Source organism: Siphateles boraxobius, unplaced genomic scaffold (genome assembly GCF_051911475.1).
Source record: "Siphateles boraxobius isolate OS27281-9 unplaced genomic scaffold, OSU_SipBor_1 5, whole genome shotgun sequence".
Lineage (NCBI taxonomy): Eukaryota > Metazoa > Chordata > Actinopteri > Cypriniformes > Leuciscidae > Siphateles > Siphateles boraxobius.
The window spans coordinates 2,297,605-2,351,697 of NW_027509141.1; the positions used below are offsets into that span (position 1 = coordinate 2,297,605).

Below are 54,093 nucleotides of genomic sequence, written 5' to 3' on the forward strand. Positions count from 1 at the left end.
TGTGTATGGAGGTAGTTTGTCTGTGTATGGAGGTAGTTTGCCTGTGTATGGAGGTAGTTTGTCTGTGTATGGAGGTAGTTTGTCTGTGTATGGAGGTAGTTTGTCTGTGTATGGAGGTAGTTTGCCTGTGTATGGAGGTAGTTTGTCTGTGTATGGAGGTAGTTTGTCTGTGTATGGAGGTAGTTTGTCTGTGTATGGAGGTAGTTTGTCTGTGTATGGAGGTAGTTTGTCTGTGTATGGAGGTAGTTTGTCTGTGTATGGAGGTAGTTTGCCTGTGTATGGAGGTAGTTTGTCTGTGTATGGAGGTAGTTTGCCTGTGTATGGAGGTAGTTTGCCTGTGTATGGAGGTAGTTTGTCTGTGTATGGAGGTAGTTTGTCTGTGTATGGAGGTAGTTTGCCTGTGTATGGAGGTAGTTTGTCTGTGTATGGAGGTAGTTTGCCTGTGTATGGAGGTAGTTTGCCTGTGTATGGAGGTAGTTTGTCTGTGTATGGAGGTAGTTTGCCTGTGTATGGAGGTAGTTTGCCTGTGTATGGAGGTAGTTTGTCTGTGTATGGAGGTAGTTTGTCTGTGTATGGAGGTAGTTTGCCTGTGTATGGAGGTAGTCTGTCTGTGTATGGAGGTAGTTTGTCTGTGTATGGAGGTAGTTTGTCTGTGTATGGAGGTAGTTTGCCTGTGTATGGAGTTTAGGTAGGGCATCGGCGAACGTTATCAACTAGCCGTTCACGCACTTTGCTATCCTGTCTGAATATATTTAGATATCTAACCTAACATCTGTGTATTTTATGATTTTTGAGCAAATAGTCATTTCAGTCGATGTCAGCCAATTCAACAACAAATGCGTCTAAAGTTGTTGTTGTCGTCGTCGTAGGAAGTCTGTGTAATAATTTAAACCTTGTTTGTATAGTGTGTGACCACACGTTTATAAATATATTTTTTAAAGATATTGTATTAAAAACTGTGGATGTTTTCTGTAAAGACAAGACATCAAAATTGCTGTTTCATCCGTCTTGTAACCTTCCATACAACAAATAGCGTCAGACAGTTTTATGTCACGTATTATTTTTTGCAACAATTACAAATGTAAATAAATTAATACCTGTTCTATCTCCCTGCAGCATATATTTTCTTGTTCTGTAGCCATCTTCTCACATTTGCCACATAAACACCAGTACGACAAGTAATGTAAACATGACGCAACAGGTCCCTCGCATAAATGTAATTTCGTTTGTATGTAGCAAACGTTATCACAGTCTGTGTGTGTGTTGCATAATTGCAAAGGGGACGCGATTACAACTCTATAAGTACATAAATGTATCAAATAACCATTCCGAGACGTCCTGGTCCATTCTCATTTAAGTGTTTCTTCTGCCGGAGTCTCTTCATCATCTGGGTCTGATTCCGGTTCAAACATGTACGGCTGAATGCCATACAAAACAGCGCGTCTCTCACTTTCAGCCATTCTGCTTCTACCGACTGTTTATTGTCATAGGTTTGCAAGTTACGCCCTCATCCAAAGGCTGGGCGGGGATATGCAGCTCATTTACATTTAAGGTGGTACACAACAAAACAGCTCTTTTTAAAACAGGCCCCAAAAATGACATTTTCAGATGGTTATAATAAATTAACTGTGGGGTATTTTGTGCTGAAACTTGACAAATACATTCTGGGGACACCCGAGACCAATATTACATCTTGTAAAAAGGGGCATAATACGTGCCCTTTAAGGCAGATTTTGGGCCCAACGACCAGTGCGGTGTGGCGCAATTCAAGGCTTCTCGCAACTGACTTTTTGTCCAAAAATGCTTCAATTGTGTGGTGACATTACGATTATTTTCTTGCTCCCGTTCGCGTCGGAGCCCGCATGATTCCAAATTGTAAATATCAAACATATGATGTGCCTCAGACATGATACCCACGATAGCCAATGAGAGCGAGCAAGCGACTTACCAAGCATCCTTCTACAGCTGAAACTAGGCAGCCACTAAACATGCCACGAAAGTAGAGTATTGAGAAAGATCACCCATATTCTTTTTTCCTCCTTTTTTTTCTTCCCGTAAAACAAAACTCACAGGAGAACCAGCTGACGACGTTGATCGTCCTCCATTTGTTTTTCTTCTCAAGTCGCGTTTGATCTCGCGAGTCTCTGAGATCTTGTCTCACTGTGGAAATTTTAGTACAATCGTCAGGTGTGGTTTCGCGGTCCAGATTAATCTTCTAGTGTGTGCATTCAGAGGATTATAATGCTAAAAATTATATTTATCTCTGGATTTAGATCTCGCAGGCCGGAAAAGATAACTTGGCTCGGTTGCCAGACTTGGGATGGACGCGGGATGGACGCCCAAGTTCGGCTGACAGAACTGCTGGGATTGGACCACAATCACGCCGACAAGAATTGAACGCTTACTCAGTACTGTCCGAGACTAGGTACTGAAACTGAGCCGACACTGACAATCATGGCAACAAAAACGTACACTTAGCCACTACTGGTCCGAGTCTTGTTTGCTAAATTAAACAGAATTAAACAGAACAGAATTAAACAGCTTATACAGAATTTAAAAAAAAAAATTGTTTGTGTTCGGTATGACTTCTAAAATATGTGTGTTAAAGACTCCTTCCAGTTTTTATATAAAAACAGAATTTTGAATAATTTGTTTTTGACTAAATTACATTGTTACCTTAAAACGGTCTTTGGGTTGAACACGCATGCACAGCATCCTATAGGTTCTGTACCAGAAACAGAAATTATTAGTTCACCTCTCGAGTCTTCGGGTCTGAGCGTTCGTTCTTTTGTCTCTGTTACGAACTGCTCCAAGACAAGTTTCGAGGATCCAAATGCAGTTTTTTAGAGTAATCCAGAATCGTAATCAAACACAGGCAAAGGGTCAAGCACAGGAAGGCAGTCCAAACAAACAAACAAACAGGGGTCAGGGACAAAAAGGGAATCCACGAAACGGGCAATAATACAAGAACCAAGAGACTGTGGTGAGATCTTGTTTTCTTAATCTACGTCTGTCTAAGACTAAATCATTTCTATCTAGTTCAGATTTTGAGAAAGCAATTACGTCCATTATCTTTTCTCGAATGGATTATTGTATTTCTCTTTACTATGGAGTTGATGCTCGAGCACTTATGCGTTTACAGAAAATCCAAAATGCTGCAGCAAAGATGACAAAGTCAGCAAAGAAATATGATTCTGTGACTCCATTATTAGTTTCATTAAAGTGGTTGCCAGTACGATTTAGAATTATTTATAAGATCCTCGTACTTGTTTTTAAGGCCTTGCACAATTTGGCTCAAGTGTATTTGTCCGGTTTGGTGGCAATTTACATTCCCCTTCATCCTTGAGATCAGAAAATCAACAGCTGCGTTCAAAGTTATGTTAAAACAACGTCTTTTAAATTCAAATGGAGAGTCTTCTTAAATGGGTTATTGTCTATGTGTGTCTATGTGATATGGATATGTCTCTCTTTTGTGTTTTTTAGTTTGTGACTGTGAAGCACTTTGGCCAATGTGAGTTGTTTTAAATTGTGCTATATAAATTAACAAACAAACAAACAAACAATGATACCAGGGAGAATGCTCAGTTATGCAGCACAACAACATACAAAACTTCACAGTGAGTAAATGAGGTGAGCTAAACAAGATAATAAGACACAAGTGAATGTAATAATGATTAAGAGCACTTATGCGTTTACAGAAAATCCAAAATGCTGCAGCAAAGATGACAAAGTCAGCAAAGAAATATGATTCTGTGACTCCATTATTAGTTTCATTAAAGTGGTTGCCAGTACGATTTAGAATTATTTATAAGATGGAGAAGAGATGGAGGGGTTTGCATTATAGACATAATAAATACATAGACGCCCTATTGGCCGCTTTGGAACGTTGCTGCGATACGTCAACGCGTCCGCCATTTTGCGGAGGGCAAGACTGCACTGTAATCAAATGCAAGTAAACGGTGAGCTGCGGTTTTTCTGGATATAAACAAAAAAGAAAATTACACTTATCAACTGATTTCAGTGGTTTGTAACCACTGAAATCAGTTGATAAATATAATTTTTGATTTTAATTTGATAAACGTATACGTGGTGTACAAAAAGTTCCATCTCTATTTATTTAAAATCTCGATAGTTAGACAGATTTTTAAAACATTTTTTTAAAATAAGGAATTGACAAAGCTCCGGCTTGTCATGTAGGCTATTTGGCGTTTTATTCTTGGATAAGAATTGTGAAGATATAATTAATTAGACTATAGACATCAGAGCCAGCGGCAAACATCACAAGCACTAGCCGAGGTAAGGCTGTTCCAGGCGGGGTACATGAGAGCGCTGAGCGCGCGCTGATCCCTGGATCTCAACTCCGAGACCGTCAGATCAATTTTTTTTAAATAGGCGCTATCTTTATAAATAAACCACATATTTGAGCTTTAAACAACTACATTGTCGACTGAAATACTATTAAAACTACATTTCGTGACACAATAACAGTAGTATTTTTAAATTTCGCGGCTTTTCTCCTCTGGACGTTACTATTACTAATTATATCATGACCAAATACAACCAGAAACAAATGTTCAGTCTTGCTTGTGTAAAAGATAATTCCTCGAGACCTGTTTTCAATTGTGTGGCCATTTGTACAGCCCCAAGCAGCACACGAAACAGGCATTTTTTCTCAATTCTCGCTATGAGAAGTATGAGAAAGTTGCCCTCCGCAATATGGCGGCGCCGTTGACGTACGCTCCAGCAGCCAATAGGGCGTCTATGTATTTATTATGTCTATGGTTTGCATTTGCAATAGAGATGTTGTCTTATTTAAATTTTACAACATGTGAATGTGTAGCCGCCGCGCTGGACTCCTGCGTCTCGAGCTGCAGAACTGGAGGAGGCTGGTATGCACAGCCTTTTTCCGCGCTCTTATATGCGCCGGTTTCAAAAATAAATATTGCGGGCCCAAGCCGGGGGCACCGCCACCCCGGTGCCTTTACCTAAAGGCACCGGGGTGGCGGTGCCGCCAGCTTTGGCCCTTCATCGCTGCTCGCAGCTATATTTATATATATATACATGTGTGTGTGTATATATATATATAAGAAGCCGCTGACACCACCACCCCGGTGCCTTTAGGGTTATTGTGCACGACGTGCAAAAACGTAACCCCGCTTTGACTGTTGAAAAGAAGTGTGCTGTAGAGCTTGCATTAGTGTGGGCTCTGCAAAAGTGCGCATCGAGGGCACATATCAACCACAAAGTATGCGTGAGCCAGAGATGGGAGTGAGGGTGCTTTTACACTGGGCTCGTTTGCTGCGGTCGGAGGCCGAGCGCGATTGTTCACGACGCCCCCCGCAACGTAAGTCTGGTTTCACACTCAACTTGATTCTATCGAACTCTGGTGCGTTTGCGTGCATCTTACGTCATTGGAAACGTGCACGGCGCATGATAGAAAACACGACGTGGGTCAATATATTGTGTTTTTTTATTAATTTGGTGCTATTATGCATAGCTGAGTAAACAACACAGGTTTACTGTGTGTGTGTGTGTGTCGCATAAGCTGTCTTTCCGCTGCTTGCAAATGGACTCTTTTGAGGAGACAGTGAATTTCCATTAATTTGTTGCCCTGATTGCACGCACTATGCGCGAATACACTGCAGACTCACTCTTGCTCGTATGCAAGGTAAATCTACATCCCTTACGTGTGTTTTATTTAACTATATACATCATAATCGGCTAAAACGCATGCGCAGGACACTTTACTTCCTGAACAAGTGCGCACCCGAGTCCGTGTTGCTTTCACATACACGCGAACCGCGGCACGGTTCGGGAGCAACCGAACTCAGACCACCTCCTCCAGGTAGTCTCGGGTTCGGTACCCCAGTGCGCACCTGGGTCCCATGACAGCGTTCACATTAGCGATTTTTCATGCGAACCGTGCCCCGTTCCGAACTAAACTGCCAGTGTGAAAGCCCCCTAAGTCAAGTCTCAAGTCCCTACCATCAAGCAGAGGTGGAAAGTCCAGGGGTCAGAAAGTAAAAGTCCTGCCATATTTTTATTCCACCCATGAACTCACACAGCAAAAACTTCAGTGTTAAATCAACTTTCCTAAGAGTTCATTTGGCTCCAGACTCAAGAGTGTTAAAGTGTTAAAATGAGTGTTAAATTAACACTCAATAGTGTTACAGTTAATGAGATAATTAAGTGATTGATTGAGTGATGATTGACCATTATTGACGACACCTGATGTTAACAAGCAGAATCACTGAAGGAGAAAATCACAAATTGTAAGCCACCATTGGGTGTGGGTGTATTCACAACACATAGCATACGATATAATATCTTAAGATTATTCATCATTTTGTTGTCTCTGCCTTTTCTGTTTTAATGATATTCAGAACAGAAAAACTAAATGTTCCTTATAATTTTAATTAACACTAACTTTATTCTCATCTGAATTATAAATAATTGATTTCCGTATAAAATGATTTCAGCGCCTCTCTCTCTCTCTCCCTCTCTCTCTCACACACACACACAAAGTTCTATCGCGCCAGCGCGCCTCTCTCGCGCACACACACACTCCAACTTAAGAGAGAGGCGCGCGCCATCAAACTGTGTGTGTGTGTATGTATGTGTGAGAGAGAGAGAGAGCGCGGGCCCGATCGAACTGTGTGTGTGTGTGTGTGTGTGTGTGTGTGTGTGTGCGCGTGTGAGAGAGAGAGGCGCGGGCGCGATCGAACTGTGTGTGTGTGTGTGTGTGCGCGCGTGTGAGAGAGAGGCGCGGGCGCGATCGAACTGTGTGTGTGTGTGTGTGTGTGTGTGTGTGTGTGCGCGCGCGTGTGAGAGAGAGGCGAGGGCGCGATCGAACTGTGTGTGTGTGTGAACAGTGGAAACATACTCCGTCATTTTTTTCATACAGGACATCATTCAGACTGCAAACTGTTTACTTATATTTGTGTACACTCGCTATAAAACACAACATCCTCAGTCACAGAGAGAGAGGCGTGCGCGATCGAACTGTGTGTGTGTGTGTGTGCGGGTGTGTGAGAGAGAGAGGCGCGGGCGCGATCGAACTGTGTGTGTGAGTGTGCGTGTGAGAGAGAGAGGCGCGGGCGCGATCGAACTGTGTGTGTGTGTGAGAGAGAGAGAGAGAGAGAGAGAGAGAGAGAGAGAGAGAGAGAGAGAGAGAGAGAGAGAAACGCGGGCGCGATCGAACTGTGTGTGTGTGCGTGTGAGAGAGAGAGGCGCGGGCGCGATCGAACAGTGTGTTTGTGAACAGTGGAAACATACTCCGTCATTTTTTTCATACAGGACATTCAGACTGCAAACTGTTTACTTATATTTGTGTACACTCGCTATAAAACACAGCATCCTCAGTCACATACATAATATATTTATATATAAATATAATTTTGGACACAAGAGGGCAGTATAACCCTAGTTATAATTTTGTGTTTAAACTATCACTGGAAGAGACCCCCCCCCCCCCTTTCCTTCTCACCCTCCCTACACAGACACACACACACACACACACACAGAATGGCAGGGAACACTCTCTCTGTCAGAGAGAGGGAGAGATAATGCTCAGAATCCACATTCAAACCAAAATATCTGACTTCATGTTGGTCAAAGCTAATAACTGTAAATTAGAAAGTTGTTCGGCTTGACGAGAACAATATACACGCCAGGTTTTGTAACTGTAGGTAAAATTATCTAAGTTATAACACACTTTATGTGTGCTTTTTTAGTCATAAATTCATTTGCTCGCCACGGCCAAACCGTTCGAGATATCAAAAATCCGTCCGCAATTTAGCATCCTCAATGTCTTGACTTCATGCTGACCGAGTTTCGTGGTGTTTGGATTAATTCTCTAGGAGAAGTATATATAAAATAAAAGCATGCATTTTCCAAACAACCCATAATAGCTGACTTCCTGTTGAGCTGTCGTTAAACTTAGAGCACGAAAGTTGTTTGGCCATATTATTACATGCAAGCATGTTTGATATATGGACAAGTGTTCGAATCCCATTCCAGGGGGCGCTGTCGAGCCCCCCTGCCACGCCCGGGTACCATCTTCAGCCCGGCCCTGATGGCCGCGGGTTCTGACCTGTGTGCAAAGTTTCAAGAGTTTTCGAACACGTTAAGGGCCCTAAAACCTTGAAAAACAAAAATAAAAGCATTCTCACTCAGCAGACAAATCCCCCTCCCCCCAAACACACGGAGAGACGTAGGGTCAGAGAGAGACGAAGAGAAAATTCTCCAAAACATCCACATTCAAACCAAAATATCTGACTTCCTCTTGGTCTGAGCTAATATCTGTAAATTAGAAAGTTGTCCAGCTCGATATGAAGAATATACATACTGAGTTTTAAGATTGTAGATAAAAGTATAGACCTAACTCCCCCTCTTTTGTCAAAAGGTGGCGCTACTGAGCCCCTGCACCACGCCCGTTTCTGAAACTTTGCACATGTCTACTGGCTAATAAATGTGATGTGTCTGTCGAGTTTCATGCAATTTCAAGTATGCTAAGAGTCTCAAAAGCATCAAAAAATAATCTTAAAGTTTGATGCGTTACCACGGCAACAGTATCTAAGATATCAATAATCCTTTCACAGGTCTACATCTGCCGTGTGTTTACATTATACACATAAAGTTTTAAGCAAATCGGGTAAAAATAAGAGGGTGATTTAAAAGCATTTTTAAATTGACACACTTCCTGCTGCCAGTTGGTGGCGCTATAACTTTGACTCACAATAGTCACATCCATGTGATCTGCCTCTTACAGCGAACACACTGCTGAAGTTTCATCAAGATCAGTCAATGTATGCAGAAGTTATAATAACACACTTCCTGTTTCCATTATTCGCCATAAATTCGTTTCCTCGCCACGGCCAAACCGTTCGAGATATCAAAAATCCCCTGGCAATTTTTCATCCTCAATGTCTTGACTTCATGCACACCGAGGTTGGTGACGATCGGGTGAATTCCCTAGGAGAAGAGTTTCAAATTCCTGAGCATGAGTTTCCAAACAACCCATAATAGCCGACTTCCTGTTGGGCTGGCGTAAAAAGTAAAAGTACGAAGGATATATGAACCAATGAGATCTATATGTGTACCGAGTTTCATAGTATTACATGCAAGCGTGTTTGATTTATGGACCAAGATTTTTCACCACTTCCAGGGGGCGCTGTCGAGCCCCCGTGCCACGCCCGGGTACCAGCTTCAGCCCGGCCCTGATGGCCGCGGGTTCTGACCCGTGTGCAAAGTTTCAAGAGCACGTTAAGGGCCCCAAAAGTGCCCAAAAGGTAGTAAAATAATAATAATAATAATAATAAATATAGCTGCGAGCAGCGATTACGGGCCCAAGCCGGTAGCACCGCAACCCCGGTGCCTTTAGTTACCTAAAGGCGGCACCGGGGTGGCGGTACCGCCGGCTTTGGCCCTTCATCGCTGCTCGCAGCTATATTTATATATATATATATATATATATATATATAAAAAGCCGGTGGCACCGCCACCCTGGTGCCTTTAGGGTTATTGTGCACGACGTGACAAAATATCTGCTGGCTATCTGCCGAACGGCTCTGGTAGTTCCGCTTCAGCACTGATGATGTTGTAGAAATAGTGCGCTCTGGTTGGTCTGGATTATTCGGGATTTTTTATTTTATACAGAAATAAGTTATTTATAATTCAGATGAGAATAAAGTTAGTGTTGATTAAAATGAAGGAAAACGAATATATTGATCTGAAATATAGCACATTAATTTTAAATTTATTTAAGTTCAATTACCAAACATACAATCTTAATTTAATTTATTTAAATTTAATCTTAATTTAATGTATTAACAATACATTTAAAAGATATGGGTTGTATGCACTTTTTTTTTTAATAAAAAAAGATATATATCCAAAAAACAAGGCCTTAAAGGGTTAAACTCTTGTCACTGTAACAGACACAATCTCTCTCTCTCACACACACACACACGTCAAGTCACTTCCATTTTAGATGCAATATTGAATAAGCAGAAAATTCGGATTTTCTGCTCTGAAAATATAAATAAGCATAAAAATTGAATAAGCACTTTTAATATTCTAAACAGAATAAGCACTAGTCGCTAGGGATGGGGCCGATCCGATCCAGTATCGGTATCGGCTCCGATACTGCCATTTTTGCCGGATCGGGTATCGGTCAGACGAGGCCGATCTAAATCCGATATTGTGTGTTTACTATTGTGTTATTGTTAAGCCCCACAAAAGTATTATAAAGCACCATTAAGTGTTCGTGCACTATATTATAAGTGTTCTGAAGCCATTCTATAGTATAATGTGAGATAGAAATGAATATTTAAGTCATTAAATTCAAGATCACGTAAACTGTTCCCTCCGCTGCGGCTGTCAATCATTCTTCATTCAGCATTCAACAGCGCGTCGCGTTCGGTTATGACAGTCAACTCGATGAAACTCTCCAAGATGATTCAATTACTATTATTATACTTGATCTGTAGATAAAGCTCTATGGTTTCGGATAAAATGACTATCTTGCTGGACTTGCTGTACCTTAATCATGTTACTTTTTAACGTGTGTCTGTTAGATCACAACACTGGAGAGCACTATAATTGTTCTTCACGCGCACAGTAACTGAAATTTAAAACTGTTAAAAGAAAAGGCTGAATAAACTATTGCATAGATAGATACTGTATAATACACTACGCATCAATATGTCTTTCCTTTGTGCGTTGAACTTTTCAATGCGGACTCGACGCGCTGCGCGCTGTGACTCCATGTTGCTTCAAGCGCATCATTCTGCGCTCGGGATGCGCATAAGCGCTTTGTGCCGCACTGTATTGGAGTCTTTCATAATCATATCATAATACTTTTGCGCAATGAAAGATTATTAAATGTCCCATCTATCATATGTTGCTGCCTCAATAAACAGCTGTGCTATACATTTAAAAAATTTCTTAATTTTATAGTAGCTAGACTATATATAAAATAATTTATCTTTTTGATTTTTGTAATCTTGTTTTTTATGAATGTATTTTACAACAATACAAACAGCAATGTGTAACGTTTTACCAGATTTGGTGCTGGTGCCTACACTTATTATCTCTTATTTGTTTCTAACCTTATACTTACCTCAAGTTGCCTTTTGGGACATACATGCATACATATCATACTTGCCTGTAGAGAGAAGTTTATTGCAGCATCATATAAAATCAACAATAATGATAATAATAATATTAAAGCAAACACAGCTCTGGTATCGGAATAGTATCGGTATCGCCCGATATCCAAATTCAGGTATCGGGATCGGATCGGAAGTGCAAAAATGCGGATCGGTGCATCCCTACTAGTCGCTAATGAATAAGTACTAGTACTTAATGGAATAGATACTAGTATCTAAAAAATAAGTACTAGTAGCATGAAAATAGAGACTAGTAGGTTAAAATGATAAAATGTTAAAACGGCTTGCCATATTGGCTCAGAGAGAGAGAGAGAGAGAAAATGACCTTTTAGATACTAGTACCTATTAATTGATACTAGTATTTATTCAATAAATACTAGTACTAAGTCATTAGATACTAGGACCTATTAAATAGATACCAGTACTTATTCATTAGCTACTAATACGTATTCAAAAGAATATCTAAAGAATAGGCACTAGTACTAAAGAATAAGCACTAGTCGCTAATGAATAAGTACTAGTACTTAATGGAATAGATACTAGTATCTAAAAAATAAGCACTAGAAGCATGAAAATAGAGACTAGTAGGTTAAAATGATTAAATGTTAAAACGGCTTGCCATATTGGCTCAGAGAGAGAGAGAGAGAAAATGACCATATTCAAACCAAAATATCTGACTTCCTCTTGGTCTGAGCTAATGACAGTTAATTAGAAAGTTGTCCGGCTTGATCTGAACAATATGCGTACCGAGTTTTATGATTGTAGGTAAAACTATAAAACTAACCCCCCCACTTTTGTCAAAAGGTGGCGCTACTGAGTCCCTGCACCACACCCGTTTCTGAAACTTTGCACATGTCTACTGGCTAATAAATGTGATCTGTCTGTCGAGTTTCATGCAATTTCAAGCAATTTCAGGCATGCTAAGAGTCTCAAAAGCATCCAAAAAGAATATTAAAGTTTGATGCGTTGCCATGGCACCAGTATCTAAGATATCAATAATCCTTTCACAGGTCTACATCTGCCGTGTATTTACATTATACAGATGAAGTTTGAAGCAAATCAGGTTAAAATAAGAGGGTGATTTCAAAGCATTTTGAAAGTGACACACTTCCTGCTGCCAGTTGGTGGCGCTATAACTTTGACTCACAATAGTCACATCCATGTGATCGGCCTCTTACAACGAACACACTGCTGAAGTTTCATTAAGATCAGCTAATGTATGCTGAAGTTATAACACACTTCCTGTTTCACGTTTCTCGCCATAAATTCGTTTCCTCGCCACGGCCAAACCGTTCGAGATATCAAAAATCCCCTGGCAATTTTTCATCCTCAATGTCTTGACTTCATGCTGACCGAGTTTCGTGGCATTTCTTTGAATTCTCTAGGAGAAGTACTTTAAATTCCATTGCATGCGTTTTACAAACAACCCTAAATAGGCGACTTCCTGTTGGGCTGGGGTAAAAAGTAAGAGCATGAAGTATATATGAACCGATAAGATCTATATGTGTACCGAGTTTCATATTATTACATGCAAGCGTGTTTGATTTATGGACCAAGTTTTCGGACCCCGTTCCAGGGGGCGCTGTCGAGCCCCCCTGCCACGCCCGGGTACCATCTTCAGCCCGGCCCTGATGGCCGCGGGTTCTGACCAAGGGGGTAATCCATCAGCCAGAAGTTGAAGCTGCCTCCGGGGGCCGCCATTGTAGCTGGCTATCACCTGCTGTTAGCATCCCATTGACTCCCATTCATTTTGGCGTCACTTTGACAGCGAATAACTTTACATCTGAGGTGTCCAAAGACTCCATTTGTCCATTATTTATTTCTAAAGAAACACGACAATGTATAAAAGGCTCCATTACTTTGTATCTTACGTTATGGCCCCGTAGAAGCCATTCTTGTAAAAATAGGCTAAAAATTGCGTCATAACCACGCGACTTTATGTCGCACAATAGAGACATTACCGTGTAGACAGGAGGAGAAGCTCGCACAGTCTCGCAGGCAGTCTTTTACTGTCTAAAGTCAGCCCATGGCATAGATAGAGTCCATAAAAGCAACGCGACAAAATATTTAAACAACGTTTTTGAGGAATTGGAAATAATTCGATATGTGGCAAGTGAATACATATGAAGTAACATTTATCCACGAACTTTAAATTATTTATCTACTACTACACCTACGGGGGATGGGGAAATTAATTATCAGGAAATTATACAGGCAATGGAAGAAGAAAAAAAACATCTCAATGTCTATCGCGGTTAACGTTGTTCCTTTATTTATTTACACATCTACGCTTGAAGATGAATGTGATCCCGTTCGGAAGCCATATGTACAAAATGCCTATATAACGTGAAATAAAGAAAAACGGTTTTGTTCAAGTGTTTGTGACTGTGATTTATTAGCCAAAACTACATGATTTTACACCTAGCTCACAATTCTCTATATATTGGAATATTATATGGTCATGTAATATTGAATGGATACGAAAATGACTCGAGGGGACATTATTGTATGGTTCCTGGGCTCATACTAAGAAGTATTTTTTGGATGGGTTATTATTCTGTTTGATGTAGAAGGAAACGAAAAAGAAGGGAAAAAATTATTTGCATATGTGCCTATATTTGAATCATTTTTAATAATTTTGGAAGATTGTGCTGTAGCCTACATGCATTTATTTATCTGTTATGTTTGATTGTATTATGTGTGTGTGTGTGTACTAGCCAAATATTTAAATCTAATGGATATATACATAAACATGTTCAAAATAAACTAGACTAACTAAAATTACTAGAACTGCAGATAGGCTACTCAAACGATTACAATCCTAAAGTAGGCTATTTTAAAGTCGATTTTAGCCACTTCTTTTATCATGTCATATTGTAATTATATAGCGTAATATGATTTCCATTACACGAGAGTAGATGTTAAAACTTAATGCTGATTTGTACTCGGCTTTCGCCAAGATAATCACCAACTAAGACGTAGCTTTACAGTAAACTATGCTTCTCCATCCATTCTTTCCATCTGGTGACGTGAATTTTCTGTCTGGTGTTAATACAGTGTATTGCGCGTCAGCACACACAACGGCTGCAACCACAGTGCGGTCCCCCCATAACAACCCTCTGGATTGAGCGGAGTAGGGAACATCTCTAGGGTCTTCAAGTGGGCACCTTCCGTCCTCAGTGTTTCGTCGACTAGCCCACGACACCTCAAGAGGGCTCGACAGTGACTCTGGCGTCCCAGAGTCACCCCCCTCCGTCCCCCACTCAACTCAGCCCAACTTACTGACCTCTACTTCCCTCTTGCTGCTGAGACCTAACCACAATCTCACAATCTCTCCGCAACCCAACCATACGCGCCAACCCGTTTGACTAAGGCTGTCGAGCCCCACTGGTGCGTTAATATGCAGTTTCAGTGGCAACGGTTCCGTATGGCATACCACCTACCACAAAACACAATATCTGCCCAACCACCCGTCATCCACGCAATATACACAGGAATGTAATGACTGTGAATACTATACAACCTATACAAATAAACCAACAGTTGCTGCTGAGACCTAACCACAATCTCACCGCAACCCAACCATACGCGCCAACCCGTTTGACTAAGGCTGTCGAGCCCCACTGGTGCGTTAATATGCAGTTTCAGTGGCAACGGTTCCGTATGGCATACCACCTACCACAAAACACAATATCTGCCCAACCACCCGTCATTCACGCAATATACACAGGAACGTAATGACTGTAAATACTATACAACCTATACAAATAAACCAACAGACCTTTCAAGTTTTCAAGAATTCTACGAAACCGTAGCATGGCGGCCTGTACACAGCCAGCTAGAATCTTTCCGTCTCAACCACAGCCAGTTGCTGCTCCTTTCTGCTGCTTCAGATAAGTTCTTTACTGTACGACGCAACTCTTGGCCACTGAATCCGACGTCTCTGAGGAACCGGGTTGTAGAGTGTGCCACAAAACCACGACAACCCACTTCCACTGGATAAACCTGGACTCTCCATCCTCGCTGTTCTGCTTCAGTGGCCAGATGAGCATACCGCAGTTTCTTCCTCTCATATGCCTCATCTACCGCATCCTCCCATGGCACAGTTAACTCTATCACTTGAACAATGCGTGCTGATCCAGACCACAAAACAATATCTGGTCGTAGGTTAGTGGTGGCAATCTCAGGTGGAAAAATAAGCCGTTGATCAAGATCAACCAGCATCTTCCAGTCCCTAGCAGCTTCCAGTTGTCCTGGGCGAGAATTGGTGTTAGCACCTTTTCTTGGTGGTTGCTCGCCTGGGCGGAGGAATATTGTCTTCTGCGTGTAATGTTTTGCTAGAACAGGCGGCAATTTATTGGTCATACTACGCTTGCCTTCCAATGCTAAAGCCAAACATCGCAATACTTGGTCATGGCGCCAAGTAAACCGACCCTGGCTAAGAGCCACCTTACATCCTGTCAAAATGTGCCTTAATGTGGCAGGTGATGAACACAAAGGACCAGAGGGATCCTCTCCTACCCAGAGGTTTAGGTTCTGCGGTGATGGGAGAACATCATATGTTGACCTAATAAGGAAACTGATCCTACTCTCTTCTATTGACCAAAGGTCTTGCCAGCCCATTTTGCGTTGTTCCACACTCTCCCATCTCATCCACTCTCCCTGCTTGGCCTGGGAAATGGCCTTTATACATCTCATCCTCTCCTCCTGCTTTCGCACCTCGTTGACTACCAGCTTCCTCCTTTGGGCTGGGCCTGCCTTGTGCCATTTAGGAGGAGCTAAACTGAGCCCAAAACCCCCTCTGTTATATTAAATTAATTATTATAACCACGTCCATGGGGCTGCTTTGACAGGGTCAACCACACACACCCACACTACTCTTAAAATGTTACTGTTATTAAACTGCACATATCTGTCTATATTGTTCATACTGCATACCCATGTGTTCTGCTCATAATGCTACTGTTGATACACTTCAAATATCCTTGGCACAGCTACTAGAAGATTTACAACTGTCAGTCAGGTTGCTCACGTGACATCTACGTCATCAAGCTCAGTTTGAGCCTGCGCAGAACGCTTGGCTATCAGGAAGTGAGTGCCCATGTTTGGCTTCAACTCTCTCCGTTGAAATCAACGGGGTCGCTGTGTCCATTTCTTTTACTGTCTATGGTTCTGACCCGTGTGCAAAGTTTCAAGAGTTTTCGAGCACGTTAAGGGCCCCAAAAGTGCCCGAATAGTCGTAAGAAAAATATAGAAAATGAGTTTCCAAACAACCCATAATAACCGACTTCCTGTTGGGCTGACGTAAAACTTAGAGCACGAAAGTTGTTTGGCCCGATGAGATCTATAAGTGTACCGAGTTTCAGATTATTACATGCAAGCGTGTTTGATATATGGACAAGTGTTCAAACCCCGTTCCAGGGGGCGCTGTCGAGCCCCCCTGCCACGCCCGGGTACCATCTTCTTCAGCCCGGCCCTGATGGCCGCGGGTTCTAAGGCGTGTGCAAAGTTTCAAGAGTTTTTGAGCACGTTAAGCCCCCCAAAAGTGCCCAAAAGGTAGTAAAATAATAAAAAGAAGAAGAAGAAGAAATAATCCTTAGGAAAACAATAGGGCCTTCGACCTTTCAGGGCTTGGGCCCTAATAATAAATAATCCTAAGGAAAACAATAGGGCCTTCGCCTTTTCAAGGCTTGGGCCCTAATAATTTTCGGCTTTTCCGGCGTTTTGCAACAACACAGCTTTGTTTCGGCAGCGACTTTCAGCATGTTCCCTATAACAACGTCTGACGTTTACATTTTACGTGGCGTGGGAAAGTCAAATACCATGCGAAATCCGATCAGACCGAACCGAATTTCCTGATATGTGATTTTAATAGGATTTCAACCACATATGGATGTAGCTTGAAACGAATTTCATGTGCTTTTTTTGGACTGACATTCTGAACGTAGCCTATGTCGGGATAAGAAATAGAAGGAAGAAGGGCTAAAGAAGCTTGTTCGGATCTTTACCCCATATCAACTTTAGTTCCGCGCCCTTTCAGCTTCCATGTGTTTTTTCCGTAGTTTAGACATAACAAATTAGTGTAACAATGTGTTCAGTAGTACATAAACAGTGCAAACCATGCGGTTGTTTACATCCGAGTATCTCCAAAATGGCCGCGCATCACAGTAACTGACCAAATCGTGAAGTAGGTGCAAACCCTCTATTGGGTACCAAATTAGTTAATAGTTTCCAAATTCCTCAAACAAGTGCATAGTCCTTTTTTTTTTTTTTTTACTTTTACAGTTATGTCATCCGTTTCTGGTCTCAAATTGTAGCTTTTTTATTTGGTTTTTTAGTCTGTTAATGCCTTAAACTTTATCCGTCTGATGACGAAAAATCAAAAAAAGATTAAAAACGTTAAAATGCTAAAGCAAAAATACCTCTTATGGCTTTCCACTAAGCCGCTGGTATTGGTAACAGGAGTGAGCAAGTATTTAACGCATACAAACTCCATGAGCACAGTTGTAAGATACAATCTTACTGTGCTCCAATGAATAAACATTGCTTCCAATTAGCTTCCTGCGTTGTATCACTCTTTCAGGTTCACATCATAAAATGGTGAAGTCCATACCTTGCAGATAGCGCACACACTGTCCATAGTCCATATTGTTCCTTGAACGTCAGTACCCGTGAAGCATTAAACTCAGTCCATAATCCAATAAGCACGGTCAGCATGATCCTGTACATTCTTGCACGTTCTGCAAGGTGAAAAACTGTGTGCTTTTCCACTACCAATACACACCTGTTGTCTAACTATCCATGTTCCTCTAATATTATTATTGTTTCAGAGCGCCACCCAGTGGACAAATATATAACTGCATGAAAATGGCTCCTACAATTAACAAGGTGTACAGGTCCTTCTCAAAAAATTAGCATATTGTGATAAAGTTCATTATTTTCCAGAATGTAATGATAAAAATTAAACTTTCATATGTTTTAGATTCATTGCACACCAACTGAAATATTTCAGGTCTTTTATTGTTTTAATACTGATGATTTTGGCATACAGCTCATGAAAACCCCAAATTCCTGTCTCAAAAAATTTGCATTTTTCATCCGACCAATAAAAGAGGTGTTTTTAATACAAAAAAAGAGTCAACCTTCAAATAATTATGTAAATATTATGCACTCAATAGTCAATACTTGGTCGGGAATCCTTTTGCAGAAATGACTGCTTCAATGCGGCGTGGCATGGAGGCAATCAGCCTGTGGCACTGCTGAGGTGTTATGGAGGCCCAGGATGCTTCGATAGCGGCCTTAAGCTCATCCAGAGTGTTGGGTCTTGCGTCTCTCAACTTTCTCTTCACAATATCCACAGATTCTCTATGGGGTTCAGGTCAGGAGAGTTGGCAGGCGAATTGAGCACAGTAATACCATGGTCAGTAAACCATTTACCAGTGGTTTTGGCACTGTGAGCAGGTGCCAGGTCGTGCTGAAAAATGAAATCTTCATCTCCATAAAGCTTTTCAGCAGATGAAGCATGAAGTGCTCCAAAATCTCCTGATAGTTAGCTGCATTGACCCTGCCCTTGATAAAACACAGTGGACCAACACCAACAGCTGACATGGCACCCCAGACCATCACTGACTGTGGGTACTCCAGTGCTGCTTCTCTGTAGTCCAGGTCAGGCGCTTCTGCCGCTGTTTCTGGTTCAAAAGTGGCTTGACCTGGGGAATGCGGCACCTGTAGCCCATTTCCTGCACACGCCTGTGCACGGTGATTCTGGATGTTTCTACTCCAGACTCAGTCCACTGCTTCCGCAGGTCCCCCAAGGTCTGGAATCGGTCCTTCTCCACAATCTTCCTCAGGGTCCGGGCTCCTCTTCTCGTTGTGCAGCGTTTTTTGTCACACTTTTTCCTTCCCACAGACTTCCCACTGAGGTGCCTTGATACAGCACTCTGGGAACAGCCTATTTGTTCAGAAATTTCTTTCTGTGTCTTACCCTCTTGCTTGAGGGTCTCAATGATGGCCTTCTGGACAGCAGTCAGGTCGGCAGTCTTACCCATGATTGCGGTTTTGAGTAATGAAACATGCTGGGAGTTTTTAAAAGCCTCAGGAATCTTTTGCAGGTGTTTAGAGTTAATTAGTTGATTCAGATGATTAGGTTAATAGCTCGTTTAGAGAACCTTTTCATGATATGCTAATGTTTTGAGACAGGAATTTTGGGTTTTCATGAGCTGTATGCCAAAATCATCAGTATTAAAACAATAAAAGACCTGAAATATTTCAGTTGGTGTGCAATGAATCTAAAATATATGAAAGTTTTATTTGTATCATTACATTCTGGAAAATAATGAACTTTATCACAATATGCTAATTTTTTGAGAAGGACCTGTATGTAAACTTGTGAGCAGAACTGTAGTAGGGAAGTGTGTGATTTCAGACTCTGGACTCTGGGTAAAGGAGCTCCTGGCAGAAGCTCAATGGCACAACCTACTGGTCAGTGATGAGGAAGGTGTGAGACACGTTATGGACTGAAGACATCAGATACAGATAATAAACACAAGGGATTTTGACATGATGATCACTCTGAGGGCTCCCAACTAAAGTGGCACAAACAGAGACATGCGAGACCAGAGAAGAACTTTTGGCTTGGCGGAGAACGAAACCACATCATTGGGTTGCACACCGGGGGATCGACTGAGAAAGAGAGAAGAGAAACAATGACTTCAGTGCTTTGTGGTTCATAAATAACATCAGTGCAATGAACTGAACTCGCTGAGAGACGTGGATGTCTCGAGGAATTTCTAAAATAATATGACCACCAGTTCTGCAGTAAAACAGATGATAGCTCATTCTGCTGTTGCTCAAAGGAAGTTAAGTAGAAATAGTCCACTTTTTGAACCAGTTTGTGAAATTGTAGAGCACAGTCCGTATTGGAGCGCTTACCTTGACAGAGACAATAAAGCTACTTATTTACGGATCGAAAATGGGCAAGGAAAGCTTCAACAATAGGACTGGATGATGAAGCGGCCCGCACTGGGTGCAGGATGTGGATCTGCTCTTATGTCACAAAATCCCCCAAAGGCAGGATGACAGAGAACCCAATCACCAGGGCCCAGTTCTTCAAACATAATCTGTTTGGATTTCAGATATCGGGATTGGATCAAATCTTGAAAATGAGTGGTTCAAAAGAAAAAAAGTGATTGTGAAATCAGATTAGATCTCAAAATCCAATCAGTTAGTGTTGTTCAACATTTTTTAGTAGCTTAAGATTTCTTATTTTTTATTCAAAATATCTGCATTATACGGATCCCAGCAGAAGGGGATTTCAGGGGCAATTTTTAAAAAAACTGGGAAACATACACATTTTTTTTTTTTTTTTGCTCTTGATTTAACTGTTAAAGCAAGAATTTAGAAGTAGACATAGGCTACCTATTTAACGTTTCAGGAGCCTACAATAAAAAAGAGATTTTGGTGCCATAAAATAATCTCCAAAAAGCTGTAAATATCAAACAAAAATATTATGTTTAATTTAAAGTATTTGTTTGGTAACTGCATTGTCACAATCATTAGAGATGAACCATTCAAAAGTTCTTTGCGAGCGAACACAAAGATTCTTGGGAGAATGCTAAGCATTCTCATATTTCATATTTTTTCCATCACCATGTTCCGTAGAGCACTAATAATCCAGATTTGGTAATCTTAAAAAGTGTGTATCTGGACCAGGGTGATCCAATCCAATTTTGCTTTGAAAAACTACATTAAGATGATCCAAAGCAAAATCAGATCAATCTGATCCAGATGAAACCTTTTGAACATCTGGGTCCTGGAGTTTATTGCTGATTTGAACTGTGAAAGGGGTATTCAATAAAACAGAGGCATCTTAACTGATAGAGAATCGAGGTCCTGTATGCATTGTGCTGTATGTATCAGACGTTTGATGTGTTGTTCCTGAACGAATCAGTGTTTTTTTGAAAATTACACTGAATGAGTGACATTTCTGTCCTCAGGACATTATAAAAATGCATGAAAATTAATTCTAAAATACATTTAATTAATAAGCAAAGTGTCCTGGATGTTAAGCTAACTGCAAATTTAATATGTATAATTAAAAACATTAATAAAAACAACCTAGAACACTAAAAAAGTAGCATTTGTTGCATGTCCCCACTCTCTATCTCTAACCATTAAATATAATGTTTAAATCTTTCAGGAATCAGTTTTTTTGTTGTTGTTGTTTTTTTGCATTGTTGTGTGATTTTATATCCATGCAGGTGCCAGAAACTCCCAGCCACGGCATAGCCTACTGCACTGGAAGGAGCGAAACACACCCGCAAACCTCTCTTTCCCCCCCTTTTCTTCTTAACTTCCCTTCCTCTCCCTTCCTCTCTCTCTCCTTTCTCTTTCCACCTCCTTCGCTGTGAAGTATAGCACATAGTAAATCACTTCAACACAGAAATCTCATGCACACACAGTCATGTAGAGACACTCTCTCTCATACACACACATGCTCACTCATATGGACACTCTTTCCTGTTACTAAATTTCATTTATTTTCAAAAAAAAATAAAGTTAACCCACTGTTTTATCAGTTTTTTTTGGTCCATTATTTATACAATTGTTTAATAAATTAAAATGAAAAAAAAAACCCTGATAAGCTTCGGTCTTCTTTAAAATTAAAAACTGGCTGTGTGTTTTTAAAAATTAAAATAGGGCTATCTTGCCGTATAGGCTAGCGATTTTTGTTTGTTTGTTTGTTTTGGTCACAAATATCAATTATTTGAAAATATAATCAACAATTTCTTTAAAATAAACAATTTCATGTGGGGAAAACAAAGGAATTAATTGACATGCTTTTAAACATGCTTTTTAAATGGCACGTGAGTTTCGGTAACCACTGAGAAAGCATGCGTCCATCTTCTCCTTAGAAATCTTGTAAAAAATAAAATAATGTTGAGATTGACCAATACACACTTTGTATATCAAATATGTGTGTAGCATTAGATTCAGTGTTGAATTTAAAAAAAAAATAGTAATCAGAATCAGAACCATTCGGTGGAATGGCTTTTAAACTGATTTGACTGACTAAATGATGAAATTCAGATCGATGACTAAATGATGAAATAGACATTAATTTAATGTGTTGCGTTGATATTTTGTACCATCAAGAGAAGGTGGAGTGTTGGGTCAACTTGCCCCAGCGGGCATCTTTCCACATCTAATTAGGCTAATTATATTATCATGAAAACCTACATCTTCATTTACACCATTTTCCAGGGTAAATATAGAATAACCTCTTTATATTTTGGCTCCATGTTCCTACGTTTTTCAATACAATAACAGATTTTGATACTGGTGTGTTGTTACTTCGCTCATGAACACTAGTGACGTTGCAGCCAGTGTGCGCGTTCTCGTCGAGCTTTTCCGGTGGCGTTTCCTGTGTTTGTAAACTGACCTGGGCTGGAATAAAAGAACGAAATCGAGCAGTATTAAGGTAAGATTCATAAGCACTACGTGTATCGCTTCAATACAAATGATTACGGTTGCTGTTTTATCTCTCGGGATGATGTGGTCTTGTGCGCTTTTACAGGCCTCGAGAGACAGAGATTGGATTATAGAGAGCCATATGTACACGAAACACATTATCACACATGAACGCGTTTTAAATAAACTCCAGCTCGAACTAAAGCATACATGACTGATACGAGGCGTGCGGTAACATGTTTAGAGGGGTTCCGGTGAAAAAAACTCACGAGAATGTAAGGATTAGTCGTGTTAAATGAGGATTGTTTGTTTGCGGGGGAGTTTTTAGTGCGAACATCAGCGCGCTGAAATGCTTTTCACATGCGTTTGTGTGTGTGTTATTCTTTCATCTGTTCTCGTGCATTAGGCTACAACATGCATGGATGTCTAAGGTGTTTGCTTTTTAAACGCATAATTAAATTATGCATGTGGCAGTAGATGTAGTCAGTGCATGTTTCCCACAGCACCTCACTTTGTGGCTCTCTCCTATTAGCTGAATACTCAATCATATCCATACTTCATGACATGAATTAGACGTGTCAGATTAATGAGCAGGGTTGATAAATATTGATCTCAATCCTTTGATTTACATATGCTCCCCTTTTTGAGGGGGCTTGACACCTCTAATCATGAAGAGTGTGCTCACAAGGACTCTTTTAAAGGGATAGTTCTCCCAAAAATAAAAAATTCTGTCATTAATTACTCACCCTCATGTCATTCCAAACCCGTAAGAATTGAGTTCATCTGTCCATCCGTTGAAAGTATACGCACATTTTCTGAAGAGTCTCGGTCCCTTTATATTATGAACTGATTTAATTTAAGATTTTATTCACATATTAACACTATCAGCGAACGTAAACAGAAACTCAACTGAACCTGATTGATGCACGAGAACCATCCTCATTGGTTCTTGCGGAAGCTCAAACGTGCTGCGTAACACAAGAATGAACCTCATTGGTTCTCACAAAAGCTCAAATGTGTTGCGAAACACAAGAATGAACCTCATTGGTTCTTGCAGAAGCTCAAATGTGCTGCGTAACACAAGAATGAACCTCATTGGTTCTTGCGGAAGCTCAAACATGCTGCGTAACACAGGAATGAACCTCATTGGTTCTCACAAAAGCTCAAATGTGTTGCGAAACACAAGAATGAACCTCATTGGTTCTTGCAGAAGCTCAAATGTGCTATGAAACACAAGAATTAACCTCATTGGTTCTTGCGGAAGCTCAAACGTGCTGCGTAACACAAGAATGAACCTCATTGGTTCTTGCGGAAGCTCAAACATGCTGCGTAACACAGGAATGAACCTCATTGGTTCTCACAGAAGCTCAAATGTGCTACGAAACACAAGAATGAACCTCATTGGTTCTTGCAGAAGCTCAAATGTGCTATGAAACACAAGAATTAACCTCATTGGTTCTTGCGGAAGCTCAAACGTGCTTCGAAACACAAGAATGAACCTCATTGGTTCTTGCAGAAGCTCAAACGTGCTGCGTAACACAGGAATGAACCTCATTGGTTCTCACAGAAGCTCAAATGTGCTACGAAACAAGAATGAACCTCATTGGTTCTTGCAGAAGCTCAAATGTGCTACGAAACACAAGAATGAACCTCATTGGTTCTTGCAGAAGCTCAATTGTGCTACGAAACAAGAATGAACCTCATTGGTTCTTGCAGAAGCTCAAATGTGCTGCGAAACACAAGAATGAACCTCATTGGTTCTTGCAGAAGCTCAAATGTGCTACGAAACACAAGAATGAACCTCATTGTTCTCACAGAAGCTCAATTGTGCTACGAAACAAGAATGAACCTCATTGGTTCTTGCAGAAGCTCAAATGTGCTACGAAACACAAGAATGAACCTCATTGGTTCTTGCAGAAGCTCAAATGTGCTACAAAACACAAGAATGAACCTCATTGGTTCTTGCAGAAGCTCAAATGTGCTACGAAACACAAGAATGAACCTCATTGGTTCTTGCAGAAGCTCAAATGTGCTTCGAAACACAGTAATGAACCTCATTGGTTCTTGCAGAAGCTCAAACGTGCTGCGTAACACGAGAATGAACCTCATTGGTTCTTGCAGAAGCTCAAATGTGCTACGAAACACAAGAATGAACCTCATTGGTTCTTGCAGAAGCTCAAATGTGCTACGAAACACAAGAATGAACCTCATTGGTTCTTGCAGAAGCTCAAATGTGCTACGAAACACAAGAATGAACCTCATTGGTTCTTGCAGAAGCTCAAATGTGCTTCGAAACACAAGAATGGACCTCATTGGTTCTTGCAGAAGCTCAAATGTGCTACGAAACACAAGAATGAACCTCATTGGTTCTTGCAGAAGCTCAAATGTGCTTCGAAACACAAGAATGAACCTCATTGGTTCTTGCAGAAGCTCAAATGTGCTACGAAACATAAGAATGAACCTCATTGGTTCTTGCAGAAGCTCAAATGTGCTACGAAACACAAGAATGAACCTCATTGGTTCTTGCAGAAGCTCAAATGTGCTTCGAAACACAAGAATGAACCTCATTGGTTCTTGCAGAAGCTCAAATGTGCTACGAAACACAAGAATGGACCTCATTGGTTCTTGCAGAAGCTCAAATGTGCTACGAAACACAAGAATGAACCTCATTGGTTCTTGCAGAAGCTCAAATGTGCTACGAAACACAAGAATGAACCTCATTGGTTCTTGCGGAAGCTCAAATGTGCTGCGAAACACAAGAATGGACCTCATTGGTTCTTGCGGAAGCTCAAATGTGCTGCGAAACACAAGAATGGACCTCATTGGTTCTTGCAGAAGCTCAAATGTGCTACGAAACACAAGAATGGACCTCATTGGTTCTTGCTGAAGCTCAAATGTGCTGCGAAACACGAGAAATAACCTCATTGGTTCTTGCACATCAAGCGAGCATGCTTGAGCTTCTGTTTACCACAACTGTACTTTTGACAACCCAGCGTATAATTGATCCTGATAAGTGCTCATTGTCTCGGATCTAAACACGAGGGCTTTCTTTTTTTTCCATGAGGGGGTTTGGCATCAAAACGGCTTTGTTTCCAGGCAGACCGTTTAAGAACATGACACGCACGTCTCCCAGAAATCCTGTAGAATTCAACCAATCAGAAGACAACTTTCAAACTCCTGAAGTGTTTCCAATTTTCTATCCCATATGCATCAGGCTTTCATCCAGCATATTTGGGCATTAGAACTAGCAAACTCCCTCTATCCAAAGCAATCCTGGTTTAAGTGCTGCCTTCAATGGATGAAAGCCTGTAATTACTGTTAGCCACTCTGATCAGTCTTAAAACCCTTGCTGTTTTTTCTTTGTGAATGTCTCATGTTTCTACTCTAATTCATCTCTGTCACCACAAAGAAAAGACATTGCTGCCCCATGATAGAGTCCGGTGAGACTTGTGTGACACTTGGTCCGAACTGACGTCTCATCTACACATCTCGCCTGTCTCTCAACCGCTGTCTGCCACCATGTCACACATACCCGGCAGCTCGGTCCGGGACCACATGAAATGGGTTAGTTCTCTTCGCGTTTCATACAGGACGTGCATGCTTTTTTCCTTAATTGGCTTTGCTTTTCAATTTAATTCAAGTTCCAAATCCCTTAGTGAAACATCTTGCCAAATGAGTTTAAAGCAGTACGTGAAATAAAGTATTTTACATTGAAGGTGATTTAAAATAAACCAGAATAGCACACATTTAAATTTATTAAATGTTTGTTTTAATTAGTTATTCATAACAGGATTGGAAGCATCCTTAAAATATTTACAGGTCATTTAGGTATGTATTTGTATGTGTATAAATTACATGTTGCATTAGCTTTTATTTTTTTTTAGAAAAGCCTTTCTAGGGACCCCAGATGCAAATTAGCTTATGCTAAACTCTCGATGTTCAATGCATATTTTGTTTTCGACTGGAATTGTGTTTTTTTTTTGTACTGTCCCTATATAAATAAACTTTTAAATGAATAAAAAACTCTACTACATAAAGTAAACGCTTCCAACAACAGCTGGTCTGATTTTGTTCGTTCTGTCTTGATGTTGTTTTCTTAAGGCAGGGCTGTTAGGTTGTGAAGCGGTGTTGTCCAGTATGGCTCTGATGCAGGCCAGTTCCATGGCAGCTCCTAAGAAAATGATGACTCCGCTGGGTCCGGCTTCGGGACACGGATCTGCCCAGAGTGTTCAGGACCGTGGGACGCAAGGACACATGCTTATACCAGCGGGCATGACCTGTCCTCCACTGGTTAGGAGACACCTTCAGATTAGTGTACAGCTGCAAATAGGTTATTTTGTGCCATCTGTAAAAGTTTACAAAGCGATCGACTGAAATATCGCTCGGGCTGATTAATCGTCTCATAATTAGACATTTTCAGATTTGGCCGGTCATATACATTTTTCAATATCCAGCAAAGTGATTCTCACAAAACTGTATTTTCTGCTAGCTTCTTTCAAGGTAAATTTAGATGTCTTTCCAAAAAAAGAAGTAGGCTCCAAAAGTACACCAAATGATATAAAGAGTCCATACCTAGTACTTTTTTTGTTTTTCCACTAATGACGCTTTTCTACTACACAGTACCAGCTCGCCTCGACTCGACTCGCCTTTGTTTGGTTTTCCACTGCGTAAAAGTTGTACCTGTACCTGCTTTAGGGTACTTTTTTCTGTGTGTGTGATATATATATATATATATAATGTGTATATATGACCGCATGTAATTTGTGGGGCTCTGTGAGTTTTGATTCAAAAGTGTGTAAAATACGTATATCTTCAAATTCAGCCAATTTCTGTTTGTTTTATTTCTTTTGAAAAATGTCCTGCAATTTGACATTCTATATTTCTTTTGAAACTAGCATTTAGCTAATTATTATATCAGTATATTTCTTTAATAATTACACAAACATCTTTAATAACCTCTTATTGTTTGAAAGACTACAGGGAATATTGCACTTTTGTATTTTTTTTTTTATTCACCACGGGACCAATTTTAAAGTTGTCTAGAAATTATGATTTTTCTTAAAATGGTGATCAGTTTCAGTGCCTAAGATATAAGCTCAATAACTTCAAATATTGCTTAAAAAATCCATGGGCATGTTATGCATCATCTACCCAGTAACAGGCTGAAGCCTGATGACCTCTACGTACAACTAATGGCACAAAATAAACTTTTAAATGCACTCATTCAGGTTGTTAGCAGAATGTTAAAATGTATTTATGAAACTTTATAGAGTTGTATAAAAATGTAGAGGCTGCAGTTCCTTCAATGGTTTGTAATGTGTTTGTGTGTCCGTAGCTTCTGCGGAAGGAGGGGGATTTTACAGCTCCTCGAATGCTGGATGAGAAGGAAATGAGACCCAATGAAGACATGCAGCTGAAGAAAAAGAACAGGAAGTCGGGAACACCCTCAAAAGTGAGAGAGCAGGACGGGCAGGCGGGGAAGGTCAGTGTGTGTGGGGGTGGTGTGTAGTGTAGTGTGTCACAGTCCTGTGAATGCATTGCCTGTCGGCCACAAATCACACAAAGTTTACTCGAATGCTCTGCTTTCTGTGAGACATTTGAGTTGTGCAGTGTAGTGTGGTCACATTGGAGGGTTTCTGAGAGTATTGCAGAAAATATTTCTTCTGGATTTGACATTGCAAGCCTTTGGACGGTCTGACCCTGTATGGTAATGGTGTGTTTGTGTTGTTGTGGGGGAGGAGATGGCTGGTTTGGGTGGGGGGGTGGGGCGTCTGTAAGGGAGGGGAACGCTGAAGCACAATAACGGTTATTGTGTGTTTTCATGGCAGCAGTATCTACTGTGATTTAAAGGGCTCTGATGTTTTAGGAATAAAGCAGATCTGCTTCTTGTGAAGTTTGTTACTTATAGTTTAGGTTCTTTTATGTTTGGAGTCTTTTGTTAGTTGAGTTTTTATGTTGTTTTTGTGCATTCATTTAAAGGAATGGTTAGTCTAAACATGAACATTTACTAACCCTGTGTGTGTGTGTGTGTGTGTGTGTGTGTGTGTGTGTGTGTGTGTGTGTGTGTGGTGGGGGGGGGGGGGTTTCATGTATTCCCTACACTGTGGGGACAAGATGTACGTCCCCACCAGGATATTAAAACCAGAAATGTTTTATCTTGTGGGGAAATTTTTTTGGTCCAAAAATAATATTGTAATGCTTTCTGGAAATAACTCTTATGCATGCAGTTGCAGTATAATTGTCTGTTTTGTTATTGTTTTCTCCCTCCTTGGATAATCATATAACTGTCAGTGATATAGATTCGTAAGCAATAAATATGCCTTTGTAGTAGGGATGCACATATACTTTTAAAAAAAGACTAGAGTATAATTAGCAACACTTTTGGTACACAAAACTTGTATTTTAGGAATGCTTTTTTTTTTTAAGAAACAGTTAATTGAAAATGAAATAGTTACTACATGGAGAAGAGTGATCAGTACATTAAAAATGTCTTCCATTAATTTTCCTTGTAGGCGGTTGTGGATGAAAATGGAAATTGTCCACTTTCAAAAGTCCAGAAGAACTTTATCTGTGATCACTGCTACGGGGCCTTCAGGAGTGGATACCACCTGAAGAGACACATTCTCATCCATACTGGTATGAATATCACAGCTTTATGGACTGGAAATATATTTACAGTAACAAATACATTCATGGATTATCCACATTTAACCTCATTGACGCACATCCACATTTTCAAACTTTTATCATGTTAGATTTTGGTGTCATGTTATGTCAATGTGTTCTGTTGTTTTTCTCACAGGAGAAAAGCCGTTTGCTTGTGCCGTGTGTGACATGAGATTTATTCAGCGTTACCACTTGGAGCGACACAGCCTCACTCACACTGGTACGACTTCTTCCACTTTGCATCTTCGTTCTGACTTTAAACAGTGCCTGTTGCCTTCAACGTTGGTGATTTGACAGAAGTAAATGTACTTTTAATTATTTGTATACGAACAATGAATTATTGGACTTTTGTGGTTTATGCATAAAATACCCAAATGTCCAAATACCAGAAGAGAGAGACCGTTTTCTTAAAGCTGCACTACAGAAGATTCCACTATTGAGATACAAATAAGTGTTCAAGTGTGACGAAACACAGCTGATGTAAAATAACTACTCTGCAAGTGACGTGCAATTTCATGTTACTGCCACAGATGGTGAAAGTATGGGAGCTTGTTTCTGCTAATAAAAATGTAAAAAACATAATTGCGACTTATGTCACAAATCAGACCTTTTTAACAAAATTGCGAGATTATAATTCGCAATTGCAAGTTTGTATCTCTAGAGCTGTACGATTAATCGTTAAAAGATTGTGATCTCGATTCAAACACCCACGCCATCTTATTCCTAAATGACAACGATTCATCTGTGTATATTAAACCTGTGACAAGTACGATCACAGCGAACATTTAGATCTGTGTTTGCACCGCTGCTGATCCGGAGAGAACAGTTGTCATGTTTAGGTATGAAACAGCTTCACAAACAGTCTTTTCAACCACACAGTATCGTTATTTCTGTTCCAATAGTGCAAAATATTACAAGTGCTGTGATAAAAGTTCATAGTTCAGATATAAACACTGATGTCTGCAGTAGCCATCAAAAAGTAAATCACTTTTTGCACATAACTTGACACTTCAAAGAACGATCGTATCAATTACATCATTACACCAGTAGGTGGCGACAAGTGACTGTTAAATCATTTGTTCAAGAGATTTGTTCAAAAACACTGATTCATCTAGTAATGAAACAAGTCTTTATGACTCACTGAATCATTCACTCAAACCAATTATTTTTAAAATATTCACTCAATTATTTTTTTTTAAACGGACTGCAGCAATTAATATTTTTATATTTTTTCAGATCCTCTAGTAATTTACACGTTATTTTGTTTAGTTGTTTGTTCAGAATCGTGGGAAAATCGTGATCTTTATTTTTCAAACAAAAAGATTGTGATTCTCAATTTATCCAGAATCGTGCAGCTCTGCGTAATTCTAAACTTTTTCCTCACAATTGTAAGATATAAACGCGTTATTGTGAGAGTCTGAATTGTGAAATATAAACTTGCAATTACAGAATTGCTACTTTTTCTCTCATAATTCTGACTTTATTTCTCTGAATTGTGAGATGTGTGTGTGTGTATATATATATATATAATCTTGCAATTGTGAAAGTCATAATTGTGAGATTAAAAGAAACAAACTTCCATATTAAAAAGATGCCAAAGCTCTGTAGTGCAGTTTTTATGCCAAGTCTGTTCTCTTTACATTTGATGTGACTCTTTTTTAACCATCGTTTAATGATTATTTAATGACTTCTGCACCAGTGACGATCAGACACATTTTCATCTAGCAAAGTTAAATGAAAACTGTGCGAAACTTGACTTTTGAGCATTATTTTGAAGTAGGCATTAAAGCAAAGATCATGTACTACATCTTAAAGCAGCTAAACCCTTGCGCGTGTATTAACCGTAACATTTGTTATGAGCAGGGTTTTGATTCTGTGTAGACGATCATTGAATTTGCCACTCTGTGCGTTTAGGGGTGAAGCCATATGCTTGTTCCATGTGTGACATGCGGTTTTTCCAACGTTACCACTTGGAGAGGCACAGCCTCACTCACACTGGTATGTGTCATTACATTGGACATTATTTCAAAAACAATCCTTCAGTATTTGCTTTTACACGTTTTAAACATGAAATTGAATAGTTTTATCTTTGTTAACATGAGCTATAATTAAATACAAAGTCTTGCACACAAATCACATCATGTTGTTTTTGATCTACATTATAAAAATCCTGTAAGCTGCTCTCTTTTCAGTGATATAAACCCAGAATGGATACTCACTATGAGTCACAGATCATAGGCGTCTACACAGAACAAAACCTTGTTTCTTTTTAAGATTAAGGTTTTGCTTTCACACCAAGTACAATGGAACAAAACACAAGTGTAAAATACTTTCAAATAAGTTTTGCACTAAAGCCAATCACAACACATACTAAATTACTTTGTGTGGGGTTTTTTTTGGGGGGGGGGGGGGTGTTAGCATTTGGGCCTATAGAAAGTTGACCCAGCCTCTAAATAAAAAGTACATTGAAAGTTATGCCAGGACTACATTTCAGTGGGCTTTTAGAAAAGTTTCAGAATAGTTTTAGATATATATAGTCATCCATTCAAATGGAACCTAGTAGTCTGCTAATCTGACTGCCTATATGTTCTAGTTAGCAAAAGTGCTGTACTTTTGAGTAAGTTATCATATTATGTAATGCAGACAGCTTGTTGACATTTTGTTCTGCGTTTAGGCGTCAAACCATATGCTTGCACCATGTGTGACATGAGATTTTTCCAAAGATACCACCTTCAGCGACACAGCCTCATTCATACGGGTACAAGTCATCTCTTACCCATGTGCTGCTGCTGCTCTCTGCATTGCTTTTGTTTGTTTCACTGGCATTTTTGAACCGTGCAGTGTTACGCTCACGCTGCAGTTTTACAGCTTTCTGCTTTCGCTGAGAATTCCTGCACATGAGCCTCGTTGCTTCTGTTGCTTTTTTAACATGCTAGATATCGCCTGCATGACGTCTGCTTTGTCTGTGAGGCAATCACAAGTTCATGCTTCATATTTAATCTCAGCAAAAAACACTTTTCTATTTCACCTCTATATGCCAAAGGGGCCCGCTGATCTTTGTTCTAACAGCTAATGTCCATGAACAAATGTATGTGATTACGGTTGGGGTTTGCACAGATAATGTTAAGTACTGAAGCTACACTCAAGGTATGGCTCCCTTCAATATTTTTGAAGAATGACATCTTTCCTATTTCCCTGCCACCATTTGAGATGAATGTTTGTGCATTTCTACTAGTGTTGTCAAAAGTACTGACTTCAGTACCAAATTGATACTGAAATTGAAAAAATTCGACGATACCAGCATTTCCCTCTAACATGTTGAGCGCTGTTGAACGGATTCTTAAACACCTCTGATTGGCCATTGTGTTCACAAGCTCAACATTTATGTCTCTGATTGGCTACAGTTATCAACGCTTTAAAAACATGTAAATAGACGTCTTTGACACTCTTCACCAAGCCCTTACACACACATGGGAGCGTTTGAAAGCAGGCTTCTATCAGCGTATATTTTAGAGATCCACTGATAGACGCCTGCTTTCAAACGCTTCCGTGTGTATCTGTGTATGGGCTTGGTGAAGAGCGTCTGTTTACAACGTATTTAAAGTGGTGATCATTGTAGACCATCAGCCAACACAATGGCCAATCAGAGGTCTTTAAGAATCCATTCAACAGCGTTCAATGTTGGTATCGTCACATTTTTAAAATGTCAGTACTTGGTACTAAGTCGGTACTTTTGACAGCAAAAATTTCTACTAGTGCTTCCCCCTAATAGTCGACCAAATGTTAGTCGTCGAGAAGAGTCTTGACCAAATTTTAATTGGTCCGGTTGGTCGCAGAATAAAAAACAAAAAACAGGAAGTGGCGAATTCTGTAACGGACACAATGTTAAAATGGCTGGTCCATGCGGTAATTATATCGGACAGAAAATCCAAAGTGTGGGTTAATTTAGAGAGGGTAAAGGATAACCCTAAAAAGCTGACGTGCAAACGTCATTCATTTGAAAGTTGTAGCCTAACATTAGCCACTTTACATGGTCGCTCGCTCTAAACTTTAAAGTTAACCTAGATAAATTTGTGCTATTATTAGGTGCATATCCAAGTTTTTGTGCAGAGTGTGGAAGCACTTACTGCATTTCCCTCTATAGGCGTATCGACTGTACTGCAGAGATGAGTCAGCGTCGTCAACTTTATCTTTGCAGCCGACACTGACTCGGAAAACACTAATTATTGTCATAAACATGCGACTAGTCGACTTGAATGTATGGCTACCAGTCGAATAGGAAAATCTTTAGTTAGGGCAGCCCTAATTTTTACAATGCAATAAAAATTTCACAGTCCAACCCTGGCAATCATTGTTCATGTGGATATTTCATATTGAGTCTTATAAGCTCATTGACACATTTCATAGTTTTTCATTTGAAATGGAGCAAACAGTTGCCAATCTTAAGTTATAACCTCTGCACCCCACTTTATTGATTCATGCCCAATTTGAGCTTGGCAGTATGGTGATGTATATATCGTTATGATGGTATAAAATGAGGTAACAGAATTTTCTTTTTTGTGTACCGGTGTTCTGACGATTCATGCTACCCATCGAGATGTGCTACTTACTGGTTAAGCGCATGTGCAGACTAATTTTTCTTCTGCTTACCACGTCCATAAATCTATGCATCCTTGCTGTGGAGACTTGTAGGAAACTTTGACAGGTCAAAGATAAATATTTGATGATAATTTTTACTTTTCCCACTGTTTTAAAAATAAAAACAGTACAGTATACTGTACTCTTAACTTCGAATTTTATTATAATTATATTTCATATAATAATGTCATTTTTACTTGTTATATCAAAAGTGATAATTGCTATATGAACTATAGTTCATTTAAGACATCAAAATATGGTCCCCATACACCTACCCTGATTTAAATGAAATAACGATGTCATAATATTGTGAGATTTACACAATTATGGAAACAATAGAGAATGAATCAACATTCTCTGTGATCGTTTTTTTTGCGAAGGCAGCACAAATCGTCAGAACACCGGTATACTGTGGTATGCAAATATTTAGTGGACATGTATACATAAACATGAAGAAAGATAAACACAGATCAGGAGAGCTAGGATTGGGCAATATGATGAGATATATTGCAATGATATAGTGTCAATCAAAAAAGTGTTAGAGTGAGTTTGTGCGAGTTTCAAATTGAGTTACATTTCCTGACTAATTGAGCTTGAATGGTCAAATACACACAAAATTGTCAATTCTGACCGTAAAAACGAGTGTAAAAATGTAGAAACAGTTCAATCAAAACATCTCTTTAAAACACAGTTTGTCATTTGTATCTTTATTGTTTTTGTCCCGTTGTTTGGATTTTGCATCTTTCTTTTAATATTTAATAATAAGGATAAAATAACAAAAATGATAAAATCTGGGCTGAAAGCAAAAATTCAGGATGCACTTGGCTGAAAATAAATAATAAATTGATACTAGGTTAATTAATCAAACTTATTTAATCAACACCTAAATAGCTAAAACTGACTTGTACAGATGTTTAAATTGCACATAAGGCACTGTTTGATAACAGAATTGTTTTTACTCCTGTTTGTTAGTGAAATATAAACATTTAGATTACAATAAACTGCAATAACTTGTTTTCATGACAGATTTACATACATTAAATAATGAAGAGATCACTATGCAATACAGTGCATATATTAAACACAATATGCTCTTCTCTAGAGTTATTTTTTCTAGCTGCCTAATGAGTTTATGGACATTGAATAGCTTTACTGAGTAAGGTTAAGTGACATTGTATAGCCTAGAAGCTGTTTTATTGAAGTCTTTCCCCTGTTGAAACACTGATTGAGCGATTACATGAGACTGGATTCATTTCAGAAAGTTGTAATGTATTTTTCAACATGCCCTCTGATGTTCGCACTAGTAGTAACGAGGAGATGAGATGATCAGTTCATGTGCGCTTTAGATTTAGGAAACCATATCATTACTAATTAAAATCGAGAAATCAATTTTGTCAGTCTATAGCTAGTGTCCACACAGCTGACATGTTTAACTGTTGACATGTTGTGTGCACGAAATGGTCGCTGAACACTGTCAAAACGTATCGTTTCAGTCACTGATTCCGGCCCTCCAAAGCCATTTCTGCCGAAAATTCCCAGTGAAATAGCATGAAGATTTTGGTCATATCGCCCACCCCTACTTCCATTCATTCATCCAATTTAATCAAGTCAACATCCATCCTGGTGTGTAACACCCACTTTACAAAATCAATACATTTTTTGATGGATATTATCTTTTCTTGTTGAATATCCTATTTCACTTATTAGCACACGGGTTGTGGGTCAGCGCCACATTAAGCAGTGTAACCGTCTTTCATGTGCTTTCTATGTGCTTGCAAGCATCTATTGCGCTCCGTTCTTGTGAAGCATGCGATTCCAGTAATGTCTAGCTCCTACATTGACATAAATGTGTTGCATATGCATGGTTTAAATCTGACACATGATTTGCTCTGTGCATTTAGGGGTGAAGCCGTATGCTTGCTCCATGTGTGACAGGCGTTTTTTCCAACGCTACCACCTGCAGAGACACAGCCTCACTCACACGGGTATGAGCCGTCTCTCCTTACCCTTTGAATTGTTCTACTTGACTACACCGATGCACTTCTTAGCACTGTTGCCAACTTAACAGTGTTTATGTCAATATATTCAGACATATTTATTATATACATGCCCCCACCCCCCCCGACTGTTGACTTTGCAATACAGACAGTTGTATATTTATATATATATTTTTTTTTTACCTGTTTGAAACTTTCTACAAGATTGTAAACAGAGAGGAACATCCAAATAGTTCCTCATGTTACTAAAAAGTTGGCAGCAATGCTTTGTACGCATTATTTTTTATAGTTTATACAAAAGATTTCAAATATAGGTTTGGCTGCAACAAACTCGAGTTTGGCCATAGTTACAGACAATGCATTGGGGTGTTGGACATACTGAAAGTTTTTATTCATCAAAACGTAACACTCCGGTACTCTGTGTTTAGGGGTGAAGCCGTTTGCTTGTTCCATGTGTGACATGAGCTTTTTTCAGCGTTACCACCTGCAGAGACACAGCCTCACTCACACGGGTACGAGTCCAAGGGGGCAATGCACATTAAAGCATATTAAACACTTTATTCTGCAGTCTTCACTACAAACACACTCTCCATGGTTCTCCATGTGGATTATGGCTTTTTTCTGTTGAGAATTTTCATTGTCGTCTGAGTTGCACCAATTTTATTTATCGGTACTTGTCCCCATAAACTGTTACTTTGTTTATTTAGGGGTGAAGCCATTTGCTTGCACAATGTGCCCCATGAGATTTTTTCAACGTTGTCATCTCCAACGGCACAGTCTCACCCACACGGGTATGTGTCATGTCTTGAAATCGCTGGCCCATTCTCAGGGAACTGTGCCATATCCCGGCACAGCATTTTAAAAAATATATATATATTTAAAGAGGTTTCTGCTGAACCTCCAAGAAATTATAGATTAGCAAAATTATAATTTATAACTCTAAAACTCTAGCAAAAGCTGTGTGTAATTTTTTCTCTCCTGTGGCCGTTTCTCAAACTCTGCATTACAAGTTTCTACACTGTAAACCCGAATAAGTTGCCAAAACTCAAAAAACTGCCTCAATTTTAAGTTCAAATTCAAGGTTTCAGCAGATTTGTATTTGTACTTTTTCAAACAATTCAAATTAAAAACAATTAATATGAATAATTTTAATGTATGAATTACAGTACTTAAACATTTCATATAACTTCAATGTGAACATGTTCATTAGTATAAACTTAGCTAGCTGTAACAAACTAATTCAGTAAATGCTAACTTTCTAATTTGTTAACATGTTAACAATTGCATGGTATAGCAGTTGCTGAGTGCAGCATATAAAGCATTTAGCTTACTTTCTCTCAAACTATGCCGCATGCACCACTTGTCACCATGATGGTAACTCTTCAAAAACCCACATTAACAGAAACTCTGTTTCTTAGCATAACAAAACATGAATCATTACTAATTCTCCCACTTAACATGAATCTTTCACAAACATTATATAACTCTTAATTTTAGCATTTACTCTCCCTATTGGGCGGGCAAAGCATGCTGGGAAATAGAAATCCTACCCCAGTTTCAGTTAAACTTAAGTTAGTCTAAATTGAAATAAATAATTTAATAAAACAAAAAAAACGACAGTTCAGTTTACTTAAAATATATCAGTTCTGTGAACTTCAAAGAAAAAAAAAGTGCTAATTACTCATAAAAGTTAATGTGACTGACCTAATTTGTTTAATTTAAGTTGGTCCTACTCAAGCCATTTAATTATTTTACAGTGTAGTTATTATTTATTGTTACTAACCCTAAGGCGCTATTATTTATATCCCGTCACAGTAAAATTAGAATCCTTATGCTTATAATTTGAAAAGCTGACTGATATTTTCACCTAAGGTGTGTTCAAACTTGTAGTTTGGTTCTCTTGATACATTTAGTCCTGGTTTGCGTTCACACTGTTATTTTTAAAACCAAACATAAAGTTGCAAAACAGAAACAGCATTTATGACATATTTTGCGGAGGAATTTAGTGACATCAAAAACAGTGTGGTGTGTTGGGCTAAATGCGCTCTTTGTATGTTCGTACATATGATGGTATTTTCGCAGGGAAGCGGATCGAGACTCAGCAGTCTCGGTCCGCTTGTTTGAGGTTGAGATGGCAGCGTTTACACTTATTCAAATGAACCGCACTAACAGAGCAATCGCACCAGAGTTCATATTTAACGAACCAAATTTGCCAAGTTTGAACATGTCCTTAGTTTCTTTATGCCTTGAAATAATGCTGCCTTCATATGGGAAATGGGAGTAATAATTTAGATGGCACTTATGTAGTCATAATTATGTTCAAGGGCTTTTATTTTCTGATAAAATAGGAAACATGGAGAACCCCAGGTTTGTTGTGTAGCATATGCATTTAGGAAGTCATATTTTGAAACTGTAATGCATGTTAAATCAGCAGAATTTGTGAAAAGAGGTGCGTGTGTGTGCGTGCGTGCGTGTGAGCATGTGTGTGTGTGCGTGCGTGTGTGCGTGCATGTGTACATGCGTGCGTGTGTGCGTGCGTGCGTGCGTGTGTGCCTGTGTGCGTGCGTGCGTGCGTGTGTGCATGTGTGCGTGCGTGTGTGCCTGTGTGCGTGTGTGCGTGCGTGCGTGCGTGTGTGCATGTGTGCGTGCGTGTGTGCCTGTGTGCGTGTGTGTGCGTGCGTGTGTGCGTGCGTGTGTGCGTGCCTGTGTGCGTGCGTGCGTGCGTGTGTGCGTGCGTGTGTGCCTGTGTGCGTGTGTGTGCGTGCGTGCGTGTGTGCGTGCGTGCGTGTGTGCGTGCCTGTGTGCGTGCGTGTGTGCATGTGTACGTGCGTGCGTGCGTGTGTGCGTGCGTGTGTGCCTGTGCGTGCGTGCGTGCGTGTGTGCCTGTGTGCGTGCGTGCGTGCGTGTGTGCGTGTGTGTGTGTGCGTGCGTGCATGCCTGTGTGCGTGTGTGCGTGTGTGTGCGTGCGTGCGTGCGTGCGTGTGTGTGTGTGCGTGTGTGTGTGCGTGAGAGAGAGAGACACTGGACGGTCTTCTCTTGGAAAAACATGCTCATTCAAATGCATACTCTTTTCTCTGTGGAATTTAATGTACATCAAATACTCATCTATTTTCCCAGTCATAATTACTTCAGGGGGCGTATGTGTAACTTCAGAGTTGGAAACTTGTATTTATGATACTTTTGAAATTCTGAAGGCACATAAAGGCAGCATAAATCAAATTAAAATCAAAAACCTATATTACCCCAAAATGGGGTTTACGGTCAGTGCAAAGATGGCTTATAATGGCCTTAACTAGAAAATAATGGTACACATAAAATTATTTAATATTTCTGTACTACTGAGTGTAAAATTATTCAAATCAGATCACTGATTTCAGCATTCAAAGTTTACAGTCTCTCTCTTCCGACAATACTGATCAGTGATTTTGATGTAAACAAAATGCTATTGGCTGTAAAAAGAAACAAGCTCTTTGACTTCGTTTCAATCAGAAATGCATCAACACATTCTGAATATGTAGTGTGTATGTATGTGTATTATATATATATATACACACCAAAATGTCAGTAGTTGGTACCAACACCTAGGGATTGATATCGAGAACCGGTGATTCGATAAGTATCACGCATTTCAATTCCGGTTATCGGTTCCTGTTTGTGCATTTTAATGTGATTTTAACCACTCAAGCGTAAAAGACCCGCGCGCTGTTTTCCGTGCTACACACACATTCAAAGCGCACCTATACTGTTATACATACTTGCAGCACGAAAAACAGTGCAAGAGTCGTCTTGCGCTTGAATGGATCTGTGGAGCTCTTAAAGTGACAGCAGCCTAATATTCCTGCTGCCGTCTCTACAATAACGTTAATCAAACAACAAAAGACATAGAGAAAATTCACTCGTTCTTGACTGAATAACTTTTGTATCTATATTTGTAATGTTATTTTACATTTGATTAGTTTCTGAACCTCCAAATCCTAAAACACTGTTTATTTCGATCGTATATTTTTTTTTTTGTATTTGTTGTGATTGCTAATTTTATTTGTTCTTTTTTAATAACTGAGTGTTTACTTGTTAAAATTCAAACGATACCCAACCGTATTCCTTACCACTATATTTTATTAGATGTTTTATAAGTTTAATGGAACCGGAATCGTTTGGCAGAACCGGAACCCGGATCATTTCTTACGATTCCCAACCCTACCAACGGTTTTCTGTACCAGAGCAAAAACTTTTAAGTACTTTTAAGAAACGTTGTCCCATTTTGTCTCATCCCTTGGTTATCCCTGTCAATCACCGATTCAGTCGCACATTTTAAATATGATTTTAAATCCAGAAAGCTCACTGAATTCATCCTTCTCGTGAAAACTCCTGTTATAATAAAAAAAGCTCTCTTAATTGTACAACGAATCTCTTATTTACATCGTGTTTACACTTTGTTTGTGTGACTCACGTTGTTGGACAAAACAAAACCTGGTGCGTTTTCAGCTGTAAAGCAGATTCTGACTAACTTGACTAGCACCTCTGGTCATTGGCCACGCTTAACAGATATGAATGGCTACAATGCTCTACGATTATAAAAAAAAAACACTGTAAATAGAAACAAATACAAACTAGAGCGTTTGAAAGCAGCGTCTATCAGCGGGTGGCAAATATACTCGGTACTGTTGAAATGTTGGTACCATCGACTTTTTTTTAAAAAAACACTTTATATATAGTTTTTACCACATCAGTACTTTTTCCAAATATTTTTGTTGTTTATTCATGGGGCACAAATGGCACCATTTCCTGAGAATGAGCCTTCTGTAATAAACACTGTTTTTAAGGGACAAGTATAGACACATGATTTTTTTCCCCCTCCGTACCCAGTTTGCATGGAGACTTTAGTTGCTATTTTCATCTGTTTTAGACATGGAGGATTAGACATCTTATGTGTGTTTTGTGTGTGTGTGTGGCTGTTTTGTTATTTTACTGTAATTTTTGATCATGAATTTACTTCGTTGATGCTGATATCTGCAAGTGCTTTCTAATACTAGTACTCTGCATCTAGGGGTGAAGCCATTTGCTTGCACAATGTGTGATATGAGGTTTTTCCAACGCTACCATCTCCAGAGACACACCATCACCCATACGGGTATGTGTCGTCTCTTTGTACCCCTCTGCTGGGTTTCTTCAGCATGTTGAGTAAATGAACATAAATTAATGTTCAAAATTATGAGCTTTTGTCATTATATGTTTGAGATTTTTGTAGGAGGAGCAGTCAAGCACCGCATGTCGCTCAGTACACCCATAGAGCCTCAGTCATGGGCTTTTACATGAAGAAAGAATTTCTTAATTTCAAGTTTGACAAAATTACAGATGTTCATGTTTGACTTTGGCTAAGAATAGAATATATCCTCTCTTTTTTGTACTTGGAAGACGCTAATCTTTCAGATAATGAAGAAGCTTATTTAAGTTATTTTACTCATGCAAATATGCATTATCTTTAGTTCTTTGTGAGAGAGCAAAAAGATTTTCAGGGAATCATATATAGGCAATAGTCAGCTGTTCTCGCTTTTTGCTGCAATATTTTGAAAGAACATTTTCAGTTGTTTTAGAAGATGAAGTACAACTACAGTCAATTAATGATGGGAGAGATTTCTGTATTTGGCTGTAATTATGAAAATATGAATTTCCAATATTGACCTTAATGCAGTTTGTTGGAGAGTTAATGTTTAATTGGACTCTTGCTTTAGAACTAACCATGATGTTGTACTAACATAACAGGGTCAGAATGTAACATTAGGCTGTTATCTTTGATTCTTAGATGGAAATTTGTTAGACGATGTTTAGATGATGCGTTTGGTTAATATTTTGCTTTGGTCATTCAGGGGTGAAGCCGTATGCTTGTTCCATGTGTGACATGCGTTTTTTCCACCGTTACCATCTGCAGAGACACAGCCTCACTCACACGGGTATGTGTCTTTCTTGCTTCCCCCCCTTAGATGATATCTGAGATACTGCCATTGTGTAACACAAAATTGGAAATATGCATTTTCATTATTAATCAGTACATTAGTTTCAGAAAGGAGCAATGGAGCATTGACGAATTGTAAAACTGTATTTATTGATATTAAACTAATGTGCTCTTGGGTTAAAGTGCACACTGTCAGCTAGGCTTGACACTACAGATGTATACATTTCTATATTTTAATTCATATTTATTTGGCTAATGATTTTTTCAGTGACATTAATTTATTATTATTGATATGTAAATAATGATTATTCGGTTTCACGTCCATATTCACATACGCCTATTTACTGCTTCTGTAGAACACAAAAATAGATGTTAGGTAGATTACGGGCATGAAAGCCTGTCACATAAAGTGATTGATGACTGAGGTCATTTTTGAGGAAGAAATTCTGCATGGAATATATATTGCGTATATGCAAATAAATTCAGTATTCTGTGAAAACAAAATTTAAGTAATGTATTAATAGTAAACACTGTACAGCCCTGCTTTAGCTCTCTTTCTTTATTTCTAACTCCAGCTCTCTTGCACAGGGACGTTTACAGTCAATGCACAAAAATCAGATTAAAGGAATAGTTCACCCAAAAATTAATCTCATAACTTAATCTCAAGCCATTCTTGGTGTGACTTTCTTCTTTCAGCCGAACACAATCGGAGTTATATTAAATAATATCCGGCTCTTCCCAGCTTTGTAATGGCATTGAACAGTTTGTAGTTTTTGAAGCTCTTAAAAAAAGTGCATCCATCATAAAATAAATCTATACGACTCTAACGCCATGCGTTGTTGTAAGATAAATATCCATATTTAAAACTTTATAATCACTGGTTTCCGGCAACAGCCGTACGCGTGTTGACGAGAGAGGCGAGTTCCAGCGGAAGCGTGACCTCTGACCTTGAAATATGACGTAACGTAACCTTAGGTGAAAATTAATGAACCACCATATAGATAGAGCAAAAAAAACACCGGTCACTAATTAGAAGGCTAAAACATAATTTTTTGAAAGAAAAAAAAGTCAGAGGATTTAAATATAAGAGAAATTGAAGTACGTACGTCAAACGTCAGGTCAGAGGTCACTCTTCCGCTGGATCATGACTCTCTTGTGAACGCACGTATGGTCGTTGCCGGAAGCCAGTGATGTATAGTTTATTAAGCTTTAAGTATGAATTTTTTTCTATGCCTAAAACTATAAGCTCATAGTTAACACTTTAACCCAGAGTTTTTAGCAGTTCAGAACCAGAGCAAAGTTATATCCACATTTCTAAGGTCTAATGCAGGGTCCCTCAAACTCGGTCCTGGAGGGCCGGTGTCCTGCAGAGTTTAGCTCCAACGCTGATCAAACACACCTGAGCAAGCTAATCAAGGTCTTCAGGATCATTAGAAACTCACAGGTAAGTGTGTTTGATCAGGGTTGGAGATAAACTCTGCAGGACAGCGGCCCTCCAGGACCGAGTTTGAGGAACCCTGGTCTAATGTCTAGTAGATGTTCAGTTTGTCAGCTGCTCTTAGCATTGTGTTTGGCTGATGAGACTGTAGTGAATTATTTGTATTTTTATTTTTTGTTGCATTGTTGTATATGTTGAGCAGTTCCCATGAGTGCTTGGTTTTAGTCAACATGTGGCGGTGAGGTTAATACACTGCTGCTTTGTGCATTCAGGGGTGAAGCCTTATGCTTGCACCATGTGTGACATGCGCTTTTTCCAACGCTACCATCTACAGAGACACAGCCTCACCCATACGGGTAGGAGACATCTCTGTTTATATATTATAATGAATTGCCTCTCAAAGCTCTCAGTATGTTACAGAGAGAGACAGAATCTGTTAAAACTACAACAAACTCGAGTTTGTATTTTCCTAATTGCTTAAAATATGTATTCAGCAGACATGAAATGAAAGACACAGTCCATGCTGGTTATAATGCCACCTCTCTTTTTTTTCATGACTGACACTTTAGTTTGGGAAACAAATATTCACTATTAACTATGACTTTTGCCTCAAACTCCTAATCTGCTGATTATTAATAATTAGTAAGGTAGTTGTTAAGTTTAGGTATTGGGTAGGATTATGGTCATGCACAAAAAGACATTAATATGTGCTTTATAAGTACTAATAAACAGCCAATATCCTAGTAATATGCAAGCTAATTAGTTAATAGTGAGAATTGGACCCTAAACTAAAGTGTTATCAAACTATGTTTGTTAAAGAAGACATCATAAAGCATATCTGTTTTACTGGATATGTTAAAGAGGAGGTGATTATCAACAGGCATGGTTAATAACTAATACTTTGTGGCACACAAGCATTTTTATGTTCAATATAATACATGATTAATACATCTAATTAAAGCATCTGCTTTGAAATTAAGTTCTGCAGATGCACATGCTATGAGCAGTATTTATTTATTTACCCATAAATGCTATATTAACAGAGGCATACCTGAACTGTTGGTGCCTTGTGCATTCAGGTGTGAAGCCGTACGCTTGCTCGATGTGCGACATGCGGTTTTTTCAGCGTTACCACCTGCAGAGACACAGCCTCACTCACACGGGTATGTGTCATCTCAAACCCCTGTCTTTTTGTACTTAAAGTTAGTTTTCTGCATGCTAAATGACTTTCAATTCGGTTTTGCACAGCAACCGTTTTCAGATTTTAAAATCAGAGTCAATGACATTTAATAATTGAACGAATAGTGCTACTACTTTAGGTACTATTTTATTTTTTACTTCACACTATGGTACTGAGAACAACTATCCCATTATTATGACCTGGATAAATACATAAATTGATTTTGAAATGAGATTAGCATAAATATTCTTATTTTTTGAGATTGAGGTGAAGCTTTATAGTGAACCTTTGTGGCTTAAGTTTGATTACTACAGAAGATCATTTTGACACATCTCTTATTAGAAGGAACTCCAGAAACATCATTTTTCTATTGCGTAGAAATTTTTCTTTCCATTTAAAACCATTCAAATGCGAACTGTAATGAGTGAAATGGACATAATAGTTGTGTCCACATTCAGAGGCTGCATCCTTCGAAGTGCGCAAAGCTTGAACCTAACGTTGTTAAATGGGACGGTCTAGCATACGGAGGATTGTTCTTGTCGCCTAGAAACTGTGACAGCTACCGTTGATGAGTGCCAGTAACGTTTGTTTCTGTGACTTTTTATATTCAACTGTCTGTAAACAAAACAGGGTACACAACCTGTCTAAGTAGGTTCTCTAGAGCTGCACGATTAATCGTTAAAAGATTGCGATCTCAATTTAAACTCCCACACAATCTCATTCCTAAATGATTCCCCTGTGTCTATTAAACCTGTGACAAAATCACACAGAAACATTCAGATCTGTGTTTGCACTGCCGCTGATCCAGAGAGAACAGGTGTCATGTTTAGGTATGAAACTGATTCACTTTCAGCCACACAGTATCAGTAATTTTGCGTTACAACAATTCAGAGTATCACAGAAGTACTAAGATAAAAGTTTGTAGTTCAGATGTAAATACTGATATCTACAAAAGTTTTCAAAACAGAGTAAATCCCCTTTTGAAAGTAACTTGACCCTTCAAATAACGATTGAATCGATTAAATTGTTACGCCACCACCAGGTGGCATCAAGTGACTGTTAAAAATGTAGTTGTCATTAAATCGTTTATTCAAGAGATTCGTTCAAAAAACGCTGATTCAACAAGTGAAGTCTTTATGAGTGATTCATTGAATCATTCATTCAAACCATTTTTAAAAAAATATTTAATTCAGATTCATTAAACATTTTTAGCATTTTCTAAAAAAAATCCAGTCATCACTGGGATGCAATGTATCTTGGGATAGACAAGTTCTTTCCTTAGTGGGCCGGGAACGAAGGACGCACTTATAGGCTTATACGCACTAATTCGAAAGAGCCTTTGAAACGGGACAGCCTTCGTCACGCCGCTGTTCGGCTTTGGAAGGATGCAGCCTCTGAATTGGGACACGGTTAATGTCAGCATTGCAGATCAATTAAAAAAAAAAATCAATATCATGTTCTACATTTTTAAACGGTATTAAAATTGTTTGGTGCTTTGAATGTTTTGTAAAGACATTCACTAAAAATTGACTCTACGTTTAGGGGTGAAGCCATATGCTTGTTCGATGTGCGACATGCGGTTTTTCCAACGTTACCACTTGGAAAGACACAGCCTCACTCACACGGGTATGTGTCCTTTCTTTGTACCCCAATTTACTAAGTATTCCTGGATTGAAGTTTGTCTATTTTGTATGTTTGGGGTGTTTATGGGAACAGACACAATGAGATAACAATGACTTATTCAAATTAACATTAGTAATGAGTTTGAATAGGAATTCTTACTTTTGAAATATTAATTAACCATATCCTGCATCATATTTGCATCAACATCAAGACACATAAAAAAAAATGTACCTGCACTTGGGGGGCGAGTTTTGCGAGTCATTTCAGACATACTTGGTAGCATCAGTATCTATGTAGTTGCTCTTGCCTCGTTTCTCCATGTTTTTTTTTAGTCTGTCCTAAAGGGATAGTTCACCCAAAAATGAAACCTCTGTCATTAATTACCCTCTAATGTCGTTCCAAACCCGTAAGACTTTCGTTCATCTTCGGAACACATGAAGATCTTTATAATGAAATCGCGCAAACAAACACACGTTTCGTGATTTAATATTCTGTAAGTGTGTGGTCAATTTTGTGTTTTTATTCAAAGTGCTCGCATGGTAGAAAGTGGTAGTTGGGTAGGCTGTAAATGGAGGGACAGAAAGCTCCCAGATTACACCAAAAAGATCTTCATTTGTGTTCTGAAGATGAAAAAAAGTCTTACGGGTTTGGAACGACATGAGGGCGAATAATTAGTGACAATTTTCATTTTTGGGTGAACTATCCCTTTACGTTTATTTGCGTTCACTTAAGGGGTGCAAAAACGGAGACAAAGTCACGCTAGATGTTTCTTTTTAAACATTTTAATGCTCAATCGTATTTATTCTCCGAACAGAAAGAACAAAAAGTCTCAAAGCAGGTTTCTGATCTTTAAAACCAAAACCCCAGTGTGCCACTTTACAATCAAGCAGTTTTTCATTCCATATTAAACACACTCTACAAACTCGAGTTTGTATGAAGTCATCTACTTTATTTCTAAGCATGGATATACTCTGTATTTAATGCTTCATGGAAACCCATATGACAATCACCGTCTCGATCCTTACATGACAATCAGTGTTTCAGAGTCTCTATTGTGTGTTGTTGTGGCATGCTGTGAGAATGAAGGTGTGGGGCGCTTTAATAAAGACTGTTTTTCTCTGATAGGAGAGAAACCGTTTGCATGTGACATGTGTGACATGCGGTTCATTCAGAGGTACCATCTGGAGAGACACAAGCGTGTTCACAGTGGTGAAAAGCCTTACCAGTGTGAGCGATGCCAGCAGGTAAGATCACGCTTTATAACAGGGGGTTTTAAGGCAAGACAACTGTATACTGTAGTTAAATAGAAGAATACTGAAGTTAAACAGAAGAATACTGAATGTTGGGAAGATGGAGAAGATGTTGTAATCAGGCTTTTTACATTGAATCCTGTCTACTCACCGCACACATATTGTCTGGGGAAATGGTTCAGTGCTTATTTGTATTCTCCTTTTGGTTCAAAATTTAAAAGAAAAGTGCTAGAAACTGACATTATCCAGCCCGAGCTCATAGCTGCAATGATAGAGAGCATGCTTTGATACTTGTTCGTCTTTGATTTAATGCCTTAATTTAATTTATATACAATTTTCCCAAAGAATATAAACTTGGTTTGAATGTAAAAATACTTGTTTGCATATATTGAGGTAGGTATTTTATATTATTGAAGCATCTGAACCTTCAAAGTGACATGGTCAGTCAAACTATCTTGACTGAAAGGGTTAGTTCACCCAAAAATCAAAATTGTGTCACTAATTTCTCGCCCTCAAACACAAATTAAGATCTGTTTAATGAAATCTGCACTTTTTGTCCCTTCATTGACAGCGACACCAATCCCCAGAAAGGTAGTAAAGTAAAATTAAAGTAATCCATGTGACTCAGTGTTTTAACCTCAATTTTATGAAGCGACGTGAGTGTTTTTTTATTTTTTTTCAAAACATCAATTTACCACTTTAAATACAAAATATTAATCTCTATTGCGCGTTCATGAGAGCATCACTATGCATTCATGTTGTTGACGCAGACGTTGGTACAGTTCACTGCTAATATGAATGCAGTCGTATTAAATTGAACTGCTGGCATATGATTGGATCAAACAGTGTGTTTATGTGTGTTCACACTCACTTTCCTGACAGAGGCATGAGGTGGTTTTTCAGTCAATTTGTAAAAGGAATATTTCGCAAACCTGCTATGGAAACAGTTTATTTCGCATTTACAGTTCACCCGGCGTACACAACAGTCAATCATTCTTTAAAGAAGGCGTTTTATGTTTGGACAAAAGATGAGACCGAGTTCTTTATTAAACTCATAAAAGACAATATATGGGAATACTGGGTTCTAAACAACAAAGAAACACCCAGAAACACCTCATATGTGTCGCTCACACATATAAGGGGATTTCTTCTCCATTAATGCTTGGATAACACACCTAACGTCTCCTTCATTAATAATAATGGCTAGTGCAGGGACTGGGATGTATGTAAACCCTGCAGACAACCGTTGCCATGATTTTTGGAATGACTACTCACAAGAAGAAAAAAATAAAGTTTTAGTCGTATAACATCAGTTAATGGAAATGGCGTCATTTCACAATAGTTTTTTTTACGACATTTAGAGAATATCTCAAAAGTTTTGAGCATATCTTAAATGGAAACACAGCTTATGTGTATCCGCCGCGCTGGAGGCAGCATCAGAAACGTTGAATGATATAAGCTGCTTTATTCCACACTGTCGTCTCCGCCGGTTTCAAAACACGTCTCCGTTATGTTGTCATTTTCTGCTCGTCCGGCACATTTTCACAACACAACCTTGTTTCTGCAGTGACTTTCAGCATGTTCCCTATAACAACTGCTGACGCTTAAACCAAGTGTGAAGAGCACAAGGGAGTAGAGTTGTCAAAAAGTTCAGACTTCGGTACCAAGTCGGTACTGAAATTTTAAAATTGTGATGCTTTGAGCCGAATCGTAAAACACCTCTGATTGGCCATTGTGTTCACGCGCTCATCGGATATGTCTGTGATTGGCTACAATGATCAACTCACGGGAGCGTTTGAAAGTGTTTTAAAAAACGGGAGCGGGAGCGTTTGAAAGCACAGGCAGGCGTCTACAGGCGGATTGTGTGTTTCTGTGCAAGCGCACCATGAAGCGCGTTATTGATTTATATTTATAACATGTTTTTGAAGCGCTGAGCATTGTAGCCAATCACAGACACATCCGATGAGTGCTTGAACAAAATGGGAGGTGTTTATGATTCCGCTCAAGCATCATGTTTTTTAAATTTGACTTGGTACCGAAGTGTGTACTTTTTGACAACAGTACAAGGAACAATAATCATTTGGGTGCAATGATTCAATGATTTCAAGCAATCGTACCAAGTGTGAATGAGCGCAAGGAAGAATAATCATTTGTTGGAACCAATATAACATAGTCAAACTTGTGTTTTTCACCTTCAGAACTTCTCACGGACAGACAGACTGTTGAGGCATCGGCGCTTGTGCCAGGGTCGCGGCGTGACAAAGGTCGAGGCCCAGCCGTGCTCTTTCTCCCAGGAGCCTACCCAAGCCCCCCCGTCCACGTGGAGTCCCTTACACCCCGCCCCGGGTCGGCTCGCCGTCTGACACTATACTCTACACACACAAGCCCTGAGTAGACGGCACACCCAGACCTCTCTCTCGACGCCACCGGCACTCGGACCCGCCGCTCACAGAGAGATGCGCCGCAGAGAGGACGAGGGAAACTCCCGTCTTTTGTTGCTTTAGTGAGAAACACAAGGCTCTCTTTTGATCGTCGAGGGTTGTTTTATACTTTTTGGTAATATAATATGGGGTTAGAAGGGGTTTTATGGTACTTTTAAGACGTAAGGAACAAAAAAACACACCTAACATGGGAATTTCATGTGACTAACCAAAAAAAAAAAATGTGCAAAGGTACAGCCCATCATCTATTGACTGACACCTATTGATACACACTTTATGTAAGTTCAACAGCATAGTGTGGTTAAAATCAGCATCAAATGTGATGTATAGGCCTGCTGAGGGTTCGTACCCTACTGTCCTGAGGACTCGGGTAATGTCCAACCATCGCAAGATCTGTTTGTAACACTGTACCCGTGTGTGACCATGTGGAAGTGCACAGTGCGCTTCTGTATATGAATTCATTAAGCATTCACAGGCTTTTTCTCAATGATAAATGTTTGATCTGGTATTGTAACTATGTAATAATTTGAAAGATGTGTATATTACTATGTGTAACAGCTGGTTTGTTCTCTATTAGTGCTGTGAGCTGGTGGAAGTGACACCATCAGTTGAGTTCTGCTCACAGGAAGTGACATCACTCCCTTAATGACTAGGATCATTTTACAGAATCTCTCAAGGCCGTGTGTGGGTCATTGGTCCTCAAAATCACAAATTATATTTTTCATAAAGAAAATAAGGCCATTAAGTTTTTCAATGTTACATTATTTTGCATTTCACTGATACTTTTATCAGTATAATGTAAACATTATTTTAAATATCCTTTAAAATATATTTCAACTGGTAATACATTTAACTTTGTCTTGCCTTAAGTCATAATCACAGAATTACAGAACAACTCTAAAATTGGTGCATTTTGTAATGAGAATTGAAGGGTTGAAATGTCATAGTGCAAAATTATCTATTGGTCCTAAAAATAAGCTTCATTTTCTAAATGCTAAATATTTTTTGCTGATTTTAGAGTGATATATGGCAGAGCTCTTGTGAGATTCATTTAAGTATTGACTACACTGTTAATACATACATTACACGTGATGAAAACGTCCAAAAGACCCACTATATTATGTACAGATTTATATGTGCAACATATACGATCTTGTGGCCTTAGGATGTGCTCGTTTATTTTGTTTTGTACTACTACTTTTTTTTTTTTACACCTTGGTTATGAAATAGTAATTATATACATATTATTTTACTGAAATCTTGACACGAGGCAGATACACTGCCTTTTGTTTTCTTTCTAAAGTCATTTTAACATTTTATTGCCTTGTGTACCAGCACAGCTGTGTTGTTTTGTTGATAAACTGATGTTTTTTTTCTGAGGTTGAGGATAAAGTGCAGGTTTCAGTGTGATCTAGCAGTGTTGTCTGATGCACAGGTTCAGATATTGCGAGTCTGCAATGTCTTCAGTTCCTGTGTGCCACTAATAGAGCAAAATGGCAGAGGTCTGATGTTATTGTTGTACCAAACGATATTGTATTTGTCAGTTTATTAACTTCTCATCTTATCATTAACATGATATCTACTGTTTGACGAGAGTCTCGTCTGTGTTTTTTTTTTTTTTTTTTTGTGGCCAGTGGACAAAGAGGATTGAATTGGGCATTTCAATGCTTTTTGGTTATATGGCAACTGAAAACCGAATACATCTTCAGAGGAATGTCTGCTGTTTATTGACAAAAGATTGCTGCATTTCTGTGTAATGACTGATATTTTCCCAATTTTCTTTATTATGTTACATGTATGTTTATATAACTGAATTTGTTAAAACTCTTAGTTCTATAGCGACAAACTTTGTGTATTTTAAGGACCTTTCTATGCTAATATAATTTTTAAAACACTGGAGAGATATGTGTGTGAAATGATAAACTATATAGACATATACAGTTTGTGTGTGTGTGTGTATGTGTGTAGCTTATTAAATGCAAATTGCATACTGTTAAGTGCATATAGTATTTCACACAAGTTATCAGCATATATTCCACCAAAATAACTGAATTTACACACATAATCCTCTTGTTATTTATTATATAAAGCTCCAACATTCACTGATGCTCAAGGCAACACATTTTATAAAGAACCTACAAATCTTGTGTAGCTTTTTAAGGACATTATTGAACTAAATAAATATGATCGGTTATCTGCAGGGCCCAAAGGATACAAAAGGTTATGAACTCAACATGTATGTATGTTTATACACATGCGCACACACACATATAATTAGCCTGTAGTTACTAGATAAAGCCTCTCTCCAAAGCGTTGGGAACGATATTACTGTTTGCATACTTGGATATCCATGATTCCTTTTGGAAAAGAAAGAAGCAATAGAAGTTGTACCTTCAAATTGTTTTTGGGAGTTTTGATTGAAGAAGAAACTGCGTCAGCAGTATTTAACTTTCTTTCTTGCATGATATTGCAGAATCTGATGTAAAAACTTTCATGAATTATTTTTCTTCATCTGAAGGGTTTACCATAAATCTTCTGAATGCAAAAAAAGGACAGGTTTTGTTATTTGTTTCTTTAAAGACTACAGACACTTCAGTGATACAGTGAATTGCTTTTGTGTGGAGACAAGAGAGAGGCTTCCGTCATGCATAAATAAAATACTACATAAAGTACATGGTTTTCATATTTTACTTTCTGGGTATTCACTTTTAAAGCAGGATTGTTCTGGCAGAAATAACACAATTCCCAACAGAAATTTTCTTAAAAATGTGATATTGCCACAATTTATTTTTAGCAGGAAAACATCAAAATAATAAACAATTTAACTTTACGAATTAAAAAATCTTTCTCACCACTTTAAAATAATAAATTAAATGTATAAAAACAATTACACTATAGCCGTAAACAGCATTCATCGGGTCCAATGGCACATGTGGACGATTACGTGGTACAATTGAAATGTATCTTTTCAAATGAGTTTTTTTTAAATGTGCTTTTTACAGCAAACTCGATCCTTAGTCTTCACTGATGAAACGGGTTACAGCAACACATACTGTCAAAAGGAAATCAGCCCCTCTTACTGAACCAGAATCCCAGAAGAAAACCTCTGTCATTTTTTACTGTCATAATAAATGTGATAGGCCTATGTTGACTCAGTAAAGCATTTCCATTTATAGATAAATTGCATGTCATAGGACATTACAGTTCAATTTCAACTGAGCATTATCATTTACAGCACAAAGATGTCTAAGTCCCAATGTATTTATCTTAGGGCCCCTTCTTTATTTATTTCTATAATAAATATATGACCTTCTAACCTTTAAAACTATGTATTTGTGTGAACTGTTGTGTTTTTTAGAACTGAAACACTTTTATTAACATATTATCAGCTCAAAAGCTTACACAGCATTGGTGGTTTTGTTCATTAATCACATGCTTACTGGTGTACAAAAACAAGCAGATGTTTAGATCAGATTTTGCTGTTGACCCACCGAGCAAATTCATGATTTTGCATGTTTCTTAGGAATGACTTGCAGTGTTTAAAAGTAATGCTTTACAACATTGTGTCGCTGCCTAAAAAAGTAAATAATTGCATTTTATGGAAAGTAATGTGTTACGTTACTTTTGTGTAACTTTTTCTACCTGGGCCGGGCTTAATTCGTAAAGTTGAATCTCTAAAGTGAGACATAGCTATATTTAATTATTGAAGATTTATATTGTAATATTCAGAGTTTGCATTTCACTGTTTTTATTAATTTTGAGATATACTGAAATTTTTTTTGTGCAAGTGAGATGAGTAAATGCTCAGATAGGGGAGCTGTCAGTCAATACACGGGAAAACAAAGTAAATTGCTTTAGCCTACTTATTTGTAGTAAAGAGTAACTTAGATATTTTATAAAAATTAAAAGTAATGCATTACTTTACTACTTGAAAAAAGTAATCTGATTACGTAACTCTCGTTATGTGTAATGCATTTGTTTCCCCCTACGTTCAACATTTTGATAAGTTCAATTCCAGATCCATTGTCCTGAATCAATGCGTTTTTTGAATGGGTTTTTATTTTATTTTGTTAAATGGCTGAAATTAGGTATGTGGCGAAGTTGAGCGCGAGCTCAAGATATTTTCACGTTTTATTCTACAACATAAAATACATCAGTAAAAAGCTTGTTTTGTTGTTTTCTAAAGCTTACTTTGTTGTTCTCTCTCTCTCTCTCTCTCTCTCTCTATATATATATATATATATATATATATATATATATACAGGTC

At 38.8% G+C, this 54,093-nt stretch overlaps 1 protein-coding gene across 46 annotated transcripts; it reads left to right on the forward strand.

Moving 5' to 3' along the window:
* Positions 1 to 22,526: 22,526 nt before the first annotated feature.
* znf740a (zinc finger protein 740a) lies at positions 22,527 to 52,498 on the forward strand. 46 transcript variants are annotated; one of them, XM_077204433.1, is made up of 18 exons: positions 22,549 to 22,650; positions 26,050 to 26,204; positions 26,742 to 26,930; positions 27,976 to 28,122; positions 29,153 to 29,276; positions 29,443 to 29,526; positions 31,221 to 31,304; positions 31,981 to 32,064; positions 35,846 to 35,929; positions 36,370 to 36,453; positions 36,649 to 36,732; positions 40,989 to 41,072; positions 41,809 to 41,892; positions 43,605 to 43,688; positions 44,412 to 44,495; positions 46,055 to 46,138; positions 47,261 to 47,379; positions 49,584 to 52,498. In XM_077204433.1, the coding sequence occupies exons 2-18, from the start codon at positions 26,160 to 26,162 to the stop codon at positions 49,746 to 49,748; spliced, it is 1,713 nt and encodes a 570-aa protein (XP_077060548.1). In that variant the 5' UTR covers positions 22,549 to 22,650; positions 26,050 to 26,159; the 3' UTR covers positions 49,749 to 52,498. The 46 variants fall into 46 exon arrangements, with proteins under 46 accessions (XP_077060552.1, XP_077060558.1, XP_077060579.1 ...); XM_077204435.1 differs by having other exon boundaries at positions 22,560 to 22,650; positions 27,976 to 28,092; XM_077204437.1 differs by lacking the exon at positions 31,221 to 31,304 and having other exon boundaries at positions 22,527 to 22,650.
* Positions 52,499 to 54,093: the final 1,595 nt, after the last annotated feature.

Coding starts and splice junctions, on each gene's coding strand:
- znf740a (XM_077204433.1), top strand. CDS start 26,160: ATGTCACACATACCCGGCAGCTCGGTCCGGGACCACATGAAATGG. Junction 29,527..31,220: donor ACACAGCCTCACTCACACTG/GTACGACTTCTT, acceptor CTGTGCGTTTAG/GGGTGAAGCCATATGCTTGT. Junction 35,930..36,369: donor ACACAGCCTCACTCACACGG/GTATGAGCCGTC, acceptor CTCTGTGTTTAG/GGGTGAAGCCGTTTGCTTGT.